The sequence below is a fragment of the Rattus norvegicus genome, chromosome 2 (genome assembly GCF_036323735.1).
Source record: "Rattus norvegicus strain BN/NHsdMcwi chromosome 2, GRCr8, whole genome shotgun sequence".
Lineage (NCBI taxonomy): Eukaryota > Metazoa > Chordata > Mammalia > Rodentia > Muridae > Rattus > Rattus norvegicus.
In genome coordinates, this window is record NC_086020.1 from 135,528,491 (window position 1) to 135,600,579 (window position 72,089).

Consider the following 72,089-nt stretch of genomic DNA (forward strand, 5'->3'; position numbering starts at 1 on the left):
AGAAAGGAATAACTATAAACATATAAAAAGCTTATAGAACTCCAATTATACTGAACAAGAAAAGAAAATTCTCTCACCATATAATAATCAAATCACAAAATTATAGGAAAAAGAAATCATATTAAAAGAAGCAAAGAGAAAAGAGCAGATAATATACAGGGCAGACCCACCAGGATTGCACCAGACTTGTCAACAGAGACTCTCAAAGCTAAAAGAACCTTGTCAGTTATCTTGAAATCTCTAAAAAACCCACATGTGGGTCCTAGTTTACTACACTAGGCAAACCTCCCAATCAGTACACATGGAGAAAACAAACTATTTCAAGACGAATCATAATTCAAACACTATCTACCAACAAATCCAGCACTTTAATAAAATAACAGAAGGAAATTTCAACCCAAAGATGATAACTCCATGCAAAAAACACAAAAAATAAGTAACACCATACTAGAAAAAAAAAACAAGAAAAGCACACACAGTCTCTCTCTCTCTTCCTCTCTCTCTCTCTCTCTCTCTCTCTGTCTGTCTCTCTCTCTGTCTCTGTCTCTGTCTCTCTCTCTCTCTCACACACACACACACTAACAACAAAATATCAAAATAACAGGACATAATCAATGGTCATTAATATCTCTGAATATCAATGGACTGAATTCCCAAATAATAAGACACATGCTAACAGAATGGAGTCAACAGCATAATCCAACATTCTGCTGCATATAAGAAATATACCTCAGCAATAAAGATACAATTTAGCTCAGAATAAAGTTTTGAAACCTTTTTCAAGCAAATAGACACAAGAAACAAGCTTGTGTAGCCATTTCGTTACATAATGCAGTAGACTTTCAGCCAAAATTAATCAAAAGGGACAAGGAAGGACATCTCATATTCATCAAGGGAAAAACATCTAGCAAGATATGATCTTAATTCTGAATACCTGTACCCCAAACAAATGGTCACCAACATCTGCAAAAGAAACATTGCTAAAGCTCAAATTGTACATTGAACACCACACATTAATATGGGAGTCTCCAACAGCAATACAGATGTGAATGCTCACAATCAACCATCAGACTGAGCCTGAGGAAACAATGAAGGAGTAAGAGGAAAGAATGAAGGGGCTGAAAGGGTTTGCCACCCCATAGTAAGAAAAACAATTCCAACCAACAGGACCTCTCAGAGCTCCCAGGGACTAAACCACTAATCAAAAAGTATACATGGAAGGTCCCATGGTTCCAGCCGTATATGTAGCAAAGAATGGCCTTAACTGGCATAAATGGAAGGTGAAGCCCCTGGTACTGTGAAGGCTGGATGCTTTGTCATAGGGGAATGCTATGACAGTGAGGCAAGAGTGAGTGGGTGGGAAGGGGAGTACCTTCCTAGAAGCAGGAGAAAGAGAGTAGGATAGGGAATTTTTGGAGGGAAACCTAGAAGGGGGATAATATTTGAAATTAAATAAATATTTTCTATAAAAAAGGATTGCTCTCTGAAAAAATAAACAAACCAATAAATAAATAAATAAACTTTAGAAGGCATCATCATCCCTGACATCACAGAGCAATAATGATTTAAAAATGAATGGTATTGGTCCAGAAATAAACAAGGTGATCAGTAGATTTGAATCATGGCAAAAAAATAAATCCATACCCTTATGGAAACTTGAGTTTTGATGAAGAAGACAAAACCATACAATGGAAAAATAAAAACATCAACAAATGGTGCCTGACTAAATAGATGTCTCCATGTAGAAGAATGAAAATTGAGCCATACTTATCACTGTGCATAAAACTCAAGTCCAAATGGCTCAAGGACTTAATGAGATCCACTAATCCTTATAGAAGAGTAATTAAGAAAGTCTCTTTAAAAGAATTGGTACAGAAGATAATTTTCAGAACAGAAGACCAATGGCTCTGGGTCTAAGACCAATACTGGATAAATTTGACCTCATGAAATTGCAAATCTTTCTTAAGGCAAAGTACATGGTCAGTAGGACATATCAGCAGCCTACAGATATGGAAAATATCTTTAGGAGCCCTGTTTCTGACAGAGTACTAATTTCCAAAATTTCCAACACAACTCAAGATGTTAAACAACAACAATGCAAATAACCCAATTTACAAATGAGTTGCAGAACTAAGCAGAGTATTCTCAACAAAGGAGTCTTGAGTGACCAAGAAGCACTGAAAGAAATGTTTAAAGTCCTTAGATATCAGGGAAAAGCAAATCAAAACTATGAGGTTCAATCTTACACCTATCAGAAAGGCTTAGATTAAAAACTCAAGGAACAGTGCATGCAGATGGGAATGTGCAGAGGGAGAACACTTCTTTGTTGTTGTTGGGAGTGTAAATTGTAGTTTTCTTAGAAACCACTGGACAGTTCTATATATTTGTATAGACCCAAAAGGTGATCCAACATTCCAGAAAGATACTTGTTCAGCTATGTTCACAGCAGCTTTATTTGCAATAACCAGAAACTGAAAACCAAAAAAATATATGTCCCTCAACTGAAGAATGGATAAAGGAAACAAACAAAAAATAATACAAACAAAAAGTGTACATCTAAAGAATACTATTCAGATATTAAAGACCAAGATATCATGAATTTTGCAGGGAGATGGATCAAACTTGAGAATATCATCCTGAGGGAGGTAACCAAATTTCAAAATGATATGCATGGTAGGGACTCACATACAAGTGGACATTAGTTATAAAATGTGCATATCATTGTACTCTCCCAAGACCCAAAGAAGCTAAACAAGCAGAAAGCCCAAGCTTTTACCTCACTTAGAAGGGGAATAAAGTGGTCATGAGAGGCAGATGGAGGGGGAAGTGGGAGCGAAGGACATAGGGAGGGAGAAAATGGGGTTTAGGGCCAGGGGAGGCAAGTTCAGGAGAGATGGCTAGATGGCCATGAACACGAATAGATAAAGTCGTCCATCATCATCATAAAGTGTGAATTTTAAACCCATATCTTGCTTTTCCGGTGTTTGAATATCCAGCATTTGCTTTGGTGTGAGAACTGTGCTCTGATGATGCCAAGTGGTCTTGGATTTTGTTACTCCATTTACTGCGCTTGCCTCTACCCAGGAGGTTGTCTCTGCTCTTAGCTAGACTTGCTATCTCTGACAGTAGCTTGACCCTTCTGTAGGCCTGTGTATCAGCACTCATTAGACCTATTTTCATTAAGCTGGATCTCAGAACAGAGAGTTCTACTCTCAGGTGTGTAGGTGCTCCTGGTGACTGGATTTCAGCTCTCAACACAGGCAGAAACCTGAAGGGTCCTGCCCCTGACTGCTCCTAGATCCCTGTGCCCGGAGGGGCACAGATGACACCAGGTAATTTCTTCTTGGGTTGGGAATGTGGGCAGAGAGTAGTCTCCTCTGAGTTCTCAGGAGTGTCTGAACTTGTGAGGGTCTAGCTCTCTCCACCATGGGATTTGGATGCAGGTAGCTGTGTAACCAGGCACAGGCCTGACCAGCAGTTTCCTGCAATTGACTGCTTCTATATTCCTGTATCCAGAGGCAACATGCAGTTTCCTCCTGGGCCAGGGATGTGGGAGAGTTGGGCAGAAGTGGCGGTCTCAGAATTGTCTGAAATTCTGTGTGTTTAGTTCTCTCCACCATGGTATTTGGGTGCAGGGAACTTGTGGGTCAGTTCAGTTCAGTTCCGGGCAACTTGTCAGACATTTTTAAGTGACAAAATTTTAACTCTCTTTTGGTTCATTTTTTCTAGTTTCTAACACATGCTGGGTACTTTGAAATCTATTTTTGAGTATTTGAATATTAATTCAGATTATACATGAACTACTTCCCTGACATATACATTTATTTTCATTATTTATCAAGAAATTGAATTGGTATTGTGAACCTATCTTGATATTTTTCTTTGAAGAATTTGATGACAACCAATGGCTGCTGTTCCTCGTGACTCTGTATCTCTTGGGTGTTAAATGCTTTATGAGTAAAAGCTATTCTCTACATACTCATAGAAAGTTATATCATGTTTCTGACAGAATGATATTCATTTAATATGTTTTAATATCCAAATTGTATGAGCAGAGTAATGAAACAAGCCAAACAATAGCTATCAATTTTAGCTTTAGAGACAGAGCATGCATCTGTCTCTATATTCTATCTTTCAACTATATAATGTAATTCTCATATACGTATGCTTAGTTGTGAAACTATGTTATTCCCTACAAACTCTTACTGTTCAATAATTATTAAAAATGTAATCTTTGAAAGGCACTAGTTATAAGGAAAGGCAAAGCATGTGGAACTGTGGGAGTTGTCAGGAACCTTAGAGTGATGACATCACAGTACACCTTCACCTTGACAACACCGGGTCTCAGACTTCAGTGGTTTTCCTGCTAACTGCAGTCACCAGTTTGGTGTTCAAGAGTAGGAAGGCGAAATAAAATTTCAAGTCTATTCAAAGGTTCTCCCTTCCAGGCTCCACTGAAAAGGTATTTTTATAACTAATTTGATTCTCATGATAGACTAGTAGAATCAGGAGGTGTTTTCTCAGTCCTCCCTTTAATATGAACTAACTCTCAACTCAGCAGGGGTCTTTTGAAAAGTTACTCACTGTAACAATGTCAGTACCAGTCTTCTTTAGAAACAATGTTATTATGTGAGGAGTGATATGCTTTGATCAGGTAGGAGAATGGTTTCTAGAAATCTTTTTAAAAAAGTATGCCCAAGTGATGAGTCATTATTATGTTTCAAAATTTAAAAAAGTGATCAAGGACTCTCTGATTTCCTCAAATTTTTAGAGTTTCCAACACATATTGTGTTCTTTGTCATCTGTTTCTGGGTATTCGAACATTAAATCAGATTTAATTTCTCTTATCAGGAATTTCAGTTTCTATAGTTTTTTTAACATTTTTTTATTTTATTATTTGAAGTGTGTGATGACAATGATTGGCTTCTGTATCCCTTTGATGCTTTGATTCTCAGAGATACGAAATACTTTCTATGTAAAATATTTGGTGCCTCTAGGGGCACCAATGGAAGGGGAAGCCCTTTTCCTGCCATTTGACCCCCAGTGAATGGGATTGTTGGGGCGAGGATGGTAATGGGGGTGAATGGAGAGGAGAACACCACATAGAAGGGGAAGGGAAGTGGTTAGGGCACTGTTGGCCTGGAAACTGGGAAAGGGAATATCATTTGAAATGTAAATAAGAAATACCCAATTTAAGAAAAATGGGGGGGGGGGATAGAGATGAAACAGGTTTTGGGCAGAATTATAGTCCCTTAAAGAAAATTTATATCATAAAAATTCCATTGAATGATCATTTCACAGTACAGAAACTACCAGAATGTTAGTCACTCCATTATTACAGGGAAGAATTTCAATATGGATAAGAGGAAACATGGTCAGAGGAGGCTGGAAGGTTCTGAGTAGCGAGAAAAAGGTAAAAGATTTGGTATGGTCAATGCTTGGTAACGGACAAGGAAGAATATCAGGAGTGAAACATGAGGATAACTTGAGTAGGAGAAACTTTAAATTCCTATAGGTGGGAAGGGGTTCTATAGCTCACATAGCACACATGATAGAGATGTTTGGAGAGATACAGGAATCTAGGTGGAGACTTTAAAGTGTACAAGTATTTTCACTTCCCAGGATCCATGTTGTTATCCTTGTAGGACACACAGGAAGAGGAAGGGAAATGACACCTTTATTTGGACAAGACCAATTCTCAAATATTTTTTGAATGCTGGAGTATTTGTTTATATAATCTGATTTGACAGTGATCTAATGTTTTATACCAGTTTTGAAAGCTTAGCTGATCCTCAGGTTCATAAAAGCAGAGGCCTTTGGCTTGAGTTGTTTAGATTAATACAATTATATCTTCAGAAGACAATAAATGGCAGCTGCTCATGTCTAAGTTTTCACCATTCAAGACAGTGTGGGGATGAGACAATCACATTAAAAAGAAATTTCTGAAGGAAGCAGACATATAGGGCAATACAGGTAAAGCCAGGGTCTTCACATATATTAAAAGCAGTGTAAAATTATTAAGTCTGGTTAGTTTTTTAATTTCTTACTATCTTTTTCATTAGCATATAATTCATGTTAAGAGTTACTATTATCTTGTAATATCACATTTGTATTTATTTTTTAATTTTATACATATATACCATATATTAACTGTTAGCATTACAAATGTTTTTATGCTATTCCTCAGAGCTCCTCTTTCAGATTTATTTACTGTGCTTTAACATCAGGAACACTTTAAAATTTAGTATGAACATTGGTCTAATAACTTACCCACTGTGTTTTTGTTCTTTTAGTTGGAGACCTGTATCAGGAGTACTGTTAGTTTTTATTCTATGTGGAAACCCTTGTGAAGGAAGACATGGGGGAAATACATCGAACCTTGCTCTGTCAAGGCCCTGTGGAACTCACAAGTGGCAGGAAAAGGAATAAAAGATATCTCTCCTTATTTGATGATGTTTTGGTTGTGTCTACTAACCTGTGAGTATATACAACAAGCGTTCCTTACTATGAGAGACTACACTTTAATCAGCCTTTTTTGTACAAAAGTAAAATATTATTTTTAAAATTTTGTTTGAAATAAAACATTATACTTACTTCATTACTTCATTATCACAACTTCTTTTCCTCTACTATGGTTGAAATTTGGTGGACACTTGGCTACTCATTTCACAAATTGTTTGGCAAAAAGTTTTAGGCATTTTTTAAAAAATGAATTATTTATCCTGGTCTTTGAATCACAGTAAGAAGAGATGTACAAGCACATGGTAGTAATTCTAGCATTGTTAACACTGACTTAGGAGTATTGAAGCTTTTTGGGATATGTGGACTATACAGGGAGACATGTTCCCAAAATAAAATATTCAAAATACAAGAAGCAGGTGTCCTCTTGCTTGTTGTTTCCAGATTTACATAGAAGCAAGAAGAGAAAGTCCCAGATTATGAGCGTTGCACACAAGGGGCAACACATGTAAGCCTCTTGACCTCATAGATTCCAAATAAGTATGAAGAGGCAAAAAGCAGCTCCTATCCCTACTGACAGCAGCTATTAATGAGGGGAAACGGCAGGCACCGAGTAGTTCCTGGTTGGTGATTCTTCACATGCTAGCGAAAACTGCTGTGATTAAATGAGGCCGTATACATGTTTGCATTGTAACTTATAATCATGGTGGTGTTTTCTGGAACCACATCACATATAATCTTCACTGGCCATGATTATAGCCTTCATATTATTCTAGAATCTATGAAGCTGGTATTGACGTTATCAAGTAAAAATTTTAATTTTTGTTCGCCTTAGTTCCTATATGGTTTGGAGCACAGACATCAATAGTATAGCTTATTCAGTTTAGGGTATAAAATTTTTGGTCATCCTTAAACAATATTCCTGAAGATCTACTTCAAAATGTGAGAAAATAAATTGTTCAGAAGAGAATTACTCTGAATGATTCAACCAATTGGGTAAATTTGGCTTTCAACCCTCATTAGTAATTGTAAGTTCCTTGCATAGAAAATGGTAGTTAGTATCTGAGTGATGCAGAATCAAAATAAATAAATGACCTGGCTGTCTATCAATATGTCTATTCTTCTTGTTATTTCTGATCAACTCACCTTTGGTCCCCAGTTGGAAATACATCTTTTTAAAAGACAGCAATTGACTCATTTGAATTAAAAATATGTATATACCAATACTGTGCCTTTTAATTGTAGTTTGTGTGATTTTTGAAAGTAAAGGAAACAAAATGTACTTCAAAAACCATATATTTGTTCTATTTCACCTGAGTTATTATAATAATTAAAACTAATGTGAGATTGTCATTCAAATTTTCGAACGAGCATTATTAATTTCATAGGAAATGATTGTCAGTTCCATTTTCAAGGTAGATTATCTCTTATCAGACACTCGAATCAATGATTTTAGGTTCACATATATGCTCATATATATGTACATGTACATATACAATTAGATATATGAGTCTTGAGTTTGAAAGAAAATATAAGTACAAATGTGTTATGATTGAGACATGTGTTAATGTTTGTGTGAGAGTGTGCAAGTAATTTATTATTTTTATGTTTACATGATATGCTTCTATTTTGATTGTTACCTGATACATTACATACTGTGGGAAATCATTCCTGTAATATCCTGTTTCAAAAATTTTACACATTTTGATGTTTACAATATGTTTATATAGGATTTTTGAATCAGGGTTTATAATTGTGTTATATTATCTCCTGAATCTGAGAGAGGCAGAGTTAATATCCTCAATTTTGGACCAACATAATTGGTTAATAGTGTCAAACGCAGAATTACAAACCCAAATTCACACACACATACATTATTAAATGTAATTAAAAAACAAAATTTTAACCACTTTTTTTGATATTATGGAAATGAATCAAAATGTTTCCAAATTAACAAAATTAAGGGAAAAATCTTCAAACACATGGCTTTCTAAAAGTGTCCAATATATAATATACCTAGTATATTCATTCTAACACTCTCCATTCAGAAAACAATCAAGCTAGGACTATTTGTGACCAATGAGAAGCTTGTGTCCACTGACTTCTTTCAGTACATGCTTAACTGAATTTCATCTACCATGGCTCCCATGGCTTGAACTGTTCCTGAGTGATAAAATGGAGGAGTCCTCCTCTGCTCTGGAGCAGGAAGAACTAGGTATTTCTACAAGCAATTCCAACTACAGTACAAACCAAACTAACAGAGATACCTGATTCTCTTTCTAGGACTAAGAAAAAGTTTAAGATAAAATGTATCATCCCACTGAATTATCTGTGGGTGGTGGATGATGTGGAACTTGTCAGGGCAAATCAAACCTGTACTTGCAAGACCATCTTCTTCTACTGGGCCACTGGGAATGCTTTGGCCACCTTTCGGTAAGTCCTACAATTAGGACCTGTATTCACAAGAGGATAGCTATAGAAACTGTGGGCAGCGCATTGCTTTGTAATTTATAGGTTAAACCAATTAACCAGAATTTGTGCAAAATAAGAATTCATTTAAGTCTGATTGTATACAGGTTGCTAACTCAACCTCTTCTATGATGATCCTAGTTTGTCTATATTTTCTACAACATACATTTCATGTGTAAGCATATTCCTTAGCTTTTGATCTGGGTTTTTCACTAGGAATCCACAAGATTCTTGGGGCAGAATGGAGGTACATTGTCTTCGAAGAAGGATGTGGAAAAAACAAGCACTTACTATGGCCTCCACATTCTTTTTCCCATGGTATTATCTAGGATTTGAAAGTGCATAAATTGATTTATCTCCAATAATACTGCAAAATATAATTATTTTGACCAATATCTCCAATACTTCCCAGTTAATTTCCATTAAAGTAATATTTAATTGAATAAATAAAAATAGTTCTTTATTGAACGCTCAAGTATTTGAATGTCTGTGTAGCAGAATATCACTGATGTCTAATGGTCAACAGACAAGTATAAAGGTCAAGGAATATGGTTCTATCGGTCAGGTAGATCACACACATACACACACACACACACACACATACACACACACAGGCATGCAGGCACACGTACATGCATGCGCACATGCACACAGACACACTACCTTATATTGCTATGTTTTAACTCTATGGCCAGGCTCTTCTAAGCCTTCCTCAACTACCATTCCCTTTTTCACACTCCCAGCCCCACACCTCAGAATATGCCCTCAACTTTGTTTGCTTAGTTACCATAGTCCTAGTTCAGCACCCTAAATCTATCCTCAGCTTAATTATATTTCTGATATCCTGCCTGCTCTCCAAGGCCAATTGGGGAAACAGCCAATGGCCAATCCATCTGAGATCTCACAAGGCTGGTGACTCCCTCTGTAGCATGGTGAATTTTTTTCTCCTCCCCTACATCTGGTAGCCTTCCTGTGGTAAAACTGGAAGACCTGCCTCTTCCACTAAGCACACTGGCCATTATCATTGGATGAAATGTTAATAGTAAAAACATGAATGTGTCCATCTTTTTGCAAATATCAGTCCATAGTTCCACAGGAAGTTACCAAGGTTATCAAATGACTATTTAGCTTGAATTATGAATGTTAGAACCATGTTAAAAGGGAGAAGAAAATTCTGGGAATGAAAGATCTTTGCAGGATGGATAATCATTTTCAGAAAATGGAACAATGCATACAGAAGGAAAAACAATACCTGACAGTGGGTTGTGAGCATGGGGAAGAGGAATAGTGCATAGGGAAGGGGTTGCTGTTTGGATAAGCAAAACTTTGATCATCAGGACAATGTTGATGACTGTAAGACACTGAATATCAATGAGGTCTAACACATTCAGCATGTCCTTTGCAGTTTTAAACTGTTAGCCTTGTGAGTTCATTTTTAATCCAACTTGAATTAGAGGATTACATGCTACAGTTTCGTAGTTGTGGGCTTATTATTAATTTGTACCAGGAGAGTTAATGTGAGGACTCACACAAATGGAGGACCACCTGTCTTGTGACACCAATTCTGTAATTCACACAAGGAAATTAATAATATTTTTTTCTTAATAGGCATTCTCTCTGGACCTGATCTGTCATATAATGTGAATAATGTAACCTTCCTATGCGAACCTGACCTCACACTAAGAGGGCACTGTCTTAACTATCCTTTTATACAGATGAAACTAAACTAGGAGTAATTGTTTTCCCAGTCGTGGTCACACTGCTCTTGGAACAGAGTCATGTCTTGATATTCCCAAATAGTTTCCACACTTAGATTCAACTTCCTGTCATACAAGTGTTCCAGTTAAGCATGTCATTCAGAAGGGCAGTTGCATGAAGAATACAATCTACACGTGCACCCTCATGATAGCCATTGTCTTACAGGAATTTTCTGTGTAATAATCTAAAAGTCTTAAGATTGTCAAGACTCTAATCTTGTTTTTCATTTTAACATTACAGTTCAGAAGAACAGAAAGTGCAATGGTATACTTTCCTCACCAGGTAATTTACGTGTGATTATACATTAATTCCATACTGACAAGGGAATTACAGTTTGTGCTTCATTTCATTTTTAAAAATATTTTTGATAGGTTGTCTCCAACTACTTTGTTGACCAGATGGTCACTCAATATTGTGGTCACTCAATATTGGTTTAGATTCTCCTACCTATCACACATTTATTTAGTTTTGAGGAAGTTCTGCCTTCAATGTTGTCTCTTTATATTGGAGTAAACAGTACTCTTCAGTCTTATTGTAAATTCAACCCCACAGAACTTACTCTACCATGTACATTCAAACCATCTGCTAATTCCCTCTTTTAGGTAAGGCAGATTTTTGCTTTTCCTTGTGTATTTGTCACAGAACATTCTCTAGAGTCACAGAATTTAAGGACTGTATATATTAAAGGAAACTCATGTGATGACCTTCTTCTATAGTCCAACTAACCCAACTGTGAGCAGCTGTGAATTGAAATCTAGTAGTTGTTCAGTCTGTGAGGATAGTTTATTTCACCTGGTCTTCTGTATGAACTGGAATCCTGAAGCAGTAGATGTCAACAGATATGTTGGCAACTAATTATAAACAGGCAAAGAAGAGCGAGTCTTCTCTCAATGTCCTTATTTAGGCCTCCAACAGAAGGATTTACTCAGATTTAAGGTGTGTACGACCACCCTTAGAACAGAACCTTGCTTTGTGGCAGGCTGACCTTGAACATACAGATCCACTTGCCTTAATTTCTAGGTATTAATCGTGGCTGTGTTTTACCTTGCCTTGTCCTTTATGGCCACTGTGTCTCAAGATCTCCATGTCAAGATCAAGTTAGCAGCCTGTGTGGTCTTGCCTCAAGATCTTGGTCACAGGTGTGCCCTCTGTTTCTGGATTGTAGTTCATTCCACATGTACTCAAGTTGACAACTACTTTGCAAACAAAATGTCCTGAGGAATGGCTTTGCTTCCTAGATCAATGTGCTTCCTAGATGAAGCTGACCATGTCTTTGTTCCTGAAACATTTTTAAATATTCCCTAATCCAATAATGCATATTGCTGAACTGATTGTCTTGTACTAACACTAAGAATGTATTTAACAGTTAAAATATTAACAGTCATTTTCTTAAAATAAGCTACAATCTTTTTAATTTTACTTTGTTGCTTGTTTTTATTGCATTTGAGCAGATCCATCAGTGAAGCCAAGAAGGGGATCAAGAAAACTTTCCCACTGCACATATTCCCTGAGGATATCCAAACCTGTGACAGTGTACGTGAATACAGAACCAAAAACTGATAGTTCAAGTTCATGACTAGCAGTGAGGCAGGCAGTTTGTAGAGTAATAGAAGACGGAGACGTAAGAAGTGGGTGGAGGTTAGAGATAGTAAGCATTTACGTATATGAAAAGCAATAAGAAGGAAGATTGTTCCACGTGCTAATGCAAGAAAAAAGAGGAAATAATTTTTCTTAAATGCCTGAAAATTAAGTCAAGTAGTTGGAACAGCATACATTTCCTGGGCAAGTAATAATATTGGAATTAAATTGCTTTTCCCCTGAGTTCTTACTGCTTATATTTAACATATATTGTTGCTCAATTATTATGTATTTTTTTTTTTGTTTTTTTTTCATGAAATTTCACCTTTAATCAAATATCTTGGGAAATCATCTTATTCTTTTTTTTCTTTTTTTTTTGTTTTTTTTTTTTTTATTAACTTGAGTATTTCTTATATACATTTCGAGTGTTATTCCCTTTCCCGGTTTCCGGGCAAACATCCCCCTCCCCCCTCCCCCCATTGCCGCCCTCCCCCCATAGACTAGTTCACTGGGGGTTCAGTCTTAGCAGGACCCAGGGCTTCCCCTTCCACTGGTGCTCTTACTAGGATATTCATTGCTACCTATGGGGTCAGAGTCCAGGGTCAGTCCATGTATAGTCTTTAGGTAGTGGCTTAGTCCCTGGAAGCTCTGGTTGCTTGGCATTGTTGTACTTTTGGGGTCTCGAGCCCCTTCAAGCTCTTCCAGTTCTTTCTCTGATTCCTGCAATAGGGGACCTATTCTCAGTTCAGAGGTTTGCTGCTGGCATTCGCCTCTGTATTTGCTGTATTCTGGCTGTGTCTCTCAGGAGCGATCTACATCCGGCTCCTGTTGGTCTGCACTTCTTTGCTTCATCCATCTTGTCTAATTGGGTGGCTGTATATGTATGGGCCACATGTGGGACAGGCTCTGAATGGTTGTTCCTTCTGTGTCTGTTTTAATCTTTGCCTCTCCCTTCCCTGCCAAGGGTATTCTTTTTCCTCATTTAAAGAAGGAGTGAAGCATTCACATTTTGATCATCCGTCTTGAGTTTCGTTTGTTCTAGGGATCTAGGGTAATTCAAGCATTTGGGCTAATAGCCACTTATCAATGAGTGCATACCATGTAAGTCTTTCTGTGATTGGGTTAGCTCACTCAGGATGATATTTTCCAGTTCCAACCATTTGCCTACGAATTTCATAAACTCGTTTTTGATAGCTGAGTAATATTCCATTGTGTAGATGTACCACATTTTCTGTATCCATTCCTCTGTTGAAGGGCATCTGGGTTCTTTCCATTTTCTGGCTATTATAAATAAGGCTGCGATGAACATAGTGGAGCACGTGTCTCTTTTATATGTTAAGGCATCTTTTGGGTATATGCCCAAGAGAGGTATAGCTGGATCCTCAGGCAGTTCAATGTCCAATTTTCTGAGGAACCTCCAGACTGATTTCCAGAATGGTTTTACCAGTCTGCAATCCCACCAACAATGGAGGAGTGTTCCTCTTTCTCCACATCCTCGCCAGCATCTGCTGTCACCTGAGTTTTTGATCTTAGCCAATCGCACTGGTGTGAGGTGAAATCTCAGGGTTGTTTTGATTTGCATTTCCCTTATGACTAAAGATGTTGAACATTTCTTTAGGTGTTTCTCAGCCATTCGGCATTCCTCAGCTGTGAATTCTTTGTTTAGCTCTGAACCCCATTTTTTAATAGGGTTATTTGTTTCCCTGCGGTCTAACTTCTTGAGTTCTTTGTATATTTTGGATATAAGGCCTCTATCTGTTGTAGGATTGGTAAAGATCTTTTCCCAATCTGTTGGTTGCCGTTTTGTCCTAACCACAGTGTCCTTTGCCTTACAGAAGCTTTGCAGTTTTATGAGATCCCATTTGTCGATTCTTGATCTTAGAGCATAAGCCATTGGTGTTTTGTTCAGGAAATTTTTTCCAGTGCCCATGTGTTCCAGATGCTTCCCTAGTTTTTCTTCTATTAGTTTGAGTGTGTCTGGTTTGATGTGGAGGTCCTTGATCCACTTGGACTTAAGCTTTGTACAGGGTGATAAGCATGGATCGATCTGCATTCTTCTACATGTCGACCTCCAGTTGAACCAGCACCATTTGCTGAAAATGCTATCTTTTTTCCATTTGATGGTTTTGGCTCCTTTGTCAAAAATCAAGTGACCATAGGTGTGTGGGTTCATTTCTGGGTCTTCAATTCTATTCCATTGGTCTATATGTCTGTCTCTGTACACATACCATGCAGTTTTTATCACTATTGCTCTGTAATACTGCTTGAGTTCAGGGATAGAGATTCCCCCTGAAGTCCTTTTATTGTTGAGGATAGCTTTAGCTATCCTGGGTTTTTTGTTATTCCAGATGAATTTGCAAATTGTTCTGTCTAACTCTTTGAAGAATTGGATTGGTATTTTGATGGGGATTGCTTGAATGTGTAGATTGCTTTTGGTAAAATGGCCATTTTTACTATATTAATCCTGCCAATCCATGAGCATGGGAGATCTTTCCATCTTCTGAGGTCTTCTTCAATTTCTTTCCTCAGTGTCTTGAAATTCGTATTGTACAGATCTTTTACTTGCTTGGTTAAAGTCACACCGAGGTACTTTATATTATTTGGGTCTATTATGAAGTGTGTCGTTTCCCTAATTTCTTTCTCGGCTTGTTTCTCTTTTGTATAGAGGAAGGCAACTGATTTATTTGAGTTAATTTTATACCCAGCCACTTTGCTGAAGTTGTTTATCAGCTTTAGTAGTTCTCTGGTGGAACTTTTGGGATCACTTAAATATACTATCATGTCATCTGCAAATAGTGATATTTTGACCTCTTCTTTTCCGATCTGTATCCCTTTGATCTCCTTTTGTTGTCTGATTGCTCTGGCTAGAACTTCAAGAACTATACTGAATAAGTAGGGAGAGAGTGGGCAGCCTTGTCTAGTCCCTGATTTTAGTGGGATTGCTTCAAGTTTCTCTCCATTTAGTTTAATGTTAGCAACTGGTTTGCTGTATATGGCTTTTACTATGTTTAGGTATGGGCCTTGAATTCCTATTCTTTCCAGGACTTTTATCATGAAGGGGTGTTGAATTTTGTCAAATGCTTTCTCAGCATCTAATGAAATGATCATGTGGTTCTGTTCTTTCAGTTAGTTTATATAATGGATCACGTTGATGGTTTTCCGTATATTAAACCATCCCTGCATGCCTGGGATGAAGCCTACTTGATCATGATGGATGATTGTTTTGATGTGCTCTTCAATTCGGTTTGCCAGAATTTTATTGAGTATTTTTGCGTCGATATTCATAAGGGAAATTGGTCTGAAGTTCTCTTTCTTTGTTGTGTCTTTGTGTGGTTTAGGTATAAGAGTAATTGTGGCTTCGTAGAAGGAATTCGGTAGGGCTCCATCTGTTTCAATTTTGTGGAATAGTTTGGATAATATTGGTATGAGGTCTTCTATGAAGGTTTGATAGAATTCTGCACTAAACCTGTCTGGACCTGGGCTCTTTTTGGTTGGGAGACCTTTAATGACTGCTTCTATTTCCTTAGGAGTTATGGGGTTGTTTAACTGGTTTATCTGTTCCTGATTTAACTTCGATACCTGGTATCTGTCTAGGAAATTGTCCATTTCCTGAAGATTTTCAAGTTTTGTTGAATATAGGTTTTTATAGTAAGATCTGATGATTTTTTGAATTTCCTCTGAATCTGTAGTTATGTCTCCCTTTTTGTTTCTGATTTTGTTAATTTGGACGCACTCTCTGTGTCCTCTCATTAGTCTGGCTAAGGGTTTATCTATCTTGTTGATTTTCTCAAAGAACCAACTTTTGGTTCTGTTGATTCTTTCTATGGTCCTTTTTGTTTCTACTTGGTTGATTTCAGCTCTGAGTTTGATTATTTCCTGACTTCTACTCCTCCTGGGTGTATTTGCTTCTTTTTGTTCTAGAGCTTTTAGGTGTGCTGTCAAGCTGCTGACATATGCTCTTTCCTGTTTCTTTCTGCAGGCACTCAGCGCTATGAGTTTTCCTCTTAGCACAGCTTTCTTTGTGTCCCATAAGTTTGAGTATGTTGTATCTTCATTTTCATTAAATTCTAAAAAGTTTTTAATTTCTTTCTTTATTTCTTCCTTGACCAGGTTATCATTGAGTAGAGCATTGTTCAATTTCCACGTATATGTGGGCATTCTTCCCTTATTGTTATTGAAGACCAGTTGTAGGCCGTGGTGGTCCGATAGCACGCATGGGATTATTTCTATCTTTCTGTACCTGTTGAGGCCCGTTTTTTGACCAATTATATGGTCAATTTTGGAGAAAGTACCATGAGGAGCTGAGAAGAAGTTATATCCTTTTGCTTTAGGATAGAATGTTCTATAAATATCCGTTAAGTCCATTTGGCTCATGACTTCTCTTAGTCTGTCGACATCACTGTTTAATTTCTGTTTCCATGATCTGTCCATTGATGAGAGTGGGGTGTTGAAATCTCCCACTATTATTGTGTGAGGTGCAATGTGTGTTTTGAGCTTTAGTAACGTTTCTTTTACATATGTAGGTGCCCTTGTATTTGGGGCATAGATATTTAGGATTGAGAGTTCATCTTGGTGGATTTTTCCTTTGATGAATATGAAGTGTCCTTCCTTATCTTTTTTGATGACTTTTAGTTGGAAATTGATTTTATTTGATATTAGAATGGCTACTCCAGCTTGCTTCTTCTGACCATTTGCTTGGAAAGTTGTTTTCCAGCCTTTCACTCTGAGGTAGTGTCTGTCTTTGTCTCTGAGGTGTGTTTCCTGTAGGCAGCAGAATGCAGGGTCCTCGTTGCGTATCCAGTTTGTTAATCTATGTCTTTTTATTGGGGAGTTGAGGCCATTGATATTGAGAGATATTAAGGAATAGTGATTATTGTTTCCCTTTATATTCATATTTGGATGTGAGGTTATGTTTGTGTGCTTTCATTCTCTTTGTTTTGTTGCCAAGACGATTAGTTTCTTGCTTCTTCTAGGGTATAGCTTGCCTCCTTATGTTGGGCTTTACCATTTATTATCCTTTGTAGTGCTGGATTTGTATAAAGATATTGTGTAAATTTGGTTTTGTCATGGAATATCTTGGTTTCTCCATCAATGTTAATTGAGGGTTTTGCTGGATACAGTAACCTGGGCTGGCATTTGTGTTCTCTTAGGGTCTGTATGACATCAGTCCAGGATCTTCTGGCCTTCATAGTTTAATTATTATGTATTTTAAAATACTTTTCTAATCAAAATAGTTCATATTATATAAGATAATCATAAACACCTTTTAAACAATGCCAAATATTATCAAGAAGTATTTTGCTCTGCACATTCACATTGTTGTAACATTTGATCTCTGTACCACTGTCCTCTGCCCTTTCTTTCGTTCTCTCTGCTCCTCATACCTGCTTTGGAAGGCCCGCTACATAATCAGGGCTCTTTATCTCATATTCATTTGAATGTTCTAGGCATAGGCATATTTTTTCATATAACTTCTGTTTAGAAATAATTTTTATTTACTTACCATTTGTGTGTGTGTGTGTGTGTGTGTGTGTGTGTGTGTGTGTGAGTGTGTGTGTGTACACTGCTTAGGATAAAACTCATGACCTCACACAGACTAAATAGTAGTTTTATTGTTGCATTACACACATAGCGATTAAATAATTGTCTAATTTTGACCTATTTTTATAATTGTTCTACTTTCACTATTGGGTTTAGTGCAGATTACAAATCTACCTGTTACGTAGCATGGAGAGCATTGAAGACATTTTCTAGTGTAAAGCAGAATAGACTGTGGCTCAGAGGATCAGCATGTCTCTGTCTTTCATAAATGCTAATGGGTATACAATGTACCTAGAGTTCAATATTCTAACATTTCACTGTTGAAATTGCGTTAAACTTACCAAGTTGTATAAAATAATCTCCACACAATTAGATCTTCATACTTTCTAGGTTAAATAAAGCAGTAATTAAATATAGCAATTTCTAGCCAGTGACCTAAGTCAGAAGAACACTCAGTAGCTTGGCTGAACCTGATGTGTTCTCAGGACACGGAGGAGCTGAAAAGCCGAAAGTCTTGTAGGGAAATGTTCTCTTGCCTCTGCTGCTTAATTTCAGGAATGGCAAATTATCAGCATTACTGACATATATTTGAACACACACACACACACACACACACATATTTAGGGTAATATATTATGGCCAGTGGATTGAACACAATAGATTAAAACTCTGTGAAAGACATGGCTTATGAAGTGTTTATCTGGTCTTGGTTCAAGGTTGTTATGGATAGCGAGGGGGCACTTGTCTGTTTTATATATAAGAGATTGTTTCCTGGACACAACATGTATTGCAGATAGCTGATACTATAAACACTGTCTTCATAAAGATATACCTACCTACTCACTGTCATACACTATGATAATGTATCAGAACTCTAGGATATCAGTGCTATCAGATTGCTATGATTTGATTTCATGCTTGGTTCTTCTTGCTGTCTTCCTAGGTCTCTGGAGAAGATTCTAAATGTGAGAGGCAGTAGAGAGCTAAAAATATAAGCACCTTGCTTGTTCTTGGAAGTATTAAGTCATGGAGAATATCTCAAATATTCATTTTGGTTTCTACTTCTATCACCATTACGTATTTCAGTACCATATATCTGTATATCATCCAGCAAAATTCAAAGCATGAAATGAAGAGAGTTCTAAATCAACTTTTGTTTGTTTTGTTTTCATTTTCTTTTATTTTTTGTTTTTGTCTTTTGATTTTTTTATTTGCTGCTTCTATTTGTCCTGATTTTCCTAAAACTGCACACATGCTGTGCATGAAAGTAAGGCTGTAAAATGTTGGAAGTCTAACAAATGTTGGTGGAAGAAAAGAGTTGTGTTCTATCTTAAATGCCCTCTGCCTTGTCCGCTGCCATAGTATAAGAGTATTAGGGTGTGGAGCTCCTGCAGTCATGGCTACTCAGTCTTCCTTTATCATATACAACCTGGCACAGCTATGTTTTAATACCAACTGCCCACAGAGTTAATTTTGTGATAAATATGTTACAAAATCTTCTAGAGTTATCTTAAGGGAAGAAATCAAGATGTGTAGTCTATATTAGAGCATTTATTACAGACTGTAGATTATAAGGACTGTTTAGACAGTAACTAAATTTGTAATCATGAATTTCCATTTTATTTGACACCATACTTCTCTGTACTTTTCATAGTCTTTATGTGTAACAGCAACAAACATGGATACTGTGAATGATATAATGGAGAAGTTACTACCAATGATAAGAGTGCATGTAAGTTATTTTCAAGTTATTTTGAGTAAAATTGAATTTTGTTTTTGAGATCCACATATGTGCAAATGTGTACGCATATGAATAATACCAAGGAAACTTAATCATGATACATTTACATATCATATTTTACAATATGGTTTTGGAGCTAAAGGCATCTAAGATGTAATATTAGACTTGAGAGGGTCTTTTTTCTTGAATTTTTCTAAGTGTTTTTCAATGCTATTGAGCTATACTTTACTATCACTAGACAATTAAGACATTGAAACACATGTAATAAAGTGGGATTAATTGGTCGTATGTACACATCTGATATAAAGGATGCCAATCTTAGAGGCAATAAGATTTTTGTTTCTTTTCTTCTTTCTTTTGTTCTTTACTTCTTTCTCTTTGTTAAAATTTCATAGCATTTCTTTTTTGATATATAATTCCTCTCAACTCCCATTGCATCTTTTATTTCTTTGTGAGTGGAATTGTGAGTAATTTGGTAATAATATTGGTCTTGGTTAGTGTTGATGGCTGAATGCAATTTCTTATTCTACTGTGGATCAATAGAGCATGGGTAGTCCTTCAGGTAGGAAAAGTAAGTATCCAAGGTTTTTTTCCTGAATCAGTCCTGATGGCTCAAACTGGTGGTCAGAAGACAAATCATTAATACTTGTCCTAATGATTTCCTTGCTAGACAGCTAGAAATTGTAAGTAAATAAAATCACTAGAATCTTTAAGACTCTTTTGTCAGGTTATTTGTGACATTTGGTTCTTTTTCGCTCCCAGAACATTGAAGATTACCAACTTTGGTTCAGTCCTGGCCACAAGGAAGCTCCAAGAGCACTCCAAGGTAAGTAACAGGGAAATCTAAGGAAGGACTAACTGAGTTCAGTGGTCTAACCCTGAAAGCTCAATATTTTCATCATTTATCCTTAAATTTGAATACACATTAAAACAAAATAACTAAATATTTCTTTCATTAAATTCCTAATTAATAACTTTAACATAGCCTTCAAGCACGCACATTAAAACATCTCATGATGAAAGATACAGAGATCTGACAAAAAATAACTGAAACATCTGTGCTTTTCACTTGAGAAACATAAGTTTTGAAAAAAGAAAAACAATTTTTTGATATATTTTTTCTGAAAAAAATAACTGAAAAAAAAGGTTGGTAATCATTACAGAAAATGCTACTAGTCTAAGAAATATCTCCTTAATTCCCAGTATCCATGTGGTAGCTCATTGCACTCCAGCACTCCAGTGTCCAGGGATCACATACCAAATCTGACCTGCACAAGAATCAGGTTCAATATTGTACATGATATACATTGGTGCAAAACAGCTACAAACAAGAACGAGTCTAAAATTAAAACAAACACATTCAAAGAACAATTCAGTGTTTCTAAGGAAACTGCGTTCACAACGTGTGTGTGTGTGTGTGTGTGTGTGTGTGTGTGTGTGTGTGTGTGTGTGTCTGTGTGTGTGAAGATTTCTCATAAGCAAAAGAAATTTGGCAACTTTAAAAGTATTCTGCTTATTCCAAACTGTGATTCTGTTTCATAATGAAAACGGTGAATGTAGACAAATCCCTGAATCCATGTGAAATCTGCATTTCCCATCTCCCTATGACACAGCCATCCCCACTGAATGAGAGATCGTATTCAGAATGTTGGAGATATCCTGGCTGACCTGCTCCTTTTTCTGCTGCCTTTTTTTTTACTTCTCACTAAGTTATTGCTAAATAAATAATACTAATAATATGATCAGAACAATTTGGATAAGATTTAAAATTCTGAGATCATCAAGTATATTTCCAGATGTGATCTTTTAAAAGCTAAAGAAAAGGTGAAGTTCTAATGCATAAAATGACATTCGGAGAAGTGACAGTAACAATATCTTTGGAGATCAGAGAACATTGTTATTCAAAATGCTCTCATGTATCATGAAAGAATCTGTGGAGATATTCCTGTTTATTTGAAGGAAACTGAAACTGGACTCCTGTTATTTTTTCTTCAATATTTATTTTCAGTGTTTTAATACACTAGATAATAAGCAGTGAAAACGCAGCCCACACACTGGACTTTATTTCCCTTTATGCAACAATGTATTGCTTCTTAGTCCAGGCTGGTAAGCAACGCTCCACCCTCACTGTCCTAAGTAAATGAACATGGAAAACACAGACGTGTGCCAGCATCATCCGAGCTTTTCACTTTGTATAAGGTGGACCCGAGAGCACTACTCAAGTCAGTGAAAAGACAAATGCTGAGTGGCACATTGTACAGTAAATTCACTGAGTATCACCTTGATAACATTTTAATTCTGACACTTGGAAGAGCTTTGTACATCATGAGGCTTCAGAAAATCTCAGGAACTTAACTTTCCTGTTTCATTTCTGAACATCATTTTGAATGTGTATTTCAACCCACAGTCCATCCACAAATATGTATCAGTCATGTCTAGATTTTCCCATATTGATCCTTTGGAGGGATCTGGAGTCCTTTCATTTCAATGCTGCTGTAAATCTTTCTCTGATTTTAGCACTGACATTGTGTCTGAGGCAAAAGAAAAGAGAATCCAAGCCTTTAATCATATTGGTGATACATCAGAAATGGACAAATCCAAGGTTTCAGACATCCTAGGAAACCATATCCACAACACAGCACATATGCTCTAATATTTCGGTAGAGAGTCAATAACGTAAAACAGGGAGAGCACCTTAAGCACCTGGATTTAATTCCTATTTTGTATTGTCCAAACAATCTAAAAATGGTGTTGTGAGAAAGGAATTAGTCTTACTGCTTGTGAAAAACACACATACACACACACACACACACACACACACACACACACACACACACGTTTTGTGATCTCAGTTTCCTTAAAGACACTGAATTGTTCTTTGAATGTGTTTTGGTGCCTTTCTAGGTCCAGCAGATAGGGGAGAGTTTACTTCAATGGTTGTTCATATGCCTTTATGGAGAAATATGTTTGCTTTCAACCAGTTTTGCGATTGGATACTTTCCTCTGGTGACTCTTCTTAACCCACAGATTATAAAATATCTTGGGAAAGTTGTCTATTGCATACAACTTCATCCTGCCTCACCACCAGGACACATTCTCTCAGGTCCATGCCCCCAAATACGGTACTCAGAAGGAACTATTGAGGGTCCAAAAGGCCTCATGTGTTTTTTATAGCCTACAGCATCAACCTGACCGTTGTCAAGGAGAACAGTGACTGAAGTGAGCTGAGGCCATTACAGTTCACTGATATCAACATACCTTGCCTCATATTACGAATGGAAACAGACTCTTTATCATTGTGGCCATCATCAAGAGAGTTAAAATTTTGGACAGAAAAGTGCTTAACATAGCTACTAGAATTACTTATATAGTACTAGTCCTCAAACCATATGAAGATATATATATATATATTATATATATATGTGTGTGTGTGTGTATGTATATGTATATTGTGAGAAATAGCAATATATATTATGTGTGTATGTATATGTATATTGTTGTGAGAAATAGTAAAATTGATTGATATACATCTAGTCAAGTAAAGTAAGTTTCTTACAATGTAAAGATCTTAATGATATCAAGACTCCAACTGGTAGATCTTAGTATAGTCAGAGTAGAAAAGAGCATAACTCTGCCATACAAAGCGCTCTATTATCTAAATGAAATGATAAATTGACATTTTTCTCCTTGATTTCAGAGTTGTCAGCGTACACAAACTTACTTTGTCACAATATCCCTGTCAGTCACCCTATGCTTAGGATGCACAGTCTCTAGTGTCCAGAAGAGGATGAGTCCTGAAATAGAGCATTGCTTGCTAATCCCATTGGAAAGGTTGCTTACACTCGTTATTATCAGTTTCCACTCATCTTATTTTCTTCTCATAGGCCACGAGTATCCATATGACATTATAATGAACAACGTTCAAAATAACCTCAGTAAATCGAACTCAAAAATTTTCACGGCTTTCCCCCTCTTGCCTGGGCTGTTTATGGAAAACCAAAGCTGGGATACAGGAGGGCAGTTCATATTAAAGCCCAGAGACTCAGCTGGAAGCCAGCAGCAAGGTGAGTCCTCCACCTTCCTTCATTACCATCGCGGTTCCCACTTCAATTTCACATGAAATATCAATACACGTTGTCATTTCTTTCATGGGAGGGGCACTGTAGAAAACATACCATAAACAAAACAATATGTCCTAGGTCCAGTTTGACATTTCTATATTCTGATATCAAGGTTATAGGGAAAACATTTCATTTGTTCCAAAGAGATAGTCAAAATAAGCTGGTATGCTAAGGCACAATATGGACATAAATGTGTGCACACATCTTTTGTTCCACTAGAATATGATTACATGTGTTTCATGACCAAAGCAGAAAAGTACCTAAAGAGTGCATTTAAGCTATTAAATTACACAAGACACAGAAAAGTCATATGTACAGAATTGAAAATAATCTGTTTCCAACTAGAGTATAAGTAACCGTAGTCTCCGAGTTGAGACTCTAATCTCATTTCAGTTCCATGAAAGCAGACATATTTTTATGTCTTTTACACCTGCATCTGGATTTCAAACAGAACTAATACTTAAGTTCTGGGATCTTTTTCAAATAATGAAAAATTTCATTATTTTCCCTTTACTCTTGCATATGCCTCTATTGTTTTTAAGTTCATTTTTTTCTAAAAACATTGTTTGTCTGTATATATGTGCAGTCGCACACACATGCTAGAATACATGTGGACATGAAAACATGCATATACACACCAACTCATTCAACTCGTTCAGTCTGTATGGTGTTACTTGTGTTTTCAGGTCTGAATTTTTTTGTTTTAGACAAATAGCCACTATGTTACATGGAGAAAAAATATTTTATACTTTGTTACAAGAGTCCTTTCTTTACTTTTAATACTTTTTTTTAAGTAACATATGTAAGATTTCATAATGGTCTGATTTTCCTAAAGAAGTCTGGGAAGAGAAAAAGAAACTTTGATCTCATATTTTAACTTACACAACTGGAACCAGGGTACAGAGTTTGACAAGATAGTCATGGATATGGTCTCATTAAAGGGACAAAGTGCTAGTGAGATAAATTAATTTTTTTCTCCATCTTTATTAACTTTTGTATTATTATTTACATTTCAATTGTTATTCCCTTTCCCGGTTTCTGGGCCAACATCCCCCTAACTGCTCCCCTTCTTTATGGGTGTTCCCCTCCAAACCCTCCCCCATTACCGCCCTTCCCCCAACAATCACGTTCACCAGGGGTTCAGTCTTGGCAGGACCAAAGGCTTCCCCCTCCACTGGTGCTCTTACTAGGCTATTCATTGCTACCTGTGAGGTTGGATCCCAGGGTCAGTCCATGTATAGTCTTTGGAGAAAAATTTAACAGTGGTTCTTCTCAGAGCTTAACAAGAAAACTACAAATGGGAATATCTTCACTATGACATTTGAAGAGAATAGAAAACAGATTGATGTGAATAAAATTGAGGGTGACTATGAAAACGAATATGTCTACTAAAGACACTACCTGACCATAGTTCAGGGAACTTGTGCAATTAGATACCAAGTATCTTATGATGCAGTACAACTTAGACAGCATCTTGTGAGAATTCTCACTGGATCATGTCTTAGAGACATCTCTAAGACGAATAACAGTATAGAGTATAGGGAAGAAAAACATATAGAAACTAAAGAATGACTACCCCATTCCAACTGGGACATTATGCAATTGAAATCTGGTTTTCTAAAGGGGCAGTATAAACTACACTATTCCAGGTAATGATGATGTCATCTCCTCCTTAGATGCAAAGAAAAGACGTAGAAAATCTTGCATGACATCATGTTTCCATGGGGGCTGTGTGCCCCACCATGACCAAGAATGCATAAGAGATGATAAGAGAGGAAAACTTTTTGGGCAAGATTTGAGCTCCATTTGTCAGGATGGCAAACTGCCCACCATTATTCTGGTAGGTCTCACATGATTCCTTTTGGGAATTTCCTAAGGAAAATCTAATTAAAAAGGAAGTGTTGCCGATCTTTCAAGTTTAATATTAAGGTGGGATGTGTACAACAAGAGATTGAGGCAAAAAAAACAAAAACAAACAAATAAACAAATAAAAACCTGTTTGAGATCCTACGTGTCCATGCTAGCATTTGCACTGTATCTGTGCACACGATTGCTCTGGTTCTCAAGGAGCCAGTAGTGCTTTGTGCTGCATGATGTCTGACAGGTATTCATTCCCCTTTCTTCCTTTCAGGACATGCTGTCCAGAATAAAAGATAAAGGACCTACAACAGACGATATATTTTTAATAACTCCCAATGGATCATTATGCAAAACTATAAAGGAGAAATTGGACAATGGGGAAAATGTGGATATATATCAGCAACCAGTGCATGTGGTAGCCTGGATCTTAAAGGTATGGAAAGTCCTTTGTCACCCAAGCTCATGACTTCTCTGAGTGTACATGAGTGGTTTCCTTCATCACGCATTCCCTCCAGTGACCTTAGATACATATGAGAAAAATCTGGTAAGCTCAAAGTTCTTCTGCTCTTCAAAACATAAGGAATAGGGATTCAACCCAAAATCTGGTCAGAATGAGCAGTAATGTAACTAATTTCTTTCATTTGAATTTTTTCATGGGGGACATGGAGGCTGACTTTATACATGAATACAAGTGTCACCTGGTATGCATGCGTAGTCAGATGCATTTGACTACCAGTGTTCTTCATGCTTTGTCATTCCTCAATGTAGAGTATGGGATTCCCTCATGTGTCTCTTTGCTACACATACCAAGTAGGCTCTCATGCCCTGCTTGACCTTATCTCAAGAAATAATGGTATCGAATGCAGATCCTCATGGCTGTGAAACAGGTATACGTAATCACTCTGCTATACCTTCAGCACCAGAAGATGATATTTTCTCTTTATTTAAAATTAGCATTCAATTACATCATTTCACTCCTTCCTTTCCCTTGCTCTAAGTTATTTTCCATGTCGATCTCCGACTTCTGCTAAAATACATGGCCCATTTTCCATTGCCTTTATTATTATACGGTTAAAAAGGAGTACATAAATATGTGAAAACCACCTGATAAGTCTATGGACTTGGAAGTACATGGACTATTTCTGAGCAAACCAACTGTGATTTGCTTACAAATTAGGGCGTTCCCTTTAGGAGACACTAATTTTCTCACATTTTGTAGTATTTATGTGCATGGAATTCTTCATCAAGTAATTTATCTTCACAATATTTACTCATTCCCAGTTAGTGTTATTAATATGTATGATGTTTTATTCAGAAATTGTTTTGACAAATGTATTGTACTGTTTGACTATCAAAAGTGAAATCTCCCAAACATTTCTTGATTTTCTTATGTATAGATTTTGACTCTTTGAACCATGTTTGGAGTCCAAGGTTCAGGAGTTAGTATGTAGTATGTACATAGTGGGGCTTGGCGCCAAAAGATATTTTCTTCCCTGTACTTTGAATAGCTGTGGTTTTCTGTAATACTCTTCATCCATAGCATTCTTTGATATATGAGTAAGGGCTGCATTATCTATAAATATTAGCTTAAATACTCAGAACAGATTTGGGAATCATGCGTGTTTGGTGAAATCATGATAGAACCTTTTGTAAGAGCTATGACCTCATGGGATCCCATGTGTCCAGTAATAAACATGATTTCTGCACCTCAGAAATCAGGTAGTAACTTACTATTGTTGTTTTTGTTTAGTTACCAGAATTTTATATTTCTGTCATTTGGGGAGAGCAGATGTTGGATAGGGGATTAGTGGAGGGGTAACCTGGAATTGTGTCACCATTTGAGATGCAAATAAATGATATGATTAATAAAAATATACTTCATGATCTGACGTATTGATCTCTTCTGTGTGCTCAGTTGTCCACTAAAAGCACGCTGAGCTAAGAAGAGATTTTTCTGTACTCCAAGCCCATCTGAAAATCTGCTCCCAGTTTTCCAGTGTTGATGGACAAAACTTACTGGACCTACATATCACTCAATATTCTAACTAGGGCGAAGTTTGGGAGTTGTAAAGAAAGTTAGAACTAACCTAAACATTAGAGTTGAATACGTTGTGAATAATCTCCATAATTTAATTTTCTACAAAATATCTTTTTCTCTCTCTCCTAAGGAGTTTCTTCAATCTATCAAAGGAAGTTTACTGACTTCCAAATTATACGACCAGTGGCTTATTGTACCCGAGAAGGTGAATGACAAAGAGAAATTAGCAGCAGTGAAGAGGTAATGGTTGGCAATTTACATGAATAACATCAACAAAATAGAAGTAATATTTGCTTGCACACACTAGAGATTATACATCACAGAAATATTCATTAAAAATACTGAGTGACAGGAAATGATTGCAATTATTTACACACTTGGAAGACATTTTCAAACAGAAGTGTGACAGGGGAGGCACAGTGGACTATGCTTCTGATCTCAGCTTTGTATTCCAGTTAAATTTGTCACTTTATCCCGAATCTGTGGAAACATTTCAAGCAATATTTTGAATATACATTTTCATTTTATTCACACATGCCCATTCATAAGATACAAGTACTCTGTCCCCTTTCTTCATATTTACAAATATAGTAAACTTGTTTATAATAACTGGGTTTTTTTGTTCAGTCTTCTAGAAAAACTTCCAAAACCTAATGCTGATCTTCTCAGACAACTGTTTAGAATACTACATCAAATAAAAACAAATTCTTCTGTCAATAATATGTCATCATTCCGTCTGTCTCTTGAGACAGCCCCATGTATTTTATGGCTTCCTAGCTACAGAAATAACATATTGACAAATGATATCGCCAAAAAGGTAACTAGATAAGACCTCCATGACTAGTTTGATAAGCCTTGATAATGAGACAGGAAAACAGGGTTGTCCTGAGAGTCTGGGCTATTTTATTATTGTTGATTGTTTGGTTTTGGTTTTGGTTTTGGTTCATTTTGTAAAATACATACACCTTTGCTGTTTTTCTGGAGAGGAAGAATCATTGGTGCATTTTAAATTAGCAAAATGTAAATTGTTATTTGAGCTCCTGACTCAGTGTTTTGTCAATTGTGATTTAGAATATTCTTAGACTAAAGTGTCAAGAAGAAAATTCTGTGAAATGATAAAAGAAATAAATTCTGGTTACTGGGTTTAGCAATGAGGACTGAATTCTGAAGTAATCAGTGTAGAAGGGGGTGTCCTCAACCAAATAAAGACTGTATAATTTGGATTGTTTTATCAGATATGGTTATTATGACTCCTGATTAATATTCTTAAATAGACCTTTGGCTTCTTGATGCTGGTGATGATTTAGAGAAATTATCGAGTACACTTTTCCATGGTCACTGCATTTCAAATACTACAATACCAAAACTTAACACTATTGGGAACAAATGGTTATTTTGACTGTTAATATTTGAGTTTCTGAGTCATTATAAATTGATTGACTTTCTTAAACCTGTAAGGAGTATATTGTAGTAAAACCTAACTGAGAAAAAAGTATTCCATATATTTTGTAGGATCAAATATCAGAAGGGAAAAAGAGGGTTCCAAAGAACCTGCCATTGGAGATCCATAATTATCCAGTTTCCGCAAAATAGGCATCAGTTCTAATACCTCCCAACACAATCACCCTGAGTATTAAGCTGTTACCCTTGCATCTTCTCTGAGCCATCAGAGACATGTGAATGTTACTGCTCAGATGGCTTTGCCTGTCTGGTACTTTTTAGTCAGCCCATGGGAACGTGCAGTAGAATGGTGACCACATTCAGCGGTCATATTCTCTCTTTAGTTGTACCTTTCTATAAGCATCCTTATAAATATGTACAACCATGATTGTGTCAAGGCAACCAAAATTAATGAAGTGGACAGTATATAACACATGCTGGTCATCACAATTTGAAAACTGAAAATCATCCTCTCATATAGTATTGCACGGTGATGATAACACTTGATCATCTGAACTCAAAATCTAACAAAAATTTTCCTCTTAATTGTATAACCAATGATGATCTTTCAGAATTTTTTCTTTTAATAATAATGTTTTATTGAATATTTCTTATTTACATTTCAAATGTTATTCCCTTTCAAGGTTTGCTGTCCTTAAGCTCCATATCCTATCACCCTCCCCCTACTGTAAGGTATCCCCTCCTCCCAAACCATGCCCTACTCACCTCCCAGCCCTGACAATTGCCTATGTTGGAGGGGTCCAGCCTTGGCAGAACTAAGGGCTTCTTCTCTTTTGTGGCCAACAAGGCCACCCTCTGCTACATATGCAGCTGGAGTCATGTGGCTGTCCATGTGTACTCTTTGAGTAGTGGTTTAGTCTCTGGGAGCTCTGGTTGGTTTGTATTCTTGTTCATATATATATATATGAACATATATATGTGTATATGGGCTGATAGGAGGGGCAGGCTCTGAATGGTCATTCCTCCAGTTTCTGCTCCAAACTTTGCCTCTATATATGCTCCTATCAATATTTTTATTCCCCCTTTTAGGAATATCTGAAACATTTGCACGTTCGTCATCCTCCTTGAGTTTCATGTGGTCTATGAATTTTATGTTGGGAAATTCAAGTTTTGGGATAATATCCACTTATCTGTGAATGGATACTATGTGTGTGTGTTTTGTGATTGGGTTCCCTCACTCAGGATGACATTTTTTAGTTCCATCCATTTGCCTATGAATTTCATGAAGTCATTTTTTTGATAGCTGTTTACTACTCCATTGTGTAAATGTACCACATTTTCTGTATCCATTCCTCTGTTGAAGGCATCTGGTCCTTTCCAGCTTCTGGCTATTATAAATTATAAATTATAAATAAGGCTACTATGAACATAGTGTAGCACGTGTCTTTGTTATATGTTGGGGCATCTTCAGGGTGTATGCCCAAGAGAGTTATACCTGGGTGGTCAGGTAGTGGAATATCCAATTATCAGAAGAACCTCGAGACTGATTTCAGAATTGCTGTACCAGCAATGGAAGAGTATTCCTCTTGCCCCACATCCTTGGCAGAATCTGTTGTCGCCTGAGTTTTTTATCTTAGCCATTCTGACTGGGGTGAGGTGGAATCACAAAACAACTGGGGTTGTTTTGATTTGCTTTCCCTGATGACTATGGATGTTGAGCATTTCTTTAGGTACTTCTCTGCCATTCGATATTCTTTAGCTGAGAATTCTTTCTCTAGCTCTGTACCCATTTTTTTTAGTAGAGTTATTTTACTCTGGAGTCTAACTTCCTGAGTTCTTGTATATATTGGATATTAGCCCTCTATCAGATGTAGGATTGATAAACATCTTTTCTCAACCTGTTGCTTGTCATTTTGTCCTAATTTCAGTGTCCTTTACCTTAATGAAAATTATGCAGTTTGATGAGGTCCCATTTGTCCATTCTTGATCTTAGAACCTAAGCCATTGGTGTTCTGTTCAGTGTCCATGTGTTCGAGACTCTTACCCACTGTTTCATCTATTAGTTTGAGTGTATCTTTTTTGATGTGGATGTCCTTGATCCACTTGGACTTAAGCTTTGTACAGGGTGATAAGAATGGATCGATCTGCATTCATCTACATACTGACCTCCAATTGAACCAGCACCATTTGCTGAAAATGGTATCTATTTTTTTCTAGAGGGTGGTTTTGGCTCCTTTGCAAATATCAGGTGACCATAGGTTGTATGGGTTTATTTCTGGGTCTTAAATTCTTTTCCATTGATCTACCTGCCTGTCTTTTTACCAATACCCTGCATTTTTATCACTATTGCTTTGTAAAATAGTTTGAGGTTTGCGATGGTGATTCCCCCAGAGTTCTTTATTGTTGAGGATAGTTTTCATTAACCTGAGTTTTTCATTATTCCAAATGAATTTGCAAATTGTTCTTTCTAACTCTGTGAAGAAATGAGTTGGAATTTTGATGGGAATTGCATTGAACCTATAGATTGCTTTTGACAAAATGGTCATTTTTACTATATTAGTCTGGCCATTCAAGGGTATGGAAGATCTTTCCATCTTCATAGATCTACTTCATTTTCTTTCTTCAGAGCCTTGAGTATATTGTCATACAGATCTTACACTTGATAGTTTAGACTCACTCTGAGGTATATGACGTTATTTGTGACTATTTTGAAGGGTGTCATTTCCCTGATTTCTTTCTCAGCCTGTTTATTTTTGGAGTAGAAGAAGGCTTCTGATTTGAGTTAATTTTATACCCAGCCACTTTCCTAAAGTTATTTATCATAACTCTCAGGGAACTTTTGGGTGTCACTTAAGTATACTAGCATATCATCTGCAAATAGTGATATTTTGACTTCTTTCCAATTTGTGTCCAGTTGACCTCCTTTACTTGTCTGAATGCTCTGGCTAGGACATCAAGTACTATATTGAATAACTAAGGAGAGAATGGGCACCCTTGTATAGTACCTGATTTTCCTGGGATTGCTTCAAGTTTCTCTCTATTGAGTTTGATGTTGCCTACTTTTAACCACTAAGAATCATAAGTAAAATGTGATTTGTAACCATGCAAAATGACAAAGACCCTCTCTGTTTGCTCCATTTGTCACAGATTTCTCTGGTAACATTTATGATCGACAATTCTCCAGAACTGTTTGGAGAGGACATTGTGGCAGTATGGTATGAAACATCACTATACCATCCTCCCGGACTGAAGTACCCATGTTCCCAGAATACTCCATCTAGCAATGGGATCATGGAGGAAACGGAACATGGACTCAGCAGCTGCCCCGGTGAGAGGACATGCACCCCTGATTTTGATGAACTGCCGAGAAGTGGTGCAGCTGCTTCAATTCCATATGAGGGCATTCTAGGTGTGTATAGTTGTTCTACTGACATAACTAAAACTTAGAATCTTTAAGCACAGAAAACATGAACTGCAACAAACAGCAATGAAGAATTTACTAAGTCACGTGAAGGCAAACTTCACCTGGGCATGTATTACCCGAGTGTTCAAATTTGCCTCCAAAGTTTGGTACATTTGTCTCTTGTCCTGAGTTTATCTTAGAGGTTAATACCAGAAATGAGATTAGTAATTAAGGATATGTAAAGAAATGATACTTACAGTGATAGATTATTAATATAGATTCTCATAGTAGGAGAGCAATTCAATTCCAAATTGGGTTTTCTCTATGTAAAAGCTTTGGCTGTCCTCAAACTTACCTTGTAGACCTGGCTGATCTCACACTCACAAAGATCGCCTAGGCTCTGCTTCTTGGAATAATCTTGGAACAAACGAATGTGCCACCATGCTTTTCTCATATGCAAGCGCTAGAGTATAGCATAATATACCCATATTGGCAACATAGACTGAATGATATCAGATTTGAGCTCACAGATCAGGACAGGAAACTGAAGGGCTATAATATAAATGAAATCAGGCAAGTTATTTTACTGTTAATTTACAGTTGTCCATGGCTGTTCAGTCAAAAAAGTCACACAGGGGAGTCAAAGATTGGTAATATATTAATGCTGTATTCTAATATCTATATGCATAGCTTTCAAGGCTAACAGAAGACTTTAATTTTTATACCAGAAATTTGGCCCATATGCAACTATATATACAGTGCCTTATAAAGCAATCTTATTATTAAATGTTATGATACTGATTAGTTATTTTCTGTGTATTTGTGATGATGTACAAGACATGCAGGCTATAAAATGAAAAGGGCATTCAAGGGCTACGTGACTTCAATTACAGCAAATGATTTCCCTTCTTTCGTAGCCTCAGAGAAAGGTGAAGGAAATGAGTCCACAACCCAACCAGAACCTGTTCAAAATTCACCAACACCACAAACCAAAAAAGAATTGGGGAATTGTTCCCCCAATATTCTCAAAGATGTTAATGTGCCTGCTGTGATACTTGTGAGTTTCATTTTGGATTTTTACAGCTCTCCTATTTCACATAATTTTTTCTGAAGCTTTGTTTTAAGTAAATTATTACATCAACTGGATGAATGTATCGATAAGCTATTCATGAAAATAGAAATAAATACCAATGATTTTTCAGTCATATCATTTAAATAAAAATGAAAAAAAAGAAAAGAACTTGTATTCCTATGCTCTGCACTGATTTCAGCAAAGACCCAAATTAACAAGCTTGTTCAATGAAATGGACTTATGGAGGTGCCCCACTGATTCCCCAACTATCAATTATTTCTACCGCATTACACCTCCATATTACTCTAGACTCTACCTTAAAATCATTGCCCGAGGTTGCTCAATATTATAATTAAAAATATCTGTAGACCTTTGTTTGATATTATCAATGAATGAAATATTCACATTGTTCTTTGCTATATACTAATCTTTTTATCCTAATGGACTATATGTAAATTCCACATAATATGATTTAGTCAGTTTTAAGTAAGCTACTAGATTTCCAGCTACTATTTTCATTTACTATCCAGCATCTATTTTAGCCCTATGTCTCTGCCAGGAATTTATGCTGTGTGTGAGCAAGTTTTCAGTAGAATTTTCTGTTAACAATGATTATAAACATGTAACCAATTGAAAATAGGGACTAAATATATTTATGGTCATCATATTTACATTGTAAAACAAGGGAAGAATGATTGAAATTTACCCAGGTTTTTAAATGGGACAGCAGCTTTAGGCACAGATAGCTGGAAATAAGAAGTCACACAAGAAGGAAATAAAAGTCTCAAAAGTTTAGGATGTTCCGATTCATAAGAGAGGCCAGGTAAAACAGGAAGTAAAATAGCAATGTGATCTCTGAAAGAGAAATATTCCAATGGTAACTTAGAATGGCATGCTTTAGGAAGATATTCAGATAAGAAAAGAAAAATGAGAGAGGACCATTCACCACAATGCTTTGGATCAGAACTGTGATTAAATGCTGAGGATTATCTGAGTCCAACAAAACACTCATGCCTCAAATTGGGGAAAATGGATTAGGGAAGAAAATATATTTGGAGGCTAAAACAAAAAAGTTCAAAGTCTCCTTCATTCTTCATAGTTGTAGCTCAACATTCCAAAATTGCCTTTGCTCAGGTTCACAATAAAAGACATATTTGTGCTTCAGGTGTGTGGATCCCTAACAATACAAGATTATCCTTATCCTACACAGGATATGTTGTCCGTAATTGCGGAAAAAGGACAATGTTCTGATGACATATTCAGAATGCAATCAGAAAAATCACACTGGTCCCTTAAGGAAAAGGTTAACACCGGAAAACATGTTAACTTGAAAGAAGAATCCGTGCTCACTGTCGCTTCTGTCGTAAAGGTAAGTAATGTTTTTGCATCACCAACATTCAGCATCCCTCTGGTTTCTGTCCTTGAGATTTCATGATGATGACAGTTTCCTTGAACTATAGACACATGACCTCTTGGTAAGAGGCAAGGTAGGTAAAAGTCTGAGAATCTCAAAGATTCATCACAAAGTCACAGGTGAACATCATCTGTTAGAAGTTAACTTCCTCAAATATCGGATGGAATTTGGTTTGGCGATACAAATGTCCCCACTGACGTCACCTCTGACTGTACCATGTGAGTAATAGCAGGGCAAGTAATAATACTGGGAAATGTGCGTTTAAAAACACATATCTCAAATCATACTGACCAAAAGTATTCCTCATAAATAACAACAGTACAAAAGAGCTAGTCCATGACAGATTTTAATAGGTTATGAGAGAGTTGGATGTTGCACTCTGTCCAGTAAATACACGAAATTGTTTTCCATCTCTAATAATAAATAAATAAATAAAACTGCACCCTCACTTTTGCCAAATATCACCATCCTAATTCTCAAATAATGAAAAATTAGCCTAACCTTTTTCAAAATAGTCTTTTATGCTTAACTTACCAGTGAGCAGCAGTAGCTCTGGAGCAAATATCATTGCTTTCTTTTATTTGGGCCATAATCTGAGTTTTCCTCTCAGTAGACTGTGGAGCTATGGCCCAGACCTCAAGAGAAAAGATAGTGCTGTGAGAGTACGCATGCTTAATAACATTAGGCAAAATTACTGAATTGTCCCTCTTTGGCCAGAGAGCCTGACCTGGGCATCTGGCACTCATTGCCAGAAATCTGGACACCTCATGGAGAGGAATATGAAGATCAGTAACTGAAGGAGTCCATGTGTATTCATAGCAATTTGTGTGTTCACAAAAAACAGACAATCTTCCCTTTTTGTGATTTGCAGTCCTTGATAAAACATGAAACTTTATTGTGGTACCTCATGAAGAAAGACACTTTTCTGTGCTTCAACCAGGCTACTGCTTACAATTTATTTAAATATTTGCATATTTACATATTAAAAGGAATGGATATAAAACTGGGAAATCATCTGACTTGTAAAACAGGATGCTCAAGAAAGATCACAACTATTTCAAGTGGACCTGTAGGCAGAGGTGCCCTTGTATATTATATGAAAGGAAGTACAGATTCACAAGATTATACAATCAGAATGAGATATTTACAGACGCTGCCATTTTTTGATGGTTGCTTTTTTTCTCGAAGAGTACTTAGGTATTTGTTAGTTTTGTTAATTTTTTTTTAATGGTTACTGCACTTTTTTCTTTTTCTTTTTTCTTTTTCCTGTAATTTGATTATTGTTTTCTATTTATTTATTTACTTATTTATTTAATAATTTGTTTATTTACTCTTTCTAAATCTTGAGTGCTGCCCCTACCTCATCACTCTTCAGAGTCTCTTCCCTTTTCCTCTGAGCTGGTTAGGGCCCCCTGATTTATGCTCACATCCTGGCACATGAACTCCCTTCAGAATTAGTACATCAATTCCACTGAGGCCAGTGAGTGAACGATTTCCACAGACACTCGACAGATTTATGGAACCCCACTCTACATGAAGATCACATGGAGACCGAGCTGCACATTTCCCACACGTGTGCCCTAAGTCATGATGCACCTTCTACATGCTATTGCGTTGGTGGTCAGTCCTTCATAGCTCCCAGTGTTCCATTTTCACTGACTCTGTGGGTCTTCCTGTGGAATACCTGTCTTCTCAGGACCATGATTTCTTTCCCCGACTCTTCCCTGTGAGTCACTGAGATTTATTCTATGTATGTCTGTGGGTTTCCTTATCTGGTCCTTATCTGGTTCAGTTGGCTGCTGGGTGAAGCCACACAGAGAGCAGTTATGATAGACTCCTGTCTGGATGTCCCACACGTCAGGCTGTGAAGTGGAGTACAGATCTCTGCTTGCAGGTAGTTGAGTAAACTGCAAGCCAGGAAAGGCAATTTGAACAGAGTAGGTTTATTTCAATGATACTGTAGCCAGAAATCTGCTTCTTTGTTTGTAGTTCTAGGTAAGAACACATAAGTTCTTGCCTGGAGGTTCTACTTTTGAGCCAAGGTTCTGGGTAGTTGACAGGTAGAAAACCTCTTGAGGAAGTAGGGTCTCAACCAGTGGTTGTCAGCGTCCCTAATCCTGTAACTCTAATATAGTACATGATGCTGTAGTCCCGCCTAAACATGACATCATTTGGCTGTTATTTGATAACTGAAATTTTGCTACTGTTATGAATTATAATGTGTAATTTATGGAATATCTGATGTGCAGGATATATAATATGTGATCCCCCAAAAGATCATGACACACAAATTGAGAATCATGGGTCTAAACGGCTAAATTTTAAACAAAAATATTTCTCAAGTACATCCTACAATATACATTGACCATTACTTTTTTGTTTTCTTTTCATTAAAAAAAAGGACTTTATCAAAAATATCGAAGGAAGTTTACTTTCCTGTGATTTATATGAAAATTGGCTTAGCATCCCAGATGAAGGACCACTCCTTGGAAAAATTGCATCCATCCAAAAGTAAGCACGTGAGGAACTGCACTAATATAGAAACAGTACTTTTTTTAAGGTACAAAGGCTTTTGTTTATAGATTGAAAACTGGAATGATGTCCCATTCCAAGAGGTTTCCTTTGCTCAGACATGTATATTCACTTTATAAACATGTGCATTCCTCAAGCTAGAGTGTTGAATCATGCCTGTAATCCCAAAACTTGAGAGTCTTCTACCTTATAATTGTCATGGGTTACAAGAGAGCCTATGCAACATGTTGTGTGCAGGTCAGCCTAGACTGTTGCTTTGATTTCCTGTGTGAAACAAAATAAATATATGTGTGTAATGCCTGTGGGTTATTTGCATTCTCTTATCATGGTATTGTGAGTATTTCACATGTTAAATATATATCACTGATTGAAGCTATCACTAAGTTTGTCTTTCTCAATACAACTTCCTAGAGAAGTCTGGGTTAGGAATAGCTTTGACTTCTTTGAATCATTTTTCGGTATGATACTTCACTGAAATATTTCCTAAGTGGCAGAAGCTTTGAGCTCACATTGTTACCCAAGAACCCAAAATCTCTGCCTTGCCTACAGCAGAAGCTTTTTATAATTGCATTGTATAGAGTCACTAGTGTGCTTTTTGGTCCTTATGTTCTTTTTTTGTTTTTTGTTTTGTTTTGTTTTGTTTTTCCAGAGCTGGGGACCGAACCCAGGGCCTTTCACTTGCTAGGCAGGTGCTCTACCGCTAAGCTAAATCCCCAACCCCTGGTCCTTATGTTCTATAGTGTCATGAGAGTGTTACATGAATTCATACTGTATTCGATATGTAATGTGTTTAGATGGTGGCTGGAAAGATGTTTCACTGTTTAACAACACTGGATGTTTCCATACACAGAACAGACATGGCCTGCCTCAATCTTCATTCTCTCTAATACTAGGGATCCTGATAACTTCCTCTGGGTTCTGTGGGTAACAGCTATACTTGTAGCACACAGAAATTCATAGAAAATTTGTATTTTTCCCATAATTCTATAGGGAGAAGTGATTTCCAGAAAAAAACTTAAGGCAATACTTTGACTGTATATTCTTATTCATTTTGAATTCTGACTATCCAGTGAGCTGGTCTACAAAACATTTACACCGATTTTTCTTTAAATTTAGAGTTTTGTAAGTGACATTACTTGTAGGACCGTCAGTAAAATTCTCCTATTTATTTGTATAGTATCCTTTTGAAGATGCCAAAGCCAAACTACGTTTTGCTTAAGCAACTCATCTGTGTTCTACAAAAAATTAAAGCTGCTTCTACGAACCAATTAGACACCTTTGACTTGTCTGTTCGCATAGCACCTCATGTTTTATGGAATCCGACTTGTAAGACCTTATTTGGGAGGGATCTCTCAAAGAAGGTAAGGGGTCTGATTTTCCCTGTGGAAACAAAGTACTCACTGTACTTCAGGAATTTGGAATACCTCAGAAAGATTACAGATATTAGGGGACACAGGAGAATTGCATTCTTCTGGTGTGGGAGATATACTGTTCTATTTCAGGAAGGATTGGGAAAGGGAATTTTTAATGTAGTTTGATGTAATTGAATCATTTCTTTTTGGTTCTTTCCTTTTTTCTCTTTTTCTTTAAAGTTATTAATTTTAGATATCGATGTTTTAACCAGTAACATCATGGCTTGTATAGTGGTAGTTCAAGGAGACTACAGTGAAGTTGAAAAAATATCCTGATTACCTAGTATTTTATTTGTTTTCTATTGTAGACATACTTTGAAGCACATGATACTTGTCTTTCTTTTCTGTTCCTTTTTTTAGGATTTGTATTTTTTTAAATTTTTTATTGGATATATTTCTTTACTTACATTTCAATGTTATTCCCCTTCCCAGGTTCCTGTCCATAGGTCCAATTCCCTCCTCTCCTCCTCCCCCATATGGATATTCCCCCTATAATTCCCCCTGACTGCTCCCCCATATTCCCCTGCACTGGGGTGTCCAACCTTGGCAGGACCAAGGGCTTCCCCTTCCACTGGTGCCCCAACAAGGCTATTATCTTCTTACATATGCAGTTGGAACCCTGGGTCAGTCCAAGTATAGTTTTTCAGAAGTGGTTTAGTCCCTGGAAGCTCTGGTTGGTTGGCATTGTTGTTTTAATTTTGTTGCAAACTCCTTCAACACTTTCAATACTTCCTCTAATTTCCCCCAAGGGGGTCCTGTTCTCAGTTTGATGGTTTGCTGCTAGCATTGATCTCTGTATTGGACATGCTCTAGATGTATCTCTCAGGAGAGATCTATACCCGGTCCCTTTCAGCATTCATTAGTGGTGAGATTATTATAATTTAGATATATTCACCGCTCAACTGTACTGCTTGTCATATAAAAGCACATTGCATATAATTATATAGGTGTATATAATTATATAATTGAATATATTTACAGAATGTGATGTAAAGAATAATGATAAAAGTCTAGTGTATATTATGTCATGCGCTTTGTAATATTTAGCACTAACTCCTACTTCTAAGAAAAAGAATAGTGTATGTTTCCAATATTTTAGGTGCTATCTTATGACCTCAGGTATTCTTTAGCTCTTAAGTTTATTATACCCATATGCATTAATATTTTATTATTTTATTACTTTATATCCTTATTGCCTTGAGTACCTACCTCCAAGTCCCATCCTCAAAAGCCCCTCTTCCCTCAATTTAATAATAATTTAAAAATTTATTAAATTTTTAAATTTTGGTGGGATGTTTCCACAGAAGAAGGCAGGCGGAAAGATAGGAAAATGAGTGTTAATGAGTTTCATGATGAGAAATTCACAGAGAAGCAGTGAAGAACATGCATTTTGAAAAGGAAAAATTGACAAAAAAACACAAAAATAACAACAACAACAACAAAGAGGAAAGCAAAGTGTATATTTTACCGAAGAGTTTCCAGAAAAATGTTCCACAGGAAGGAAGTCATGTGATATCACACACAATGGCATAGGATAGCCTAGGGAAAAGCTATTTCCTTTTAGAAAGTGTCTTAATTTACCATCATCGCTGTGATAAAACACTTATGAAAAGCAACTTATGGAGGACAGTTTACTCTTGATGATATACTTCTAGTTACCAGTTAAATACTGAGAAATGTCATGGCACAAACCGAAGCAGGGCAGGAACCTGGAGGCAAGAAGAGAAGCAGGAGCTGGGTAGGTGTTCTGCCAATTGCCCTGCACCTCATATCTTTCTTTGACAAATAGCTCAAGGGTGGCACAATTGCGGAGATACGGGCCTTCCAAATTTCACTGTTAATCAATATACCTTAGACTTCGCTACATAATAGGCAAATCTGATGGGGGCATTGTATCAACTAAGATACCCCTTCTCACCAACTTCTTCTCTCAGTCATTTTTCTATTGCTTTAAAGAAACACAAGGACCAATGCAACTTATTGAAGTAAGTGTTTATTTGAAACTGAGAGTTGTAGAGGGATTACAGTTCTTCAATGGCATCACAGAGGAGCGTGGCTACAGGAAGGAAGGAAGGACAACCAAACAGGAAGCAGAGACCTTAGGGCTTTCATCCTAGGAAGCAAACATGAAGCACACAGGGCACACTGCAAATGGCACCTAGCTTCTGTAAACTTAAATTCTAAGCAATGACATACTTCCTCCAGGAAAGCCAAGCCATGTAAACCACATGAAAATTGTAACAAAGATGGGATCATATATTAGGGTGCTCAGAATTAGACAGTCAACCCATTCAAACGTTCACAAAGAAACTCCACCTTCTCCCCACACCCCAGCAGAACATCAACAATTAAAGAAAGCTTTGAAGTCATTAATTTGATTCATTCATATTTATTCTGGCAGCTCATCAGCTCTGAAATATTACTTTGCTTTAGTAGTTCCTTCATTGTTTGCAATATGTATGAAATTTTTACTATGTTTAGTAAGTCGCAAAGAAATTACAGTCTCCATTTCAGACACAGACTTCATTTCTCAGGTTCATATCTGTTGATAGTAACTGCTAATTTTCCTCATCATTTTGGATTTCAAATTTTATTGATTTCAATTTGGTAAACAATGTGAAATGAGAGGATCTTGTTTTTGCCTTGTGTTGTTACAGTTGTCCATTATAAAATTCATGATTGACAACTGTCAAGAATTATTTGGAGAAAATGATAATATATTTTGTGAAGATAATCAGAAGTCTTATGACATCAACCTATCTTCTGATACATTAAATACTTCTGGCAAAGCAACTCTTATGATTGAAACCATAGATGACCACGATGTGAAGACCTCAAAGTCTAATACTAAAAAATTAGAGATGTCGTCTGCTGTTCCTCATGAGGGAGGTCCTACAGGTAGGAGAAGTTTTAATTAGTATTCAAATGAATGGAAGGTTGATAGCATTCTCTGACTTCGTAAGTTTTAAATATCAGAGCAGCATTGGGGCACATAATGATATTAGAGTATGGGAAATGTTTCTAAACAACACTTTAATGAAATTATATGTGAATATGTGTGTATGTGTGTACATATGTTCGTATAATAGGGGATTCCATAATTATCTCCTATAAGAATTCCAGATTCATAGATGCGATATTACTCTCACTTCTTACCATGATCCATAAGTATTATAGAATGTCTTAGATATGAAATTATTTTTGAAAAGATAACGTAGAAACTATTATTTGATTTAAAAATCCACTAAACATACTACAAGGTTATACCATGCTCTAACAAGCCTTTATATCTTTGGACAAAAACCTTGTTTAATTTTTTTTGAGATATAATCTTGCCAAATGGTTATCACTTGGTATGAATATTATGTTGGCCAAGATCCACTACAACCACATATGTGAAGAATAATAAAGAGGCTAAAACATGCCTGATTTAACAAGTAACAACATTCAAAATCAGATATATTGTTCACTGAAGTAATTCTGAATTTAGAGTATAAAATATACTGAAAAATTAATTTCATCTGAAGTGGTACGAATCTGTTATCTGAGAATGTTTTTCTAATTTTGACATTTTATGTTTCATTTAGCAGGCCACAACGGAACAACTTCAAAATATAATGTTCCACAAGAGAAAATTCTTCATGACTGAAGAAGTTTCCGGTCATTGTATTTCAATGTTCTCTTCTACCTCCCACAAACCATAGCGGAAGAGATTATTACAAGAAACAACTTCAGTTTTATATTTAACCATATTGTTTGCTATAATTGTTTTACTCACTATATGTACTTTATGTTATGTATTATATATTATTCTCTATTATAATAAATACTATTGAATTATATTATTTGTTAGACTCCAATGTGGCTGATTTATGATTCTCCACAGTCTTTGGAAAATGGCATGTTCAGTACACTCCTCTACTTCTGTTACTCAAATCTGTATTCATGTGACGGACCCAATAGAATCACTTTATTCATAGTTTCTTCCAGACTACCATGAAGATGACATTCTGAGTACTGCTCAACAAATGAAAGGTGGGGCTTTATCTGGCCGAATTCTTCCAGATTCTCACCAAACAACAGTCCCCATGGCTAAGAATCAACTACTTAGCAGTACAATAACATTGGACTCTCCTGTGAGTTTTAGTAACACTCTTTTTTAAAAGAAATTATATTCCCATTTCTATGAAAAGGTACTCTAGACAGGAAGGGCATTAGGAAAAATAGATCATTACTTGGCTCAGGGAATCATCATTCTTCGTGTCTGATGGCAGGATGTTGCAGCTAGTGAAGTTGTTCACCTTGCTGATAAGCTGATTATGACGAATGTTCATATTCAGTGAGTTTCTTCTTTTTATTCGTTCCAGGAACTATGCCTAAGGAATAGTACAACTCAGTTATACTACATCAGTTATGTAAACAGAAACAGAAACTAATGACATTGAATATTCCTTCAGAGTTGTGACCAAATTTTTTTGTCATAGATCTAAATAAAATTCCATTAATGATTAAAATTAATCATCACTCATGATGATATTAGAGGAGGATCACAGTTTTAATAATATAAAAAATGACCTGATATGATGGTTCAGTGTCTAAAGCAATTGAGATACAGTTTTATGACATGAATTTGGGTCACCAAAGTTTACATTAAAAACAAACAAAACTGGGTACTATAGCACAAGCATCTTTACAAGCTTCTGCGCAGAGATAGGATTTAGAGAACAGAATTAAAAGGAGCAATTTGTTTAGATATTCCTGGCATATTGTTCAGTAGTGAGCAAATAGATCCTGTGTCAAAAAGAGACAGGAAAAGACCAGGACTTGAATCTGTGCTCTTACAAATAGGCTCAAAGCACTATATTGCCAGTTATATGCATATCTTTATACACACACACACACATACACACACACACACACAAAGATCATGCACATTTGCACATGCACTGCATACACTCAAACATATCGAGATAGAGGATGCTTGTTGTAGCATCTCTGTTCATGACTAAGAACTTTATCTGAACATCAAGCATTATTTATGGATGATCTCTGATGAGAGCAAAAACAATATAAGATGTATAAAAAGGCCTTTTGAAAAACAAACTCAAACATCCAGAAATTAAAGAGCACATTTGAAATGATTCATGTCTCTAAAGTATTAGTAGCATTCAAAAGGAAATCAAAAATTCTTACATTGCAATAACCAAATTCTGAAAGATTGATTACATTTTAAGAAATTAAAATGAGTAATTTGAACTCCCTTTCTGTCTGCTCCTCTTCCTTGGGCAGAACTTAATGTTTGCCCCTCTCAACACTCCACAGGTGGCAAGTCTCCCAAGAGTTCTACTACAGCCAGGGCAATATGTAAGACACCCATCTAAATAACAGCAGCAGCTGAGACCCCCAATGGGCCCAGTGGACTCCAAGAGCTCAGGCTTAGTACCAATTCATAAATGGGACATCATGAAACTGAAAAGCTTCTGTAAGGCAAAAGACTTCCTCAATAGGAAAATAGTCAACCTAGTCTTGGGAATTGGTTCTAAGGCTTTGGCTTATTTCAGCTGCTAAAAGCACGTGTTCAGAACTGAGAAAACCTGTATCCAGCTGGCTTTGGATCGTAGTAAAAAATTGTCATACAATCAATGGCTGGGCAGAGATATGGCGCAGTGTTTTTATATTGGGCAAGATACTGAGAGGGGAGAGAAAAAAGAATCGCCATGACAGGGAAGTAGATGTTGTTTGTGAATGGGGTCTTAGAGATGAAATGTAGGTTTTAAAGGATGTTAACTCAGGAACACCAGAAAGAAGTGTTTGCAAACTGCAGGGAGGTTAACCTAGTCAAGTCATATCAAAATTAGTTGGCTTGCATGTCTTTCATTCAAGAACCCAGAGAGCACTTGGACAGATGCAATATGTGAACATTGGGAGCAAAGTAGTTTAACTAATTCATAGCTATCACCTAAAGACTGGGAAAAAACCTTCAGTAACCCTACATCGGGTAGAGGGCTGATATCCCAAATACATAATGAGCTCAAGAAGCAAACCTCCGACAGTTCTCTGCACCCAAATCCCGTGGGAGGGAGAGCTAAACCTTCAGAGAGGCAGACAAGCCTGGGAAACCAGAAGAGACTGCTCCCTGCACACACATCTCGGACGCCAGAGGAAAAAGCCAAAGACCATCTGGAACCCTGGTGCACTGAAGCTCCCGGAAGGGGCGGCACAGGTCTTCCTGGTTGCTGCCGCTGCAGAGAGCCCCTGGGCAGCACCCCACGAGCGAACCTGAGCCTCGGGACCACAGGTAAGACCAAATTTTCTGCTGCAAGAAAGCTGCCTGGTGAACTCAAGACACAGGCGCACAGGAACAGCTGAAGACCTGTAGAGAGGAAAAACTACACGCCCGAAAGCAGAACACACTGTCCCCATAACTGACTGAAAGAGAGGAAAACAGGTCTACAGCACTCCTGACACACAGGCTTATAGGTCAGTCTAGCCACTGTCAGAAATAGCAGAACAAAGTAACACTAGAGATAATCTGATGGCGAGAGGCAAGCGCAGGAACCCAAGCAACAGAAACCAAGACTGCATGCCATCCTCGGAGCCCAATTCTCCCGCCAAAACAAACATGGAATATCCAAACACACCAGAAAAGCAAGATCTAGTTTCAAAATCATATTTGATCATGATGCTGGAGGACTTCAAGAAAGACATGAACACACTTAGGGAAACACAGGAAATCATTAATAAACAAGTAGAGGCCTACAGAGAGGAATGGCAAAAATCCCTGAAAGAATTCCAGGAAAACACAATCAAACAGATGAAGGAATTAAAAATGGAAATAGAAGCAATCAAGAAAGAACACATGGAAACAACCCTGGATATAGAAAACCAAAAGAAGAGACAAGGAGCTGTAGATACAAGCTTCACCAACAGAATACAAGAGATGGAAGAGAGAATCTCAGGAGCAGAAGATTCCATAGAAATCATTGACTCAACTGTCAAAGATAATGTAAAGCGGAAAAAGCTACTGGTCCAAAACATACAGGAAATCCAGGACTCAATGAGAAGATCAAACCTAAGGATAATAGGTATAGAAGAGAGTGAAGACTCCCAGCTCAAAGGACCAGTAAATATCTTCAACAAAATCATAGAAGAAAACTTCCCTAACCTAAAAAAAGAGATACCCATAGGCATACAAGAAGCCTACAGAACTCCAAATAGATTGGACCAGAAAAGAAACACCTCCCGTCACATAATTGTCAAAACACCAAACGCACAAAATAAAGAAAGAGTATTAAAAGCAGTAAGGGAAAAAGGTCAAGTAACATATAAAGGGAGACCTATCAGAATCACACCAGACTTCTCGCCAGAAACTATGAAGGCCAGAAGATCCTGGACTGATGTCATACAGACCCTAAGAGAACACAAATGCCAGCCCAGGTTACTGTATCCAGCAAAACTCTCAATTAACATTGATGGAGAAACCAAGATATTCCATGACAAAACCAAATTTACACAATATCTTTCTACAAATCCAGCACTACAAAGGATAATAAATGGTAAAGCCCAACATAAGGAGGCAAGCTATACCCTAGAAGAAGCAAGAAACTAATCGTCTTGGCAACAAAACAAAGAGAATGAAAGCACACAAACATAACCTCACATCCAAATATGAATATAAAGGGAAACAATAATCACTATTCCTTAATATCTCTCAATATCAATGGCCTCAACTCCCCAATAAAAAGACATAGATTAACAAACTGGATACGCAACGAGGACCCTGCATTCTGCTGCCTACAGGAAACACACCTCAGAGACAAAGACAGACACTACCTCAGAGTGAAAGGCTGGAAAACAACTTTCCAAGCAAATGGTCAGAAGAAGCAAGCTGGAGTAGCCATTCTAATATCAAATAAAATCAATTTCCAACTAAAAGTCATCAAAAAAGATAAGGAAGGACACTTCATATTCATCAAAGGAAAAATCCACCAAGATGAACTCTCAATTCTAAATATCTATGCCCCAAATACAAGGGCACCTACATACGTAAAAGAAACCTTACTAAAGCTCAAAACACACATTGCACCTCACACAATAATAGTGGGAGATTTCAACACCCCACTCTCATCAATGGACAGATCATGGAAACAGAAATTAAACAGTGATGTCGACAGACTAAGAGAAGTCATGAGCCAAATGGACTTAACGGATATTTATAGAACATTCTATCCTAAAGCAAAAGGATATACCTTCTTCTCAGCTCCTCATGGTACTTTCTCCAAAATTGACCATATAATTGGTCAAAAAACGGGCCTCAACAGGTACAGAAAGATAGAAATAATCCCATGCGTGCTATCGGACCACCACGGCCTAAAACTGGTCTTGAATAACAATAAGGGAAGAACGCCCACATATACGTGGAAATTGAACAATGCTCTACTCAATGATAACCTGGTCAAGGAAGAAATAAAGAAAGAAATTAAAAACTTTTTAGAATTTAATGAAAATGAAGATAAAACATACTCAAACTTATGGGACACAATGAAAGATGTGTTAAGAGGAAAACTCATAGCGCTGAGTGCCTGCAGAAAGAAACAGGAAAGAGCATATGTCAGCAGCTTAACAGCACACCTAAAAGCTCTAGAAAAAAAGAAGCAAATACACCCAGGAGGAGTAGAAGGCAGGAAATAATCAAACTCAGAGCTGAAATCAACCAAGTAGAAACAAAAAGGACCATAGAAAGAATCAACAGGACCAAAAGTTGGTTCTTTGAGAAAATCAACAAGATAGATAAACCCTTAGCCAGACTAACGAGAGGACACAGAGAGTGCGTCCAAATTAACAAAATCAGAAATGAAAAGGGAGACATAACTACAGATTCAGAGGAAATTCAAAAAAATCATCAGATCTTACTATAAAAACCAATATTCAACAAAATTTGAAAATCTTCAGGAAATGGACAATTTCCTAGACAGATACCAGGTATCAAAGTTAAATCAGGAACAGATAAACCAGTTAAACAACCCCATAACTCCTAAGGAAATAGAAGCAGTCATTAAAGGTCTCCCAACCAAAAAGAGCCCAGGTCCAGATGGGTTTAGTGCAGAATTCTATCAAACCTTCATAGAAGACCTCATACCAATATTATCCAAACTATTCCACAAAATTGAAACAGATGGAGCCCTACCGAATTCCTTCTACGAATCTACAATTACTCTTATACCTAAACCACACAAAGACAGAACAAAGAAAGAGAACTTCAGACCAATTTCCCTTATGAATATCGACGCAAAAATACTCAATAAAATTCTGGCAAACCGAATTCAAGAGCACATCAAAACAATCATCCACCATGGTCAAGTAGGCTTCATCCCAGGCATGCAGGGATGGTTTAATATACGGAAAACCATCAACGTGATCCATTATATAAACAAACTGAAAGAACAGAACCACATGATCATTTCATTAGATGCTGAGAAAGCATTTGACAAAATTCAACACCCCTTCATGATAAAAGTCCTGGAAAGAATAGGAATTCAAGGCCCATACCTAAACATAGTAAAAGCCATATACAGCAAACCAGTTGCTAACATTAAACTAAATGGAGAGAAACTTGAAGCAATCCCACTAAAATCAGGGACTAGACAAGGCTGCCCACTCTCTCCCTACTTATTCAATATAGTTCTTGAAGTTCTAGCCAGAGCAATCAGACAACAAAAGGAGATCAAAGGGATACAGATCGGAAAAGAAGAGGTCAAAATATCACTATTTGCAGATGATATGATAGTATATTTAAGTGATCCCAAAAGTTCCACCAGAGAACTACTAAAGCTGATAAACAACTTCAGCAAAGTGGCTGGGTATAAAATTAACTCAAATAAATCAGTTGCCTTCCTCTATACAAAAGAGAAACAAGCTGAGAAAGAAATTAGGGAAACGACACCCTTCATAATAGACCCAAATAATATAAAGTACCTCGGTGTGACTTTAACCAAGCAAGTAAAAGATCTGTACAATAAGAACTTCAAGACACTGAAGAAAGAAATTGAAGAAGACCTCAGAAGATGGAAAGATCTCCCATGCTCATGGATTGGCAGGATTAATATAGTAAAAATGGCCATTTTACCAAAAGCAATCTACAGATTCAATGCAATCCCCATCAAAATACCAATCCAATTCTTCAAAGAGTTAGACAGAACAATTTGCAAATTCATCTGGAATAACAAAAAACCCAGGATAGCTAAAGCTATCCTCAACAATAAAAGGACTTCAGGGGGAATCACTATCCCTGAACTCAAGCAGTATTACAGAGCAATAGTGATAAAAACTGCATGGTATTGGTACCGAGACAGACAGATAGACCAATGGAATAGAATTGAAGACCCAGAAATGAACCCACACACCTATGGTCACTTGATTTTTGACAAAGGAGCCAAAACCATCCAATGGAAAAAAGATAGCATTTTCAGCAAATGGTGCTGGTTCAACTGAAGGGCAACATGTAGAAGAATGCAGATCGATCCAGGCTTATCACCCTGTACAAAGCTTAAGTCGAAGTGGATCAAGGACCTCCACATCAAACCAGACACACTCAAACTAATAGAAGAAAAACTAGGGAAGCATCTGGAACACATGGGCACTGGAAAAAATTTCCTGAACAAAACACCAATGGCTTATGCTCTAAGATCAAGAATTGACAAATGGGATCTCATAAAACTGCAAAGCTTCTGTAAGGCAAAGGACACTGTGGTTAGGACAAAACGGCAACCAACAGATTGGGAAAAGATCTTTACCAACCCTACAACAGATAGAGGCCTTATATCCAAAATATACAAAGAACTCAAGAAGTTAGACCGCAGGGAAACAAATAACCCTATTAAAAAATGGGGTTCAGAGCTAAACAAAGAATTCACAGCTGAGGAATGCCGAATGGCTGAGAAACACCTAAAGAAATGTTCAACATCTTTAGTCATAAGGGAAATGCAAATCAAAACAACCCTGAGATTTCACCTCACACCAGTGCGATTGGCTAAGATCAAAAACTCAGGTGACAGCAGATGCTGGCGAGGTTGTGGAGAAAGAGGAACACTCCTCCATTGTTGGTGGGATTGCAGACTGGTAAAACCATTCTGGAAATCAGTCTGGAGGTTCCTCAGAAAATTGGACATTGAACTGCCTGAGGATCCAGCTATACCTCTCTTGGGCATATACCCAAAAGATGCCTCAACATATAAAAGAGACACGTGCTCCACTATGTTCATCGCAGCCTTATTTATAATAGCCAGAAAATGGAAAGAACCCAGATGCCCTTCAACAGAGGAATGGATACAGAAAATGTGGTACATCTACACAATGGAATACTACTCAGCTATCAAAAACAACGAGTTTATGAAATTCGTAGGCAAATGGTTGGAACTGGAAAATATCATCCTGAGTGAACTAACCCAATGACAGAAAGACATACATGGTATGCACTCATTGATAAGTGGCTATTAGCCCAAATGCTTGAATTACCCTAGATCCCTAGAACAAACGAAACTCAAGACGGATGATCAAAATGTGAATGCTTCACTCCTTCTTTAAATGAGGAAAAAGAATACCCTTGGCAGGGAAGGGAGAGGCAAAGATTAAAACAGAGACTGAAGGAACACCCATTCAGAGCCTGTCCCACATTTGGCCCATACATATACAGCCACCCAATTGGACTAGATGGATGAAGCAAAGAAGTGCAGACCGACAGGAGCCGGATGTAGATCGCTCCTGAGAGACACAGCCAGAATACAGCAAATACAGAGGCGAATGCCAGCAGCAAACCACTGAACTGAGAATAGGTCCCCTATTGAAGGAATCAGAGAAAGAACTGGAAGAGCTTAAAGGGGCTCGAGACCCCAAAAGTACAACAATGCCAAGCAACCAGAGCTTCCAGGGACTAAGCCACTACCTAAAGACTATACATGGACTGACCCTGGACTCTGACCCCATAGGTAGCAATGAATATCCTAGTAAGAGCACCAGTGGAAGGGGAAGCCCTGGGTCCTGCTAAGACTGAACCCCCAGTGAACTAGTCTATGGGGGGAGGGCGGCAATGGTGGGAGGGTTGGGAGGGGAACACCCATAAGGAAGGGGAGGGGGGAGGGGGATGTTTGCCCGGAAACCGGGAAAGGGAATAACACTCGAAATGTATATAAGAAATACTCAAGTTAATAAAAAAAAAAAAAAAAGAAAGAAAAAAAAAACAAAACAAAAAAAAAAAAAAAAGAAGCAAACCTCCAAAAAAACCAAATACCCAATTTAAAAAGGAGGTACACAGCTGAACAAAGAATTCACAACAGAGAAAACTTGAATGACGCAAAAGCATTTAGAGAAATGTTCAAAGATTTTAGTTATCAGGAAAATGCAAATCAGAATGACCCTGAGATTCCATTATACATTTATCAGAATTGCTAAGACCAAAAACTCAGATGACAGCACATGCTCCTGCATTGTTGGTGGGATTGCAAGCTGGTACAACCAATCTGGAAATCAGTCTGGAGGTTCTTCAGATAATTGGACATAGTACTACATGAGGACCCAGCTATACCACTTCTGGGCGAATAACCAAAAGTTGCTACAAAACTTAACAAGGACACATGCTCCACAATATTCATAGTGGCCTTATTTGTAATGGGCAGAAGATAGGAACAACTCAAAGGTTTCTCAAACAAAGACTGCATATAGACAATGTGGTTCATATGTACTATGAAATACTATTCAGCTATTACGAATGAGGACATCATCAGTTTTGCAGGCAATTGAATGAAACTGAATATTATCATCTGGAGTGAAATAACCCAGACCCAACAGAACATGCATTGTATCTACTCACTAAAAAGTGGATATTAGTCAAAAAGTAGAGAATACTTAGGCTATAACCCTCAGAGATTAGGAAGTTTAACAAGCAGGAATGTCCAAGAAAGGATGTTTCAATCCCACTTAGATTGTGGAAGAAAATAATCATGGGAGACAGAGGAAGTGAGGAAACTGGATGGGAAAGGGGATGGAAAGGGGAAAGGGGGAACAGAACAGGGAGGGTGGCAGGAGAAAAGCCCAGAGGGACAATAGAATGGATAGAAATATCTACCCTGGGAGGGTGCGAGGTCGGAGGGCTGTCTAGAAAGTACCAGAGACCTCGTAGGTGAGACCCTCTCAGGACTCAATGGGAGTGATCTTAGATATTATGTCCAACAGTGGAGAGAGGAAAGTTGAAGAGTCTACCTCCAGTAGATAGACAGGACCTAAAGTAGAGGGATGGGGTTAACAAACCACAGCCAAAATTTCTGACCCAAATTGTTCTTTTCTAAAATAACTACGGGCACAAAAATGGAGAAGAGGCTAAGGAAAAGGTGGTTCAGTGACTAGCCCAACTTGGGATCCATCTCATGGCTGGCACCAAGGCTTGATACTATTACTGATGCTATGCTATACTTGCCTACAGTTGCCTACTAGGGCTGTGTTCTGAAAGACCCAACCAGCAGCTGACTGAGACAGGAACAGATAATTACACAGAACTATTGAACTGAAGTCAGGAGCTCCTATAGGTGAATGGGCAGGATGTAAGAAGCTGACGAGAAGGGCAACCCCTAGGGATGACCAGCAGTCTCAGCTAACCTGGAACCCTAGGAGCTCCCAGCCGCTGAGCACCAACCAGGCAGCATACAGTAGCTGGTCTGAGGTTCTGGGCACATACATAACCAAGCATTGCCTTGTCTGGCCTCAGTGGGAGAAGACACAACCAATCCTCAAGAAACTTAAGGCCTCAGGGAAGTGAGAGGTCTGGTGTCATGGAGCATCCTCTCAGAGACAGGTGAAGGAGGAATGGGATAAAATGTGGGAGGGAGGATAAGGAGTAGGGGCAATGAGAGGATTGTAAATAAATATAATACTAAGAAGAAAATAAGCAATTTTCGATGAAAATAAATACAAATAAACAGAAAAGCTGATAAAATTACAAGAGCAAAAAATCAAGAAACAGCACTAGCACGTGCTGATATTGATAATGTTGTTGTAAAAATATAAAAAATAAAGTATTGTTGTCTTTTACCTCGCTAGGTCTGACACTAAGGTGCCCCAAGATATCTGCTAGATATCTTGGTGGAAACACGTGCCAACTTCATGGCAGCCCGGACCCCACACTCCATTACACTTAAATCTACACATGAAAGATCACGCAACACAATAATCTTTGACCCAATTAGTAAAATATAGTTGCCCACCTAAACATACAAAGCCCAGTATCATCCATACCTTAAAAACATGAATAACAACCTGCAAATACACAGAGCTGAATCTTAACATCACCTGTCATGTCTTCTCTCCCTATCTCTCCCGTTTTCCTCCTTTCCATTTCTGTCTCCTCCTCTTCCCTCAAACTCTTCTCCCATCCATCCTTCCTTTTCATCAAATGACAATCCACCTTCTCTCCTGTTCCTGTCCTTACCTGTGTTTTACACTTTAAATGGAGTGAAGGTTCTGGTGAAGTGACCTGAGTCCTGAGCATGTGATTAGGCAGCTGTACTTAGGGCACTGGAATTAGCATCAAAATACAGACAAGTCCAGGGCAAACCACAACATAATATGACTAGATGGAGACTATTGTTAGACTACTTGCCAAGTGTGTAAGAAAGACATTTAAATTTCAGAAATTTCAATAGCATTCTCCTGACACTTCTGCCCACCTTCATCAGACCTGATGATTTTGAACCATACAGGTAGGTTTCCCTTCCCACACCCATCTTCCCTCCTCAGTGAGGCCTCCGGCACAATCCAAGCTGCCTTAATCAACCTGCTATCCCCTTAGCACCTCCCTATGCCCCTCCTACTTCCTTCATCAGACCTAAAGATCCTCAACCATACAGGTTAGGTTCACTTTCCTTATCCATCTTCCCTGCTCACTGAGTTCTCTGTGGCGCAACAAACTGCCCTAAACAGCCTATTATATCCCCGGGACTTCCACTCTCCATCAACCTCTCTCTCCTCCATCATCAGGCCTACAGCTCTTGACCCATAAACACCTGTGGATTTTGAATGATACAGAGCTGCTGATCCTGTACCATGCAGCACTAGAATACCTGTGAGAAGCCTGCCTCACCAGGACCTTTGAAGTTAACCCCCATTCAGATACTTATAAGACAACAGTAACATCGAGGGACCAAGACTATCCAGATGACTAAAGGATCTCAAATGAACCCATCAACAAAATCCAGGGTAATATGACACCTCCAAGACACAGTTACCCCACTACAGCTAGCCCTGGACATCCTACCATAACCAACACACACACACACACACACACACACACACACAGAGAGAGAGAGAGAGAGAGAGAGAGAGAGAGAGAGAGAACTAAAATCCAACTTTACAGAGATAATAGAGGCCTTTAAATAGCAAATGGATACATCCATTAAAGGAATAGAGGAAAATACAATCAAAGTTCTGGAAATCTTTAAAGAAGAAACAAATAAATCCTTTAAAGATACACAGGAAAATACAATTACACTGATGAAGGAAATAAAATTATACAAGACATGAATGTACAAATAGAAGTGATAAAGAAAACACAAACTGAGGGAATCCTGGATATGGAAAACTTAGGGAAGAACAGAAATCACAGATATAAGCATCACACACAGAATGCAGGAGATTCTCAGGCATAGAAGACACAATAGAAGAAATTGATATAGCAGTCAAAGACATGTTAAATCTAAGACATTCTACACAAAACATCCAGGAAAACTGGAATACTATGCAAGACCTAACCTAAGAATAATAGGTATAGAAGAAAGTGAAGAGTCCAATCTCCTAGGGTCAGAAAAAAATTCTCAACAAAAATCATAAAAAATCCAACCTAAAGAAAGGAATAACTATAAACATATAAAAAGCTTATAGAACTCCAATTATACTGAACAAGAAAAGAAAATTCTCTCACCATATAATAATCAAATCACAAAAGTTATAGGAAAAAGAAATCATATTAAAAGAAGCAAAGAGAAAAGGGCAGATAATATACAGGGCAGACCCATCAGAATTGCACCAGACTTGTCAACAGAGACTCTCAAAGCTACAAGAACCTTGTCAGTTATCTTGAAATCTCTAAAAAACCCACATGTGGGTCCTAGTTTACTACACTAGGCAAACCTCCCAATCAGTACAGATGGAGAAAACAAACTATTTCAAGACAAATCATAATTCAAACACTATCTACCAACAAATCCAGCACTTTAATAAAGTCACAGAAGGAAATTTCAACCCAAAGATAACTCCATCCAAAAAACACGAAAAAATAAGTAACACCATACTAGAAAAAAAAACAAGAAAAGCACACACAGTCTCTCTCTCTCTCTCTCTCTCTCTCTCTCTCTCTCTCTCTCTCTCTCACACACACACACACACACACACACACACACACACACACTAACAACAAAAATATCAAAATAACAGGACATAATCAATGGTCATTAATATCTCTGAATATCAATGGACTGAATTCCCAAATAATAAGACACATGCTAACAAAATGGAGTCAACAGCATAATCCAACATTCTGCTGCATACAAGAAATATACCTCAGCAATAAAGATACAATTTAGCTCAGAATAAAGTTTTGAAACCTTTTTCAAGCAAATAGACACAAGAAACAAGCTTGTGTAGCCATTTCGTTACGTAATGCAGTAGACTTTCAGCCAAAATTAATCAAAAGGGACAAGGAAGGACATCTCATATTCATCAAGGGAAAAACATCTAGCAAGATATGATCTTAACTCTGAATACCTGTACCCCAAACAAATGGTCACCAACATCTGCAAAAGAAACATTGCTAAAGCTCAAATTGTACATTGAACACCACACATTAATATGGGAGTCTCCAACACCAATACAGATGTGAATGCTCACAATCAACCATCAGACTGAGCCTGAGGAAACAATGAAGGAGTAAGAGGAAAGAATAAAGGGGCTGAAAGGGTTTGCCACCCCATAGTAAGAAAAACAATTCCAACCAACAGGACCTCTCAGAGCTCCCAGGGACTAAACCACTAATCAAAAAGTATACATGGAGGGTCCCATGGTTCCAGCCGTATATGTAGCAAAGAATGGCCTTAACTGGCATAAATGGGAGGTGAAGCCCCTGGTACTGTGAAGGCTGGATGCTTTGTCATAGGGGAATGCTATGACAGTGAGGCAAGAGTGAGTGGGTGGGAAGGGGAGTACCTTCCTAGAAGCAGGAGAAAGAGAGTAGGATAGGGAATTTTTGGAGGGAAACCTAGAAGGGGGATAATATTTGAAATTAAATAAATATTTTTTATAAAAAGGATTGCTCTCTGAAAAAATAAACAAACCAATAAATAAATAAATAAACTTTAGAAGGCATCATCATCCCTGACATCACAGAGCAATAATGATTTAAAAATGAATGGTATTGGTCCAGAAATAAACAAGGTGATCAGTAGATTTGAATCATGGCAAAAAAATAAATCCATACACTTATGGAAACTTGAGTTTTGATGAAGAAGACAAAACCATACAATGGAAAAATAAAAACATCAACAAATGGTGCCTGACTAAATAGATGTCTCCATGTAGAAGAATGAAAATTGAGCCATACTTATCACTGTGCATAAAACTCAAGTCCAAATGGCTCAAGGACTTAATGAGATCCACTCATCCTTATAGAAGAGTAATTAAGAAAGTCTCTTTAAAAGAATTGGTCCCACACCCGCGGATCCCGGCCCGCAGCAGCTCTCTGCTCCCAGACCCGGTGAGAGAGAGACCCAACCGCCTGGTCAGGTGGGCACTCCTGAGGCTGCAGAGCGGAAGAGACCACCAACACTGCTCACCCCTGCCCACATCCCTGGCCCAAGAGGAAACTGTATAAGGCCTCTGGGCTCCCGTGGGGGAGGGCCCAGGAGCGGCAGGACTTCTGCGCCTGAGACACCGCCAGAACCTGAAAGAAACAGAACGGATAAACAGTTCTCTGCACCCAAATCCCGTGGGAGGGAGAGCTAAACCTTCAGAGAGGCAGACAAGCCTGGGAAACCAGAAGAGACTGCTCCCTGCACACACATCTCGGACGCCAGAGGAAAAAGCCAAAGACCATCTGGAACCCTGGTGCACTGAAGCTCCCAGAAGGGGCGGCACAGGTCTTCCTGGTTGCTGCCACTGCAGAGAGCCCCTGGGCAGCATCCCACGAGCGAACCTGAGCCTCGGGACCACAGGTAAGACCAAATTTTCTGCTGCAAGAAAGCTGCCTGGTGAACTCAAGACACAGGCCCACAGGAACAGCTGAAGACCTGTAGAGAGGAAAAACTACACGCCCGAAAGCAGAACACACTGTCCCCATAACTGACTGAAAGAGAGGAAAACAGGTCTACAGCACTCCTGACACACAGGCTTATAGGTCAGTCTAGCCACTGTCAGAAATAGCAGAACAAAGTAACACTAGAGATAATCTGATGGCGAGAGGCAAGCGCAGGAACCCAAGCAACAGAAACCAAGACTGCATGCCATCCTCGGAGCCCAATTCTCCCACCAAAACAAACATGGAATATCCAAACACACCAGAAAAGCAAGATCTAGTTTCAAAATCATATTTGATCATGATGCTGGAGGACTTCAAGAAAGACATGAACACACTTAGGGAAACACAGGAAATCATTAATAAACAAGTAGAAGCCTACAGAGAGGAATGGCAAAAATCCCTGAAAGAATTCCAGGAAAACACAATCAAACAGATGAAGGAATTAAAAATGGAAATAGAAGCAATCAAGAAAGAACACATGGAAACAACCCTGGATATAGAAAACCAAAAGAAGAGACAAGGAGCTGTAGATACAAGCTTCACCAACAGAATACAAGAGATGGAAGAGAGAATCTCAGGAGCAGAAGATTCCATAGAAATCATTGACTCAACTGTCAAAGATAATGTAAAGCGGAAAAAGCTACTGGTCCAAAACATACAGGAAATCCAGGACTCAATGAGAAGATCAAACCTAAGGATAATAGGTATAGAAGAGAGTGAAGACTCCCAGCTCAAAGGACCAGTAAATATCTTCAACAAAATCATAGAAGAAAACTTCCCTAACCTAAAAAAAGAGATACCCATAGGCATACAAGAAGCCTACAGAACTCCAAATAGATTGGACCAGAAAAGAAACACCTCCCGTCACATAATTGTCAAAACACCAAACGCACAAAATAAAGAAAGAGTATTAAAAGCAGTAAGGGAAAAAGGTCAAGTAACATATAAAGGGAGACCTATCAGAATCACACCAGACTTCTCGCCAGAAACTATGAAGGCCAGAAGATCCTGGACTGATGTCATACAGACCCTAAGAGAACACAAATGCCAGCCCAGGTTACTGTATCCAGCAAAACTCTCAATTAACATTGATGGAGAAACCAAGATATTCCATGACAAAACCAAATTTACACAATATCTTTCTACAAATCCAGCACTACAAAGGATAATAAATGGTAAAGCCCAACATAAGGAGGCAAGCTATACCCTAGAAGAAGCAAGAAACTAATCGTCTTGGCAACAAAACAAAGAGAATGAAAGCACACAAACATAACCTCACATCCAAATATGAATATAAAGGGAAACAATAATCACTATTCCTTAATATCTCTCAATATCAATGGCCTCAACTCCCCAATAAAAAGACATAGATTAACAAACTGGATACGCAACGAGGACCCTGCATTCTGCTGCCTACAGGAAACACACCTCAGAGACAAAGACAGACACTACCTCAGAGTGAAAGGCTGGAAAACAACTTTCCAAGCAAATGGTCAGAAGAAGCAAGCTGGAGTAGCCATTCTAATATCAAATAAAATCAATTTCCAACTAAAAGTCATCAAAAAAGATAAGGAAGGACACTTCATATTCATCAAAGGAAAAATCCACCAAGATGAACTCTCAATTCTAAATATCTATGCCCCAAATACAAGGGCACCTACATACGTAAAAGAAACCTTACTAAAGCTCAAAACACACATTGCACCTCACACAATAATAGTGGGAGATTTCAACACCCCACTCTCATCAATGGACAGATCATGGAAACAGAAATTAAACAGTGATGTCGACAGACTAAGAGAAGTCATGAGCCAAATGGACTTAACGGATATTTATAGAACATTCTATCCTAAAGCAAAAGGATATACCTTCTTCTCAGCTCCTCATGGTACTTTCTCCAAAATTGACCATATAATTGGTCAAAAAACGGGCCTCAACAGGTACAGAAAGATAGAAATAATCCCATGCGTGCTATCGGACCACCACGGCCTAAAACTGGTCTTCAATAACAATAAGGGAAGAACGCCCACATATACGTGGAAATTGAACAATGCTCTACTCAATGATAACCTGGTCAAGGAAGAAATAAAGAAAGAAATTAAAAACTTTTTAGAATTTAATGAAAATGAAGATAAAACATACTCAAACTTATGGGACACAATGAAAGCTGTGCTAAGAGGAAAACTCATAGCGCTGAGTGCCTGCAGAAAGAAACAGGAAAGAGCATATGTCAGCAGCTTGACAGCACACCTAAAAGCTCTAGAAAAAAAGAAGCAAATACACCCAGGAGGAGTAGAAGGCAGGAAATAATCAAACTCAGAGCTGAAATCAACCAAGTAGAAACAAAAAGGACCATAGAAAGAATCAACAGGACCAAAAGTTGGTTCTTTGAGAAAATCAACAAGATAGATAAACCCTTAGCCAGACTAACGAGAGGACACAGAGAGTGCGTCCAAATTAACAAAATCAGAAATGAAAAGGGAGACATAACTACAGATTCAGAGGAAATTCAAAAAATCATCAGATCTTACTATAAAAACCTATATTCAACAAAATTTGAAAATCTTCAGGAAATGGACAATTTCCTAGACAGATACCAGGTATCAAAGTTAAATCAGGAACAGATAAACCAGTTAAACAACCCCATAACTCCTAAGGAAATAGAAGCAGTCATTAAAGGTCTCCCAACCAAAAAGAGCCCAGGTCCAGATGGGTTTAGTGCAGAATTCTATCAAACCTTCATAGAAGACCTCATACCAATATTATCCAAACTATTCCACAAAATTGAAACAGATGGAGCCCTACCGAATTCCTTCTACGAATCTACAATTACTCTTATACCTAAACCACACAAAGACAGAACAAAGAAAGAGAACTTCAGACCAATTTCCCTTATGAATATCGACGCAAAAATACTCAATAAAATTCTGGCAAACCGAATTCAAGAGCACATCAAAACAATCATCCACCATGATCAAGTAGGCTTCATCCCAGGCATGCAGGGATGGTTTAATATACGGAAAACCATCAACGTGATCCATTATATAAACAAACTGAAAGAACAGAACCACATGATCATTTCATTAGATGCTGAGAAAGCATTTGACAAAATTCAACACCCCTTCATGATAAAAGTCCTGGAAAGAATAGGAATTCAAGGCCCATACCTAAACATAGTAAAAGCCATATACAGCAAACCAGTTGCTAACATTAAACTAAATGGAGAGAAACTTGAAGCAATCCCACTAAAATCAGGGACTAGACAAGGCTGCCCACTCTCTCCCTACTTATTCAATATAGTTCTTGAAGTTCTAGCCAGAGCAATCAGACAACAAAAGGAGATCAAAGGGATACAGATCGGAAAAGAAGAGGTCAAAATATCACTATTTGCAGATGATATGATAGTATATTTAAGTGATCCCAAAAGTTCCACCAGAGAACTACTAAAGCTGATAAACAACTTCAGCAAAGTGGCTGGGTATAAAATTAACTCAAATAAATCAGTTGCCTTCCTCTATACAAAAGAGAAACAAGCCGAGAAAGAAATTAGGGAAACGACACCCTTCATAATAGACCCAAATAATATAAAGTACCTCGGTGTGACTTTAACCAAGCAAGTAAAAGATCTGTACAATAAGAACTTCAAGACACTGAAGAAAGAAATTGAAGAAGACCTCAGAAGATGGAAAGATCTCCCATGCTCATGGATTGGCAGGATTAATATAGTAAAAATGGCCATTTTACCAAAAGCAATCTACAGATTCAATGCAATCCCCATCAAAATACCAATCCAATTCTTCAAAGAGTTAGACAGAACAATTTGCAAATTCATCTGGAATAACAAAAAACCCAGGATAGCTAAAGCTATCCTCAACAATAAAAGGACTTCAGGGGGAATCACTATCCCTGAACTCAAGCAGTATTACAGAGCAATAGTGATAAAAACTGCATGGTATTGGTACCGAGACAGACAGATAGACCAATGGAATAGAATTGAAGACCCAGAAATGAACCCACACACCTATGGTCACTTGATTTTTGACAAAGGAGCCAAAACCATCCAATGGAAAAAAGATAGCATTTTCAGCAAATGGTGCTGGTTCAACTGAAGGGCAACATGTAGAAGAATGCAGATCGATCCAGGCTTATCACCCTGTACAAAGCTTAAGTCGAAGTGGATCAAGGACCTCCACATCAAACCAGACACACTCAAACTAATAGAAGAAAAACTAGGGAAGCATCTGGAACACATGGGCACTGGAAAAAATTTCCTGAACAAAACACCAATGGCTTATGCTCTAAGATCAAGAATTGACAAATGGGATCTCATAAAACTGCAAAGCTTCTGTAAGGCAAAGGACACTGTGGTTAGGACAAAACGGCAACCAACAGATTGGGAAAAGATCTTTACCAACCCTACAACAGATAGAGGCCTTATATCCAAAATATACAAAGAACTCAAGAAGTTAGACCGCAGGGAAACAAATAACCCTATTAAAAAATGGGGTTCAGAGCTAAACAAAGAATTCACAGCTGAGGAATGCCGAATGGCTGAGAAACACCTAAAGAAATGTTCAACATCTTTAGTCATAAGGGAAATGCAAATCAAAACAACCCTGAGATTTCACCTCACACCAGTGCGATTGGCTAAGATCAAAAACTCAGGTGACAGCAGATGCTGGCGAGGTTGTGGAGAAAGAGGAACACTCCTCCATTGTTGGTGGGATTGCAGACTGGTAAAACCATTCTGGAAATCAGTCTGGAGGTTCCTCAGAAAATTGGACATTGAACTGCCTGAGGATCCAGCTATACCTCTCTTGGGCATATACCCAAAAGATGCCTCAACATATAAAAGAGACACGTGCTCCACTATGTTCATCGCAGCCTTATTTATAATAGCCAGAAAATGGAAAGAACCCAGATGCCCTTCAACAGAGGAATGGATACAGAAAATGTGGTACATCTACACAATGGAATACTACTCAGCTATCAAAAACAACGAGTTTATGAAATTCGTAGGCAAATGGTTGGAACTGGAAAATATCATCCTGAGTGAACTAACCCAATGACAGAAAGACATACATGGTATGCACTCATTGATAAGTGGCTATTAGCCCAAATGCTTGAATTACCCTAGATCCCTAGAACAAACGAAACTCAAGACGGATGATCAAAATGTGAATGCTTCACTCCTTCTTTAAATGAGGAAAAAGAATACCCTTGGCAGGGAAGGGAGAGGCAAAGATTAAAACAGAGACTGAAGGAACACCCATTCAGAGCCTGTCCCACATTTGGCCCATACATATACAGCCACCCAATTGGACTAGATGGATGAAGCAAAGAAGTGCAGACCGACAGGAGCCGGATGTAGATCGCTCCTGAGAGACACAGCCAGAATACAGCAAATACAGAGGCGAATGCCAGCAGCAAACCACTGAACTGAGAATAGGTCCCCTATTGAAGGAATCAGAGAAAGAACTGGAAGAGCTTAAAGGGGCTCGAGACCCCAAAAGTACAACAATGCCAAGCAACCAGAGCTTCCAGGGACTAAGCCACTACCTAAAGACTATACATGGACTGACCCTGGACTCTGACCCCATAGGTAGCAATGAATATCCTAGTAAGAGCACCAGTGGAAGGGGAAGCCCTGGGTCCTGCTAAGACTGAACCCCCAGTGAACTAGTCTATGGGGGGAGGGCGGCAATGGTGGGAGGGTTGGGAGGGGAACACCCATAAGGAAGGGGAGGGGGGAGGGGGATGTTTGCCCGGAAACCGGGAAAGGGAATAACACTCGAAATGTATATAAGAAATACTCAAGTTAATAAAAAAAAAAAAAAAGAAAGAAAAAAAAAACAAAACAAAAAAAAAAAAAAAAGAAGCAAACCTCCAAAAAAACCAAATACCCAATTTAAAAAGGAGGTACACAGCTGAACAAAGAATTCACAACAGAGAAAACTTGAATGACGCAAAAGCATTTAGAGAAATGTTCAAAGATTTTAGTTATCAGGAAAATGCAAATCAGATTGACCCTGAGATTCCATTATACATTTATCAGAATTGCTAAGACCAAAAACTCAGATGACAGCACATGCTCCTGCATTGTTGGTGGGATTGCAAGCTGGTACAACCAATCTGGAAATCAGTCTGGAGGTTCTTCAGATAATTGGACATAGTACTACATGAGGACCCAGCTATACCACTTCTGGGCGAATAACCAAAAGTTGCTACAAAACTTAACAAGGACACATGCTCCACAATATTCATAGTGGCCTTATTTGTAATGGGCAGAAGATAGGAACAACTCAAAGGTTTCTCAAACAAAGACTGCATATAGACAATGTGGTTCATATGTACTATGAAATACTATTCAGCTATTACGAATGAGGACATCATCAGTTTTGCAGGCAATTGAATGAAACTGAATATTATCATCTGGAGTGAAATAACCCAGACCCAACAGAACATGCATTGTATCTACTCACTAAAAAGTGGATATTAGTCAAAAAGTAGAGAATACTTAGGCTATAACCCTCAGAGATTAGGAAGTTTAACAAGCAGGAATGTCCAAGAAAGGATGTTTCAATCCCACTTAGATTGTGGAAGAAAATAATCATGGGAGACAGAGGAAGTGAGGAAACTGGATGGGAAAGGGGATGGAAAGGGGAAAGGGGGAACAGAACAGGGAGGGTGGCAGGAGAAAAGCCCAGAGGGACAATAGAATGGATAGAAATATCTACCCTGGGAGGGTGCGAGGTCGGAGGGCTGTCTAGAAAGTACCAGAGACCTCGTAGGTGAGACCCTCTCAGGACTCAATGGGAGTGATCTTAGATATTATGTCCAACAGTGGAGAGAGGAAAGTTGAAGAGTCTACCTCCAGTAGATAGACAGGACCTAAAGTAGAGGGATGGGGTTAACAAACCACAGCCAAAATTTCTGACCCAAATTGTTCTTTTCTAAAATAACTACGGGCACAAAAATGGAGAAGAGGCTAAGGAAAAGGTGGTTCAGTGACTAGCCCAACTTGGGATCCATCTCATGGCTGGCACCAAGGCTTGATACTATTACTGATGCTATGCTATACTTGCCTACAGTTGCCTACTAGGGCTGTGTTCTGAAAGACCCAACCAGCAGCTGACTGAGACAGGAACAGATAATTACACAGAACTATTGAACTGAAGTCAGGAGCTCCTATAGGTGAATGGGCAGGATGTAAGAAGCTGACGAGAAGGGCAACCCCTAGGGATGACCAGCAGTCTCAGCTAACCTGGAACCCTAGGAGCTCCCAGCCGCTGAGCACCAACCAGGCAGCATACAGTAGCTGGTCTGAGGTTCTGGGCACATACATAACCAAGCATTGCCTTGTCTGGCCTCAGTGGGAGAAGACACAACCAATCCTCAAGAAACTTAAGGCCTCAGGGAAGTGAGAGGTCTGGTGTCATGGAGCATCCTCTCAGAGACAGGTGAAGGAGGAATGGGATAAAATGTGGGAGGGAGGATAAGGAGTAGGGGCAATGAGAGGATTGTAAATAAATATAATACTAAGAAGAAAATAAGCAATTTTCGATGAAAATAAATACAAATAAACAGAAAAGCTGATAAAATTACAAGAGCAAAAAATCAAGAAACAGCACTAGCACGTGCTGATATTGATAATGTTGTTGTAAAAATATAAAAAATAAAGTATTGTTGTCTTTTACCTCGCTAGGTCTGACACTAAGGTGCCCCAAGATATCTGCTAGATATCTTGGTGGAAACACGTGCCAACTTCATGGCAGCCCGGACCCCACACTCCATTACACTTAAATCTACACATGAAAGATCACGCAACACAATAATCTTTGACCCAATTAGTAAAATATAATTGCCCACCTAAACATACAAAGCCCAGTATCATCCATACCTTAAAAACATGAATAACAACCTGCAAATACACAGAGCTGAATCTTAACATCACCTGTCATGTCTTCTCTCCCTATCTCTCCCGTTTTCCTCCTTTCCATTTCTGTCTCCTCCTCTTCCCTCAAACTCTTCTCCCATCCATCCTTCCTTTTCATCAAATGACAATCCACCTTCTCTCCTGTTCCTGTCCTTACCTGTGTTTTACACTTTAAATGGAGTGAAGGTTCTGGTGAAGTGACCTGAGTCCTGAGCATGTGATTAGGCAGCTGTACTTAGGGCACTGGAATTAGCATCAAAATACAGACAAGTCCAGGGCAAACCACAACATAATATGACTAGATGGAGACTATTGTTAGACTACTTGCCAAGTGTGTAAGAAAGACATTTAAATTTCAGAAATTTCAATAGCATTCTCCTGACACTTCTGCCCACCTTCATCAGACCTGATGATTTTGAACCATACAGGTAGGTTTCCCTTCCCACACCCATCTTCCCTCCTCAGTGAGGCCTCCGGCACAATCCAAGCTGCCTTAATCAACCTGCTATCCCCTTAGCACCTCCCTATGCCCCTCCTACTTCCTTCATCAGACCTAAAGATCCTCAACCATACAGGTTAGGTTCACTTTCCTTATCCATCTTCCCTGCTCACTGAGTTCTCTGTGGCGCAACAAACTGCCCTAAACAGCCTATTATATCCCCGGGACTTCCACTCTCCATCAACCTCTCTCTCCTCCATCATCAGGCCTACAGCTCTTGACCCATAAACACCTGTGGATTTTGAATGATACAGAGCTGCTGATCCTGTACCATGCAGCACTAGAATACCTGTGAGAAGCCTGCCTCACCAGGACCTTTGAAGTTAACCCCCATTCAGATACTTATAAGACAACAGTAACATCGAGGGACCAAGACTATCCAGATGACTAAAGGATCTCAAATGAACCCATCAACAAAATCCAGGGTAATATGACACCTCCAAGACACAGTTACCCCACTACAGCTAGCCCTGGACATCCTACCATAACCAACACACACACACACACACACACACACACACACACACAGAGAGAGAGAGAGAGAGAGAGAGAGAGAGAGAGAGAGAGAGAGAACTAAAATCCAACTTTACAGAGATAATAGAGGCCTTTAAATAGCAAATGGATACATCCATTAAAGGAATAGAGGAAAATACAATCAAAGTTCTGGAAATCTTTAAAGAAGAAACAAATAAACCCTTTAAAGATACACAGGAAAATACAATTACACTGATGAAGGAAATAAAATTATACAAGACATGAATGTACAAATAGAAGTGATAAAGAAAACACAAACTGAGGGAATCCTGGATATGGAAAACTTAGGGAAGAACAGAAATCACAGATATAAGCATCACACACAGAATGCAGGAGATTCTCAGGCATAGAAGACACAATAGAAGAAATTGATATAGCAGTCAAAGACATGTTAAATCTAAGACATTCTACACAAAACATCCAGGAAAACTGGAATACTATGCAAGACCTAACCTAAGAATAATAGGTATAGAAGAAAGTGAAGAGTCCAATCTCCTAGGGTCAGAAAAAAATTCTCAACAAAAATCATAAAAAATCCAACCTAAAGAAAGGAATAACTATAAACATATAAAAAGCTTATAGAACTCCAATTATACTGAACAAGAAAAGAAAATTCTCTCACCATATAATAATCAAATCACAAAAGTTATAGGAAAAAGAAATCATATTAAAAGAAGCAAAGAGAAAAGGGCAGATAATATACAGGGCAGACCCATCAGAATTGCACCAGACTTGTCAACAGAGACTCTCAAAGCTACAAGAACCTTGTCAGTTATCTTGAAATCTCTAAAAAACCCACATGTGGGTCCTAGTTTACTACACTAGGCAAACCTCCCAATCAGTACAGATGGAGAAAACAAACTATTTCAAGACAAATCATAATTCAAACACTATCTACCAACAAATCCAGCACTTTAATAAAGTCACAGAAGGAAATTTCAACCCAAAGATAACTCCATCCAAAAAACACGAAAAAATAAGTAACACCATACTAGAAAAAAAAACAAGAAAAGCACACACAGTCTCTCTCTCTCTCTCTCTCTCTCTCTCTCTCTCTCTCTCTCTCTCTCTCTCACACACACACACACACACACACACACTAACAACAAAAATATCAAAATAACAGGACATAATCAATGGTCATTAATATCTCTGAATATCAATGGACTGAATTCCCAAATAATAAGACACATGCTAACAAAATGGAGTCAACAGCATAATCCAACATTCTGCTGCATACAAGAAATATACCTCAGCAATAAAGATACAATTTAGCTCAGAATAAAGTTTTGAAACCTTTTTCAAGCAAATAGACACAAGAAACAAGCTTGTGTAGCCATTTCGTTACGTAATGCAGTAGACTTTCAGCCAAAATTAATCAAAAGGGACAAGGAAGGACATCTCATATTCATCAAGGGAAAAACATCTAGCAAGATATGATCTTAACTCTGAATACCTGTACCCCAAACAAATGGTCACCAACATCTGCAAAAGAAACATTGCTAAAGCTCAAATTGTACATTGAACACCACACATTAATATGGGAGTCTCCAACACCAATACAGATGTGAATGCTCACAATCAACCATCAGACTGAGCCTGAGGAAACAATGAAGGAGTAAGAGGAAAGAATAAAGGGGCTGAAAGGGTTTGCCACCCCATAGTAAGAAAAACAATTCCAACCAACAGGACCTCTCAGAGCTCCCAGGGACTAAACCACTAATCAAAAAGTATACATGGAGGGTCCCATGGTTCCAGCCGTATATGTAGCAAAGAATGGCCTTAACTGGCATAAATGGGAGGTGAAGCCCCTGGTACTGTGAAGGCTGGATGCTTTGTCATAGGGGAATGCTATGACAGTGAGGCAAGAGTGAGTGGGTGGGAAGGGGAGTACCTTCCTAGAAGCAGGAGAAAGAGAGTAGGATAGGGAATTTTTGGAGGGAAACCTAGAAGGGGGATAATATTTGAAATTAAATAAATATTTTTTATAAAAAGGATTGCTCTCTGAAAAAATAAACAAACCAATAAATAAATAAATAAACTTTAGAAGGCATCATCATCCCTGACATCACAGAGCAATAATGATTTAAAAATGAATGGTATTGGTCCAGAAATAAACAAGGTGATCAGTAGATTTGAATCATGGCAAAAAAATAAATCCATACACTTATGGAAACTTGAGTTTTGATGAAGAAGACAAAACCATACAATGGAAAAATAAAAACATCAACAAATGGTGCCTGACTAAATAGATGTCTCCATGTAGAAGAATGAAAATTGAGCCATACTTATCACTGTGCATAAAACTCAAGTCCAAATGGCTCAAGGACTTAATGAGATCCACTCATCCTTATAGAAGAGTAATTAAGAAAGTCTCTTTAAAAGAATTGGTCCCACACCCGCGGATCCCGGCCCGCAGCAGCTCTCTGCTCCCAGACCCGGTGAGAGAGAGACCCAACCGCCTGGTCAGGTGGGCACTCCTGAGGCTGCAGAGCGGAAGAGACCACCAACACTGCTCACCCCTGCCCACATCCCTGGCCCAAGAGGAAACTGTATAAGGCCTCTGGGCTCCCGTGGGGGAGGGCCCAGGAGCGGCAGGACTTCTGCGCCTGAGACACCGCCAGAACCTGAAAGAAACAGAACGGATAAACAGTTCTCTGCACCCAAATCCCGTGGGAGGGAGAGCTAAACCTTCAGAGAGGCAGACAAGCCTGGGAAACCAGAAGAGACTGCTCCCTGCACACACATCTCGGACGCCAGAGGAAAAAGCCAAAGACCATCTGGAACCCTGGTGCACTGAAGCTCCCGGAAGGGGCGGCACAGGTCTTCCTGGTTGCTGCCGCTGCAGAGAGCCCCTGGGCAGCATCCCACGAGCGAACCTGAGCCTCGGGACCACAGGTAAGACCAAATTTTCTGCTGCAAGAAAGCTGCCTGGTGAACTCAAGACACAGGCCCACAGGAACAGCTGAAGACCTGTAGAGAGGAAAAACTACACGCCCGAAAGCAGAACACACTGTCCCCATAACTGACTGAAAGAGAGGAAAACAGGTCTACAGCACTCCTGACACACAGGCTTATAGGTCAGTCTAGCCACTGTCAGAAATAGCAGAACAAAGTAACACTAGAGATAATCTGATGGCGAGAGGCAAGCGCAGGAACCCAAGCAACAGAAACCAAGACTGCATGCCATCCTCGGAGCCCAATTCTCCCACCAAAACAAACATGGAATATCCAAACACACCAGAAAAGCAAGATCTAGTTTCAAAATCATATTTGATCATGATGCTGGAGGACTTCAAGAAAGACATGAACACACTTAGGGAAACACAGGAAATCATTAATAAACAAGTAGAAGCCTACAGAGAGGAATGGCAAAAATCCCTGAAAGAATTCCAGGAAAACACAATCAAACAGATGAAGGAATTAAAAATGGAAATAGAAGCAATCAAGAAAGAACACATGGAAACAACCCTGGATATAGAAAACCAAAAGAAGAGACAAGGAGCTGTAGATACAAGCTTCACCAACAGAATACAAGAGATGGAAGAGAGAATCTCAGGAGCAGAAGATTCCATAGAAATCATTGACTCAACTGTCAAAGATAATGTAAAGCGGAAAAAGCTACTGGTCCAAAACATACAGGAAATCCAGGACTCAATGAGAAGATCAAACCTAAGGATAATAGGTATAGAAGAGAGTGAAGACTCCCAGCTCAAAGGACCAGTAAATATCTTCAACAAAATCATAGAAGAAAACTTCCCTAACCTAAAAAAAGAGATACCCATAGGCATACAAGAAGCCTACAGAACTCCAAATAGATTGGACCAGAAAAGAAACACCTCCCGTCACATAATTGTCAAAACACCAAACGCACAAAATAAAGAAAGAGTATTAAAAGCAGTAAGGGAAAAAGGTCAAGTAACATATAAAGGGAGACCTATCAGAATCACACCAGACTTCTCGCCAGAAACTATGAAGGCCAGAAGATCCTGGACTGATGTCATACAGACCCTAAGAGAACACAAATGCCAGCCCAGGTTACTGTATCCAGCAAAACTCTCAATTAACATTGATGGAGAAACCAAGATATTCCATGACAAAACCAAATTTACACAATATCTTTCTACAAATCCAGCACTACAAAGGATAATAAATGGTAAAGCCCAACATAAGGAGGCAAGCTATACCCTAGAAGAAGCAAGAAACTAATCGTCTTGGCAACAAAACAAAGAGAATGAAAGCACACAAACATAACCTCACATCCAAATATGAATATAAAGGGAAACAATAATCACTATTCCTTAATATCTCTCAATATCAATGGCCTCAACTCCCCAATAAAAAGACATAGATTAACAAACTGGATACGCAACGAGGACCCTGCATTCTGCTGCCTACAGGAAACACACCTCAGAGACAAAGACAGACACTACCTCAGAGTGAAAGGCTGGAAAACAACTTTCCAAGCAAATGGTCAGAAGAAGCAAGCTGGAGTAGCCATTCTAATATCAAATAAAATCAATTTCCAACTAAAAGTCATCAAAAAAGATAAGGAAGGACACTTCATATTCATCAAAGGAAAAATCCACCAAGATGAACTCTCAATTCTAAATATCTATGCCCCAAATACAAGGGCACCTACATACGTAAAAGAAACCTTACTAAAGCTCAAAACACACATTGCACCTCACACAATAATAGTGGGAGATTTCAACACCCCACTCTCATCAATGGACAGATCATGGAAACAGAAATTAAACAGTGATGTCGACAGACTAAGAGAAGTCATGAGCCAAATGGACTTAACGGATATTTATAGAACATTCTATCCTAAAGCAAAAGGATATACCTTCTTCTCAGCTCCTCATGGTACTTTCTCCAAAATTGACCATATAATTGGTCAAAAAACGGGCCTCAACAGGTACAGAAAGATAGAAATAATCCCATGCGTGCTATCGGACCACCACGGCCTAAAACTGGTCTTGAATAACAATAAGGGAAGAACGCCCACATATACGTGGAAATTGAACAATGCTCTACTCAATGATAACCTGGTCAAGGAAGAAATAAAGAAAGAAATTAAAAACTTTTTAGAATTTAATGAAAATGAAGATAAAACATACTCAAACTTATGGGACACAATGAAAGCTGTGCTAAGAGGAAAACTCATAGCGCTGAGTGCCTGCAGAAAGAAACAGGAAAGAGCATATGTCAGCAGCTTGACAGCACACCTAAAAGCTCTAGAAAAAAAGAAGCAAATACACCCAGGAGGAGTAGAAGGCAGGAAATAATCAAACTCAGAGCTGAAATCAACCAAGTAGAAACAAAAAGGACCATAGAAAGAATCAACAGGACCAAAAGTTGGTTCTTTGAGAAAATCAACAAGATAGATAAACCCTTAGCCAGACTAACGAGAGGACACAGAGAGTGCGTCCAAATTAACAAAATCAGAAATGAAAAGGGAGACATAACTACAGATTCAGAGGAAATTCAAAAAATCATCAGATCTTACTATAAAAACCTATATTCAACAAAATTTGAAAATCTTCAGGAAATGGACAATTTCCTAGACAGATACCAGGTATCAAAGTTAAATCAGGAACAGATAAACCAGTTAAACAACCCCATAACTCCTAAGGAAATAGAAGCAGTCATTAAAGGTCTCCCAACCAAAAAGAGCCCAGGTCCAGATGGGTTTAGTGCAGAATTCTATCAAACCTTCATAGAAGACCTCATACCAATATTATCCAAACTATTCCACAAAATTGAAACAGATGGAGCCCTACCGAATTCCTTCTACGAATCTACAATTACTCTTATACCTAAACCACACAAAGACAGAACAAAGAAAGAGAACTTCAGACCAATTTCCCTTATGAATATCGACGCAAAAATACTCAATAAAATTCTGGCAAACCGAATTCAAGAGCACATCAAAACAATCATCCACCATGATCAAGTAGGCTTCATCCCAGGCATGCAGGGATGGT

General features: G+C 38.1%; 1 protein-coding gene across 2 annotated transcripts; it reads left to right on the top strand.

Annotated features, from left to right (window-relative positions):
• The first annotated feature begins 4,326 nt into the window (after positions 1-4,326).
• On the top strand, positions 4,327-42,641 carry Tgap1l5 (GTPase activating protein testicular GAP1 like 5). Of its 2 annotated transcripts, none has more exons than XM_039103658.2 (19): positions 4,327-4,462; positions 6,294-6,477; positions 8,743-8,892; positions 10,927-10,968; positions 12,138-12,219; positions 19,460-19,537; positions 20,309-20,372; positions 23,431-23,610; positions 25,344-25,507; positions 25,799-25,960; positions 27,696-27,805; positions 28,193-28,382; positions 32,114-32,375; positions 33,287-33,426; positions 34,607-34,810; positions 37,257-37,366; positions 38,565-38,748; positions 41,457-41,697; positions 42,387-42,641. In XM_039103658.2, exons 2-19 carry the CDS (start codon positions 6,359-6,361, stop codon positions 42,446-42,448), a joined length of 2,544 nt encoding a protein of 847 aa, XP_038959586.1. In that variant the 5' UTR covers positions 4,327-4,462; positions 6,294-6,358; the 3' UTR covers positions 42,449-42,641. The 2 variants fall into 2 exon arrangements, with proteins under 2 accessions (XP_038959586.1, XP_038959587.1); XM_039103659.2 differs by having other exon boundaries at positions 34,652-34,810.
• Positions 42,642-72,089: the final 29,448 nt, after the last annotated feature.

Excerpts from the sequence above, each read along its gene's own strand:
- Tgap1l5 (XM_039103658.2), top strand. The coding sequence starts at position 6,359 with ATGGGGGAAATACATCGAACCTTGCTCTGTCAAGGCCCTGTGGAACTC. Across the intron at positions 27,806-28,192 it reads AAATTAGCAGCAGTGAAGAG|TCTTCTAGAAAAACTTCCAA; the intron begins GTAATGGTTGGC and ends TTTTTTGTTCAG. Across the intron at positions 32,376-33,286 it reads TCCATATGAGGGCATTCTAG|CCTCAGAGAAAGGTGAAGGA; the intron begins GTGTGTATAGTT and ends CTTCTTTCGTAG.